The sequence below is a fragment of the Lathyrus oleraceus genome, chromosome 3 (genome assembly GCF_024323335.1).
Source record: "Lathyrus oleraceus cultivar Zhongwan6 chromosome 3, CAAS_Psat_ZW6_1.0, whole genome shotgun sequence".
NCBI classification, from domain to species: Eukaryota; Viridiplantae; Streptophyta; class Magnoliopsida; order Fabales; family Fabaceae; genus Lathyrus; species Lathyrus oleraceus.
In genome coordinates, this window is record NC_066581.1 from 107,783,870 (window position 1) to 107,855,958 (window position 72,089).

Consider the following 72,089-nt stretch of genomic DNA (forward strand, 5'->3'; position numbering starts at 1 on the left):
TCTGATAATCAGCATCAGTGTAAGTATCAAGACTAACACTTTCATTCCTTTTAAACAAAATCTTTTTTCTGACATATCCTTATAGTGTGTTTGGATGAGGTAATTAAATTCTTTTTTAGGAATTTAAATTTTCAAGCAATTCAAATTATTCAATTGAAATCTGGATGGAGTATTAAAATGATTTATTGTTAAATTTTTGGAATTATTTTCATAAATTATAAAAAATTTGGGCCAAATTTAAAATATTAAAAATAAGGACCAATTTGCAATTTTTGAAAATTTGAAAGGACCAATTTGTAAATTTTGAAAATTATTAGAAAGTTATTTACATTTTTTTAAAATTTTTGGAAGTGAATTTGAAATCTTCATAAATATAAGGACTATCTTACAAAAATTGAAAAATTAATAATAAACAATTTAGCATTTGCATTATATAGAGCGAAGGAGCGATTTCAATTTTGTTACATTTTTGTGTCATTTGAAATTCGTTAAACTTAACTTGATAAAATACTTAATAAATTTACATCCTTTTAACCATTCTCTATATTTTTTATCCAAACAATAGATTTTGGTCAAATTATTTTAAATTTCTTAAAAAAATTACTTTCTCTAATTAAAATAATCATCCAAACACACTTTTAAAATCTTGTGATCTACCAGTAATATATATATATATATATATATATATATATATATATATATATATATATATATATATATATAGAGAGAGAGAGAGAGAGAGAATCAACTTGTTCAAAGAATAATTTTTTTTAACTTATTCCAAATCATAGTCTTTAAATTGAATATAATCTAATAGTTAATTAAATAAAAAATTAATTTAATCATTAAATTAGATTCAATTCACATACTATAATTTGAAATAAGTTAAAAAAAATTATCTTAGAATAAGTTGATTCTCTCATATATATATATATATATATATATATATATATATAGAGAGAGAGAGAGAGAGAGAATCAACTTGTTCAAAGAATAATTTTTTTTAACTTATTCCAAATCATAGTCTTTAAATTGAATATAATCTAATAGTTAATTAAATAAAAAATTAATTTAATCATTAAATTAGATTCAATTCACATACTATAATTTGAAATAAGTTAAAAAAAATTATCTTAGAATAAGTTGATTCTCTCATACATACATACATATATATATATATATATATATATATATATATATATATATATATATATATATATATATATATATATATATATATATATATATATATATATATATATATATATATATATATATATATATATATATATATATATATATATATATATATATATATATATATATATATATATATATAAAAGTTGAGTTGTACACTCTTTCAAAAAAAAAATCAAGAACTAACAAAATACTTCTTGATAGTTGTCTAATTAACAACAAAAATTATTTTAAAATGATTGTCATTTTTAATTTATAATGTAATGCTAATTAATTTTTTCTTTTCAATTATAATTTTTAATTATTACTATGAATATCAATCTTATTATATTAATTTATGATAATAAGAATTAATTAATAATTCATTTAACTAATTTTATAAAATTTATTTTCTTTTATTCAATTTTATCAATTTGTGTGAAATAATTTAGATTTAAATGTAAATAAAATATTTTTTTAATATTTGTATTTTTTAAAATTTGATTTTGATCATTGGAAATATTTTACTTTATGATAATGAAAACTAACTAATAGTTAATTTAATTTATAAAATTTATTTCTTCTATTCATTTATATTTTTTTAATTTTAATATATTATAACATTTTTTATAAAACAAAAACATATTATAACATTTTTTGTGTGGAAGAGAAAGTATGTCATATTGATCCAAAGGAATATCCATGCTTAATTTATTGCCACTTCTCTTCATTCTAAAAAGATTTATCCATATCATATATATTACTGCCAAAATTAACACAATCAGCTACAACACATCAAGATATTATTGTCGCCTTCACATGCTCCTTGCCATTTTCCCAAATATGGCCTTGCTGCTCACGTGGTAAAATTTGATTTGGCCTTAATCGACTCTTCATTCCCATGTGGCCAACTCTTAATTCAATTGATAATTTTTTTTAAGTAGTACAGTATAATGGTTAGAGTTTCCACAAAATCTTATGGTACTATATCATACACCTTCAACGAGTAAAAAAAATAGTGTAACTCTTTTTGGACTCTTTTTGGTCTATTTGATATTGTTTCATCACACCTCATAGTAGATAGACTGTTTTTATGATCAATCTCTCAAATATAAAATCAAATTGTTTCTCATTGAATAGGTCTTCATCATTCTCATCACACCTCATAGTAGATAGACTGCTTTCACACCTCATAGTAGATCGACTTCTCAAATATAAAATCAAATTATTTCTCATATTAAATAGGTATTCTCCATTCCTAGCTTGTACAAAATCTTTTAAAAGCTGGACAACTTAGTCTTTTGGTGAATACATATGCAAGTAGCCCTTATGAAGGAATACAAGGAGTGCAAATCAAACACAATCAATAAAATGCATATGCATCTCAATGTATTTGTTTGATCACGGTAAATTGGATTGTTAGCTATATTAATTGCCTTATTATCATAATAGAGTTTCATAGATTCATCCCATTTAATCTTTAAATCTTATAAAATAATTTTCAAATAAAATAATTCACAAATACCTTGTGTCATCGTTCGGAACTCAACTTCAAGATTGAAGTAGACCATAACTATCTACTTTTTACTCCTCCAAATTACATGATTTCCTCCAATGTACTTATCAGATCTCCGATCAATAGTTGAACCCGCATAATCATCATCATCCGTGAAAGTCTGAAGAGTAGCATTTTCATTCTTTTAAACAAAATTCTTTTTTCTCTTTCTGAAATACCCTTAATATATTGTAAGATCTTGTGATCTGCCCATAAATGAACTTATAAATTGAGATGATAAAATGTGAATGGGTATATATATATATATATATATATATATATATATATATATATATATATATATATATATATATATATATATATATATATATATATATATATATATGGTTTTTTTACCGAGATAACCCACTTTTTCGAAAAAAATTCCCAAAATACCCCACTTTTCAGGAAAATTCCCAAAATACCCCACTTTTAGGAGGAGGCGCCAATTGGATTGGCGACCCCTCTTAAAAATTGCAAGGAGGCGCCAATTGGATTGGCTAGGGCACCTGCCCTAGCCAATCCAATTGGCGCCTATGTGTAATTTTTAAGAGGGGGGCGCCAATCCAATTGGCTCCTCGCTTAAAAAAGACTCAAATGAAAATACCTCCATCATGAAAGTTGTAGATCTTTTCAAGACAATGAATTTGGATATAAATTTTGCATCATTTGGATTTTTTATGAGAAAGTTATGGGCAGTTGAAGTTGGACTTCTGAGTTTTTCAACTGTTATCTGACCTATAATGTTTTGTAGTATTGCATGTGTTTATTTTAGGAATTTGAATTTTTGTCCAACATAACATTTGAAGTAGACATCTTAAATTTTCCAATGCACTTGGTCCCACTTCAAAATAATTAAAAATGAGTGAGTTAGGTCTTTGCGAACTTGACTCAAAATTAGGGTTTATGTCAAAACATGAGTATGTGAATTTTGCCAAAAGGGACCAACTTCAAGCCCTTTTGTTTGAATGATAAAATCCTCAAATGACAAAACCTTCAACATAAAAGTTGTAGATATTTTCAAGATAATGAATTTGGACTAAAGTTTTGCATCATTTGCAATTTTTATGAGAAAGGTATGGGCACCTGAACTTGGACTCTTTGACATTTTAACTGTTATCTGACCTATAATGTTTTGTATTATTGCATGTGTTTGTGTTAGAGTTATGAATTTTTGTCCAACATAACAAGTGAAGTAGACATCTTAAATTTTCCAATGCACTTGGTCCCACCTCAAAATAATTAAAAATGAGTGAGTTAGGTCCTTGCGAACTTGACCCAAAATTAGGGTTTCTGTCAAAACATGTGTATGTGAATTTTGCCAAAAGGGACCAAATTCAAGCCCTTCTGTTTGAATGATAAAAGCCTCAAATGACAAAACCTTCAACATAAAAGTTTTAGATCATTTTAAGATAATGAATTTGGACAAATATTTTGCATCATTTGCATTTTTTATGAGAAAGGTATGGGCACCTGAACTTGGACTCTTTGACATTTCAATTGTTATCTGACCTATAATGTTTTGTATTATCATATGTGTTTATTTTAGAATTATGAAATTTTGTCCAACATAACAATTTAAGTAGACATCTCAATGGAGTTTCAGTCAAAACATGTGTATGTGAATTTTGCCAAAATGGAGTTTAGACAAAGAAACCTAATGTTTGGAGTTTACACAAAGATAAATTTGATATAATACGAATTGATATTAATAAAATTTGGATTTTACACAAAGAATCCTAATGGTGATGACCGGGATCACCTAACCGACCTCCGGTCCCACATCCCCTAGCTACCCTAACCCTTGGCCCTAACCCACATTGACGATTCTGCACCGGTGTTTTGGGCATTTGACCCGTGCATCAAAGGTTTCGCTTTCTGCAAACCTCTCCTGCAAATTGATGGCACCTGGTTATACGGAAAATACAAGGGTACTTTGCTCATGGCAGTTGCACAAGACGTAACAACAATGTATTTCCCATTGCCTTTGCTCTTGTTGAAGGTGAAACGGCTGGTGGATGGGGTTTCTTTCTTCGATATCTCAGAACGCATGTCGCTCCACAAGACAATCTATGTTTGATTTCAGATAGACATGCTGCCATTGAAAGTGCCTACAACAACCATGACAACGGATGGCATGATCCTCCTTCTACACATGTCTACTGTATCAGACACATTGCACAAAACTTCATGCGTGCTATAAAAGATAAGAATCTTCGCAAGAAGGTGGTGAATGCTGGGTATGCTTTAACTCAACCGTCATTTCAATATTATCGTGATGAGATTCGACTGTCTAATGAAGACGCGGGGAGATGGATAAATAACATCCCAGTAGAGCAGTGGACAAGAGCATTTGACGGTGGTTGTCGATGGGGCCACATGACAACAAACATTGTGGAATGCATGAACGGGGTTTTCAAAGGGATTCGAAATCTGCCGATAACCGCCTTGGTAAGATCAACCTATTATAGGTTGGCTTCTATGTTCGCAACCAGAGGTGAAAGATGGAGTGCAGTGTTAATGTCCGGACAAGTATTCAGTGAGTGTTGCATGAAGGTCATGAAAGAGGAGAGCATCAAAGCTACGACACACGATGTAACAGTGTTTGACCGTCATAGACAAAATTTCAGCGTCCAGGAAACAATGGGCAACAACGAGGGGAGACCAAATTTAGCCTACGCTGTTAGACTACACAGAAGTTGGTACGATTGTGGAAAATTTCAGGCCTTCCGCATACCTTGCTCCCATGTCATTGCAGCATGCGCTTATACTCGTCAAGACGCTTACACCCATTTATCTGATGTGTACAAGGCCAGCACCATCATGAATGTATATAGTCAAAGCTTTTCAGTACTACCAATGGAGGATTACTGGCCTCCATATGAAGGAGATATTGTTTGGCACAATGAAGAGATGCGTAGAAAGAAGAAAGGAAGGCCAAACAGCACACGTATCAGAACAGAGATGGATTCCACAGATAAAATGATAAGATTATGTAGTATCTGTCGTCAACCAGGACACAACAAAAACAACTGTCCCAATCAAGGAGCATCATCTAGATCTTAAGATTTTTGTAACATTTTATCTAGATCTTAAGCTTTTTGTAACATTTTATCTAGATCTTAAGCTTTTTGTAACATTGTATTTCTGTAACAATCAATCATTATATATCATTAAGTTCTTGTTACAACGAGTTTCATAACCAACATCAGTACAAAACATCTGAAAATATAAATAATTCTAACTGATTACAACAATCAAATTAATGTCGTCTCGACCGAACATCATTTCCCTAGCATCCTTATCAGTCTTCATTCGCACCCAACCAAAGATACTGTCAAGTCTCTCAATACTTCTGATTTTTTCCCCTTCTGGTATTTTCCCGTCTAACCATCGAACCAGCTCCCTCTTCAGTTGATCTAACGTGGTGATGTTCCAAAACAGCATCACCAATTGAGGTTTGTCTCTCGCATAAATCACCTTACCGTATCGGCGACGAACACCAAACATGATAGCCAAATGATTATATGAGTTGTGGAACAATAGGTCACACAACGCATCTATTTATAAGACAAAAAAGGCATTTTATGAGGGACTCGCCAATTGAGTTGGCGCCTCCTTTTAAAACCTACACAAAGGCGCCAATTGGATTGGCTAAGGCACTTGCCCTAGCCAATCCAATTGGCGCCTCCATTCAAGTTTTAACAACAGTCGCCATATGAACAACTTTCATATTCATCAAAAATCCATTTGAAACTTGGAAGCTCATCATTCATTTCAAAACATTATAGGTCATTTTGACAGAAACCCTAATTTTGGGTCAACTTCGCAGGGACCTAACTCACTCATTTTTAATTATTTTGAGGTGGGACCAAGTGAATTGGAAAGTTTAAGATGTCTACTTTATTTGTTATGTTGGACAAAATTTCATAACTCTAAAAGAAACACATGAAATAATGCAAGACATTATAGGTCAGATAACAGTTGAAAAACTCAGAAGTCCAACTTCAACTGTCCATAACTTTCTCATAAAAAATCCAAATGATGCAAAATTTATATCCAAATTCATTGCCTTGAAAAGACCTACAACTTTCATGTTGGAGGTTTTTTCATTTGAGACTTTTTTAAGGAAGTCGCCAATTGGATTGACGCCTCCTCTTAAAAATTACACATAGGCGCCAATTGGATTGGCTAGGGCAGGTGCCCTAGCCAATCCAATTGGCGCCTCCTTGCAATTTTTAAGAGGGGTCGCCAATCCAATTGGCGCCTCCTCCTAAAAGTGGGGTAGATTGGGAATTTTGCTGAAAAATTGGGTACTTTGGCAATTTTTTTGAAAAAGTGGGTTATCTCGGTAAAAAAACCTATATATATATATATATATATATATATATATATATATATATATATATATATATATATATATATATATATAATAGTTGAGTTGTACACTCTTTAAAAAAAAATTCAAGAACTAACAAATATTTCTTGATAATTGTAAAAATTACCAACAAAAATTATTTTAAAATAATTGCATTTTTAATTTGTAATGTAATATTAAATAATCTTTTATTTTCAATTATAATTTTTAATTATTACTATGAATATCAATCTTATTATATTTACTTTTATGATAATAAGATTTAATTAATAATTCATTTAACTAATTTTATAAAATTTATTTTCTTTTATTCAATTTTTTCAATTTGTGTGAAACAACTTAGATTTAAATGTAAATAAAATATTTTCTTTTAATCTTTGTATTTTTTTAATTTGCTTTTGATCATTCTGAATAATTTGTAAAATTTATTTTCTTCTATTCATCTATATTTTTTAAATATTAACATAGTATAACATTTTTGGTAAAACAAAAACATATTATAGCATTTTTTGTGTGGAAGAGAGAGTATGCAATATTGATCCAAAGAAATACTACCCATGCTTAATTTATTGCCCCTTCTCTTCATTCTAAAATAATTTATCCGTATCATATATTACTGCCAAAATTAACACAATCGCCTTCACATGCTCCTTGCCATTTTCCCAATCATGCCCTGCTGCCCACGTTATAAAATCTGATTTGGCTCTAATTGACTCATCATTTTTGCATGTGGCCAATTGTTAACTCAATTGATAATTTTTTAAGGAGGATAATAGATAGGAATATTTTATCTAAATATTCCATATTTTTTAAAAAAAATCTAAAATAATCCTGATTTCAAAAAAAAAAAACAATATATCCCACTTTTAAAAGGAGGCGCCAGACCAATTGACGTCTCCTTTTAAACTTAGAGAGGAGACGTCAATTGGATTGACTAAGGCTCCTTGTGTTGTCAATCCTAGTCAATTCAATTGGCGCCCATGTGTTAAGCTTTAAGGGAGGCGTCAATTGGATTGACATCTCTGTGTGTTTTGTAATTTTTTTATTTAAAAAGTCTACATGATAGATAAAGTCGAAATTGGACCAATTCATATTAATATTAATTCCCGTTTACACAAAAAAGACTAATGTCGATGACCGGGATCACCTAACCGACATTCGGTCCCACATCCCCTAGCTACCCGAATCCGTGACCCTAACCAGCGTTGATGATTCACCCCATGTGTTTGACTATCTGAGGGCCCAGGAACATCACTACCAACTGCAGGAGATTGTCTGAGATAGTCAGACAAATCAGCAAAGTCTTGTGTATGCATCGAAGGTGTACCACCATAGCTGAGTTCATGACTCATGCTAGAGTAGTTGGGTTGTGTTTGAGTTGTTGGAGGGCGACCGAGACGATTGAAGGGAGACATTGGTGTGAATGATGCGTCGAAGAAATGTTAAAATGATTGTTGTGGTGTTTGGTAGACATATGGTTGTTGAAGGTTTTGGTTTTGAGATGTTTGAGCTTCTTGGCTATGGTAGGAGGAGGGACGATTGGTGTTAAATGATCGTTGAGTGTTTTGGCTAAGGCGGCTTTGGTAGGGTGATGTGTTGGATGCGAAGCGATGTTGGATCTTTGGATGATGATCTAGTTGTTGGTGGTGGTACGGGGTATGCTCTTGGTATTGTGGTTGGGCGTATGACATGTTAGGGTTGTATGTTTATGTGTTTGTGGAACGAAAAGTTTGACGGATAGGGGGTTGTGAGTAGCCGGTCTAACAATGTTGTTTGGGTTAGATAGGTACATATCCTCGGCGATGAACTCAAAACCAACCGATCTGTACCAAGCCATATAATTACGACTTAGTTTTTCTTCAGTTGGCATCACAACGTCAGTTAGGACATGGTCATGGCGGTGCTTCCATTTGTGACACTCAGATCTAGCGAAGCTTTGCCATGGGTTAAAGTTCCATTGGTCGTTAACTTTGCGTAGATGGCATTCTCCTAGGTTTACTAGGGGATCTGGGATGTGTTGAAGCATACCGAACTGTAATTTAACACAATCACTATTGTGCATCTCGACAGTGGTGAATCTTATGACCGGTGTGCATGCAGTCAAAATGGTTGCGTCTTCTTTGTTGATTTCATGGTCATGATCCAAATGTAGGTATGGACGCCAAATGAAATAAAATGTGAAAATATGTTAGATTATACATTTGATAGAAGAAATTAATAAATTATTACGAAATAATTAGGTTAATGGCCATACATCTGTCGGTCGAAGGTGATCCAAGAGATTGTGATACTGGGTAATACAGTGTCTAGGACATTTGTTATAACTCATACCACGTGCCGACCATCTACACCATAAAGGTAAAAATATTATTTAGAGATAACAATCGGTAAAGTAAGAAAATATAGTCCATTTTAAAGAACTTACTTTTGTGCATACGAGAATGTGAAAAGGTTGTTGTTGACGGGCGCTAGGGATGGTAGTCTGGACCAATCTCATGCTTGGAGCAAAACAACACATCCAGAAAAGGTAGATATGTCTTTGTGTGAATTTTTACACAAAGAGCTATAAAGATAAGCCAGACAAGCAGATCCCCAACTGTAACTTCCTATTCTATCTACATGTCTTAGTAAAGGTAAATACATAACATGCAAATTGAATTCGCAAAGTTGGTTTTACCATTTATCGCCTTACCTTCGATAGGCAATCTCAATAGCATGTAGACGTCTTCTAACATCACGGTACACTCACCGGTTGGAAACCAGAATGTGTGTGTCTCGGGACGCCAAATTTCACATAACGCAAGAATGAATTTATTATCCACCGACCAAGACATTATTTTTCTTATATGTCCAAAACTGGCGAGTTCGACATACGGTTGAATCATCGGGTCCATGTGTACATATTTGCGCCGTTGTCGAGGACCAACAACCAATATCGTGATTCCATTATAGCAATGTATAGACTAAGGTATTTGATATTTTTCCTTCTATTTGTTGTATGCTTAATCGGAGACGAGTTAGAACAACCGATCTCTAAAATTGTGAGTTTCATTCACCTCAAACACCGAATACAAGAACTTAGAGCCATATTCGATCATATTGTTGATCGCGACTTAGTAAGTCTATGTGAATCGTGACTGCAAGTGCACAGTCCTATCATGTAGTTTTAAAGATTATCGAATCCACAAGGACAAATAATTGAACATAGCATGGTATAATGTTGCTATGTAAATCTAAGGCTGATGATTATTCTATGATTGGAGGGATGAAGAGAAATAACTATAACCTAAATAGAAATAAGATATGGGATATAAGGGATATCGGTATGTAATACCTCAAACTTCGAGGATTCGATAGATAGTTGGTGTAATCTTATTGGTTAAAATATTCTTCAATAGAAATTATTTATAGAAAGGACTTAGTCTCACACTCTCGTTTTTATTGACTCTGACCATACTCCTAAACCATAATGCTTGGCTCTCGCGGTCTCATTTTGAATTTAAAAGTAATTTTGAATATAAATAAAGTCTAATTAATCCTAAAGCGCTCTCGCTGTGTTTAGGATTAATGCCTAGTTTCAGCTATCTGGTTAAAATCTCAAACTCTCGTTCTTGTTGACCGTAACCTTAGTTTGTTTTGTACTCTCGTACGAAAAACAGTTTGATTAAAATAAGAAACTAAAACCGGAAAAATAAGTTTTATAAAAACTAACACCAATTATTTATCGAACCCCGTCGTTTTGACGGTCTTTACATACCGATACCTAAGGGTTTAGCCAGACATGGATCCGGTAAGTGACATGGTATTTGGGAAATTAAACATGCAATAAGGCATAAATAAATAAAACAGTAATCAAAATAAAACCTAGATTGCAATTTAAGAACTGGAACTTAATCTTGAATCTTCGATTAAAATAATTCTGGCAGGCTTTGTCAACGAATAACCCTTACAATTGAATCCCAAATGCATAAAATAATAAACCGTAATAATCCCCGATGTGGAGAAACTATCACTTTTACAGAGTAAGGAAACTACCTAGAAAACTAAAAGAAAAAATAGTGCTGAATAAAATTAATCGTGAACTTGAAAACTGGAAGAAGAGCCTCCTCGTGGGAGTCTGAGAGGTCCACTTTTATATCTTTTTTCGCAATCCCTAAAATGTAGCAAGGTGGTGGCAATCGTGGCTAAAAAGGTGGAGAAAATGGTGGAAGACTAGGTTTTGGCGGTTGCCACAACCCTAGCTTCTTAATGAGTGGTGAGCGCCACCTTTGTAGCAACAGAAAGCCACTTCTCAAGGGCTGGTGGCGGGTGCCACCTACCTCTTGGGCCAATGTGGCGGGCGCCACACTCCTTGGATAATGGGCGTCACAAGCCCATTTGCTTTGGTGGCCCATTATCTCTTTGAAAACTTCATTTTCTTCTCTTTTTCTTCCCTTTTTCTTTCCTTTTTGTTATTTTCCATTTTGTTTACGGGAAACCTTTTAATCGATAAATACCTGCAATAAACATGAAATATTGCGTAATAATAAGTGTTAATTGAGTAAAAAGCAATGCATATGGAGCCAAAAATACGATACGTTTTCGCGTTATCAAACTCCCCCATACTTAAACCTTTGCTTGTCCTTAAGCAAATGCCGCATAAATAAAAAGTTTTTTAAAATACTTGCAGCATACATTATCAAGACTCGTAGAAAACACAGTTGTATTCGGATACTCAGTCTAGTCTATAAACTTTACTTTGGTTCAAAATTGTATTAACAGGTACTCACTTCCACACTAAGGGTATCGTTAGAACACACAGTCGCAATGTTGCAACCATAAGTCTCCCTCCTATACAAACCAATATGAATCTTGTTGTCATGCCTAAGCCTACCTTACTAAACCTTCTTTTTATCCTTTTTTTTCATTCTGGCGCAATCACATTAAGTCTGTTACCTTTCACATTCATAGCAAGATAGTCTGTTAGTGACTATGATCTCATCATTATTTCTTTCTTTTTCGCACTTTGGCTCAAATAACAATTGAAGATGGTTATACCGTTGGGCTAAATGACCGGGTGAGGATCACCTAACTTAGAGGGAACAACATTTTTCATACATTTTGTAATCTTTTCTTCTTTTAAGCCTGAAATCATACACGTATTTGCATCGAATTCTTGCGTAGTGTGTGCTTAGGATGGTGCTGACTGCTAGATAAACTACTTAAGGAAATATTAAAGGATAGAATTTAAGGCTATGGCATGACAAGTACTCAAATCGATCTTATACTTAGGGGATTTAAGGTGTTAAAGTGATACCGATCTTATAAAGTTTTATCAAATCTCTACAATTCAACCTCAGTTTGATTTATAGTTTAGAATTTTCAGAAGATGCACTGTATCTCTAAGTCTAGATTTTTGCAAAAAAATTATATGACTTAAGTAAATAGGAGAATTAGTAAATAACGGAAACCACGCATAAAGACTCGACAGCACATTGATATTTAACTTGACTGACACTTTAACAAAAATTAAAATAACCAAAAAATTATAAAATAACATAAGGAAATAACAATATTTTAAATCTAACTAGAAAGCGGTAAAGCTCCCCCCCCCCCCCCCCCCCATACTTAAATCTTGCATTGTCCCGAATGCAACGACATAAGATAGGAAAGAAAGGTAGAACCTGGTCATTCTGCTACTGACGCCTTTTGCCACATGGACGTGGACGTCCACTGTTTTCTGGCTGGTGAGGTGGCGTATTGTTCTGGAGATCTTTCACACGCATTGTTAATGTTGTCATTTCATTGATCAAGCCAGACATGTTCTGTTCGGTTCTGAAGGCGTAGTCGTGCTGATCATGCTGCATTTGGCAAAGGATTTGCGTCATTTCAGTTTGCTGAGCTTCCATGTTTTGGATCTGTAGGTCGCGCTGAGCGTCTAATTCGCTACGTTGTAGCAGTTCAGCATAAATCTCGTCAAGAGTAGCTAGTGCCACATTTCTTCTTGGTCTTTGACTGGAAGATGTACCTGCAACATTTTCAAATGAAGTGTGTGTGGTGTGTAGGTCAGTAGCGGGAGCAGTTTGCTCCGGAATGTGATCCTCATCGGTGTCCCCTCCAGCAGCTACATTCTCAGGAATGTGCGTGGGGACTTGGTTAGGCACCGGATCATTAGTATAACAATAACTATCCAGGTTGCGCTCATCTCTGCGATTTGGATTTGGGAGGATAAAATCTTATACCACATTATTAGCAATTATTAAATTAAATCTACCGTCACTCCTTCATTTTACTAGTTTCATGCTCCTTGTCATGTCAATGTCAATGGCATGACACGGGAGCGGGGGTTAGCCTGGAGTATTTTTCTTCGAGTCCAAGGACTCTGGCTATGGAGGTTACTAAACCTCCAAAACTAATCGGGCCTCGCTTCGCATTGACAATGGCCTGCATGTGAGATAGCATAAAACGGACGGTATTCACCTATTGTGGCAAAAATGTGGCGAACAAATAAAAGAGTTCTTTTTCATTCAACTTGTTAGAATTTGCTCGGCCAAAAATGGTGCACGCCAATATTTGGCAAAAATATCGAATAGTCGGGTTTTGAATTAAAGTGGCTCGGTTTCCCTCAAAACTATGAGTTATTGTACCGGTTATTGCCCTCTAAAATGGTTGGAAGGCGCGTTGCAAACCCTCAGTATCTGGGATCTCACTTACTACGCCATCCCCATGGGGGAAATGTAGCAAGTCCGCTAGTTGGGAAAATGTAAGGGCATATTCGATGTTAAATAAACGAAATTGGACAGTCCCACTTGAGCAGTTTATGTTGGGTGTGGGACTAAAAATTAATGAGCTCAGGAATTCTAATGTTAGTTGAGCATAAACAGGGTCCTTGAGAGATAGAAAATAATTTAAATTTAAAGTGTCTAGCATATAGTTAACACTCTCTATAATTCCTAAAGCAAATAAATAGGGTTCATTGGCATACCTTGTTGATTCGATCTTTCTGGCGCTTAGAGATGTGTACGTCTCCTCTTGTAATTCACCTGATTCTCCATTTCTGAACACTATTTCGTATTCCCTCATTTGTGTCATAATGGATTTCACACTCTTTGTGTAATGTAGTGAGAATAGAGCAAGAGAGGAGAGAAATATGTAAATGGGAGGTGTGGTTTGTTGAGGTAATATTGGTGGTTTATATAAAGGTGATGGTGGTTGGAAAATTAATTGGAAAATTAATTGGTAAATAAATTGCATTTACGGTTTTTTATGTCTTGGTCAAAGAGTAGTTGAAAATGGTTGAATGACATTAAGGCAATGTCTTGCATGCAAGGGACATCACAATAAAAGTGACATGAATGGTCAAAATACACAGCCTGCGCGTGCAGGCTTGTGTAGTGGCTTGCGCCACTTTTGGTGTTGGTGGCGAGTGCCACTATGGGCCCTATGGCGGGCGCCACAACCCTCACATGGGCGCCACAACTGTGTGTGGTAGGCACCACATGCAGTGTGGTTTCCCATGTGTGTGCCTTTATTTTGCTTTGATCATGGAATTTAGTTTACCAATAATATATATTGTATGGGAATAATAAACATGATATAGTGGAATGGAATTTAATTGTAAAATTGACGAATAAAAGAATCGAGTAGACGGGAAAAGATGAAATAATTTGTCTACTGGAATAAAAAGAAATGAAGTAATTAAATAAATCCCAATGTGTAACAGCAAATAACAATAAAATTCCAAACAATAAAATAAAATAAAAGTCAGTAAATCGGTAATTCAAATAAATTAGCCATTACGACGACTGCTGGTAGGAGGAGCGAACGAGTAGAAGTGCTGGTAAATGTGATCCAGGTTCTCTGTCACTACATCCATAAAGTTGTGGAATTCCACACGGAGGGTGATCAGCTCGCCTCTCAGGTTGGCGATGTCTGTCTGAACAATTTCGATGGCAGCATCATGATCGGTGAGAGGTGCAACAGGTATAACTGGGGCATGTGATTCAGCATCAGAGAGATAATTTTCATGGTGATCATAGACTTGGGGTGGTGGTCCATCCAAATCATAGAGCCTGTTGTTCCTATCATGTACACTCGTCCTAGGGTCTGGCAGGGTAAACATGTGTACTACTTCGCTGTTAATGAGGAATTCAAACACATCCGGGCCTAGGTTCCTAATGATACCGGTGTTGACACAAAATCGGATGTTCATATGTCGTATGACCCTGACGAGTGGGTAATGCAGTCCCATTGCATGCGCTATCATGGTCACTAAGCCTCCCAGTGAGATTGGTCCATAATCTTCCCGTGCTATACGGTACAGATTAGTTATCATGAATGGGGTGTTAATAGGTCGGGCTTGTGATGCACAGTACATTATAAATAATTCGTCTTTGGACACAAAGGTTCTGTTCTTTTCCTTTCCAAAAAGGGTGTGAGCTAGGATCTTATGAAAGTAACGAATGGCAGGGTTATGGATGTTCTCTGATTGCATAAGGTCTGGCTCGGGATGGTTGTTTCCAGTGATGCTACCCCAAAAGAGGTCTAATTGATGGTCCACAAGTATGTCTTCCTGGGTAATGGTAAAGGTATCAGGGCCATTAGGACATCCTAGGAGTTCAGCCATTTCTCTATGGGTGTAGCGGTAGTCTTTATCAAACAACCTAAAGGTGATTAGGCCTTTGTTAAATCCCATACCATGGTTTGGAAGGTACACTAGGGAGCTTAGGAATTCTAAAGTCAACCTACTGATGGAACTAAATTTTCTTTTGATAGCAAAGGTGTCCCAACCTAGTTGGTTAATTAGGAACATAACACTGTCTCTTATACCTAATTTGGTCATGGTGTGTTCATCTGGGTATAAGGTTAGTGTCATTTCTCTCTGAAATAGAGCCTCAAAACGTCTCATTTGAGCTCTGCCTCTGAAGACTATATTCATGTAATCTACTTATTGCATTGTGATAGTCAATAGCTAGATAAAATCAAGTAGATAATAGCATTAAGTTAGTAATGGTCAATATTACAGAAATGTACCGACTAACTTTATGAGAAATAAATAAAGAAGAAAACAAAGAAATGAAAATTAAGCAATAGTAATAATTATAAATTTGTGATGAAATTAATTAGTTAAAGACAGAGTGTGGGTTGTCTCCCACCAAACGCTTTATTTATTTTTGTAATCTCGACAGAAATAGGATAGGCGCTATTCTTTTGAATGAGCGTGAGGCTCTGCAAGCTTAAGATTTGCAATGAAATCATTGTTATCAATGTTGTGGTAATGTTTCAAACGTTGGCCGTTTACTATGAATGGTTCGCTCGTTTTTCCTTTTATCTCTATTGCTCCATTCGGAAAGATATTGGTGATTTTGAAGGGACCGGACCACCTAGAACGAAGTTTTTTGGGAAAGAGTCTGAGGCGGGAGTTAAACAGGAGTACTTTGTCGCCTTGGTTAAACTCTTTCCTTAATATGCGATTGTCGTGCCATTTTTTTGTTCTTTCTTTATAGATTCGGGCATTCTCATACGCATCTAGCCTAAGTTCTTCTAGTTCGTGGATATCTAATATTCTTTTCTCGCCTGCGGCAGTACAATTGAGATTAAGGGTCTTAATGGCCCAATATGCTTTATGTTCTAATTCTACCGGCAGATGACATGATTTTCCATAAACTAGCTTAAAAGGTGTGCTTCCTATTGGGGTCTTATAAGTTGTCCTATATGCCCACAGGGCTTCTGGTAATTTTGAGAGCCAATCTTTCCTAGAGATGGCAACTATCTTTTCTAAGATTTGTTTAATTTCTCGGCTTGAGACTTCTACTTTCCCACTCGTCTGTGGGTGGTAGGGTGTTGCTACACGGTGCCGGACTCCATATTTCAGTAATAGTTTTTCAAAAATCCTTAAAATAAAATGGGAGCCACCATCATTGATGACAAGTCCCAGCACTCCGAATCTAGGGAAAATTATTCGCTTAAAGAGTCTAATTACCACTCGTGTGTTGTTCGTTGGAGAGACTATGGCCTCAATCCATTTTGATTGTAATCGACCGCAACAAGGATATACTTGTTACCAAAAGAAGATGGGAAAGGTCCCATAAAATCGATTCCCCAAACATCGAAGACTTCTACTTCCAAAATGCCTTTAAGAGACATCTCGTCGCGTCTAGATATGTTGCCAGTGCGTTGACACCGGTCGCAATTTGTGATCGCGATGTGGACATCTTTCCACAGAGTAGGCTAAAAGAGGTTGGCTTGCAAGATCTTAGTGCAAGTCTTCGAGGTGCTTGTTGTTGGTGTAAACCCTAGAGGCCAATACTTTTTGGTACTTGTATCGAATTATTTATTAATAATAAAAGTATTTTTCTTTATTATGTTTGTTTAATAAAGTCCCTACAACAGCTAGTCCGTTTAATGTATCAAGTGTGACTTAATCATGAGATCACATTAAACATAAGGACACTATTTTTAAAGAATCCATAGTCGAGTTTTATTGTGAAGTGGGATAACATTAAAGCATTAAGACTATTATGTATATAGACTGATGATCACATCTCATGGATCATGGATAAGGAGTTATCAAGTCTTAAACATAGGTATGAATATTAAGAGTAATATTTATACTGGATTGACCCGCTATGAGAATACTATATAGAATGTTATGCAAAGTATCATAAGTTATTCTCATGGTGATAATGGTGTATACCACCCTTCGACCTGAAACCACTATGGACCCTAGATGTAGAGTTGAGTGCCTTATTGCTGATCAAACATTATCCGTAACTGGATGACCATAAAGACAGTTGATGGGTACTCCACGAAGCATGCTAAGAGACATGAGTGACCTAGATGGAATTTGCCCATCCTGCGTAACAGGATAAATGTCTATGGGCCCAATATTGAACTGGACAAGGATGACACGGTCTATGCCTTGTGTTCAATATAGACATAAGGGCAAAAGGGTAATTATACACATAAGTATTATCACAAAAGGATTTGTCAAATCACATGACATTTTATTTTCTTGGGTAGCAGTGATGTGTTGCTAGATACCGCTCATTGTTTATTATGTTAAATACGTGATTTAATATAATTGCCAATGCCGCGAAAACCTACAGGCTCACACACAAAAGGACGGATTGATGAGAGATAGAGTAACTAAGAAATATTGTAATGTATGGTGCACTTATCTGAATTATAGAACATCGTAAGGTACGGTGTACTTAAGTAGAATACGAAATATGGTAAGGTACCACACGCTTAAGTGATTTTGGCATATTATAAGATATGGGCCACATACACCTGAGTGGGTTTTTTAGCTTGCAGCCCACACAAGTGGTTATATAAATAGAACCCTTGTGTAGAAGCATTTGTACAGTTGCAATTTCGTTTCTCTCTCTCTCTCTCTCTCTCTCTCACTCAAAGCCTTCATTCATAGCAGCTAGCACTGAGATTGAAAGAATCCATTCGTATGGACTGAGTAGAGGCGTTGTCATAGTTCAACGTTCGTGATCGTTCCCTAGATCTGCATCAAAGGTTTCAATCGTCACAAGAGGTAACGATTCTATCACTGATCATGCCCATTCGTAAGGATCACTAAAGGAGAAAATTTTAAATTCCGCTGCGTATTGGGTCGCTCTTCTCCTTCAGTGGTATCAGAGCCACTTACAAAACCATGCATCTGATAGCTGTTTATTTTCTGTATTTTCTGTATTAATACGATTAAAAGACAGAATAAATCAAAGAATAAACGAGTAATTAAATTTGGCATCATGTGTGTACGATTTGGATGATTGATGTTGATTATGCTTAAGAATCCGACATTAGTATGGTGAAACAGCGATACATCGATCGTCCATAGGTTATGCAATTGGGATCGATCAAGTTATATATATGATATAAGTAATCCTGATGCAAAATACGGTACATATGATATACCGTTTCTGTTTCGTTCATTCAAACACTTAATGGTTGTTTTCCTTTGAGTGATCAATGGTCGTTTGCTTCTTGATCTGACATTAGTATGATGAAGCAATGACGTGTTGATCAATCATACTGAATCAACAATCAAGGTGCGTTTGAAGGTCTGAAATTAGTGCATTAGGGTTAATGACGGCACAAGGTTGTGTTGTCAAAGAGTTATGCGATTAGGGTTGTGACTGCGCAAGAGTTGTGTGACCGGGCAGCGGACCCCCGGCTAACTCTGCGTAGTGTGATTGGTCGCCGAAATTTAATTTGGTTTTAATTAATTAAAAGAATTAAAATTAATAATAATAATGTGTTTATTATTATTGTCTTGTGGTGATCGGTTATGGCCTTAGTTTTCCTTTATTTTATTTTGGGTTTTTAAAATACGACTTGCGTGTCGTGCCTCTCTTTTAATCTCTTAATGTAACTTCTTTTCTCATCTCACTCCCTCGTATGTAAAACGAGTTTCTTTTATGTAATGTAATGTTAAGAAGAAATAGAAGAATTCAATATCAAAGGAGGACAACCTTGAAGATCTTGCTTGGAGAAGCTTAGATCGTTATTAGGTTAGCTTAGGTTCTCTCATTGGCTTGGGAGAACAATTGCGCTAGGGGCCATAACTGTTTCATTATGTATGTTGATACATGTGAATGTATGTTGATGCATGTGAGAGGCGATTTATATGATACATAAGCCGGTGAGATCATAATAATTGCAAATTCCCTCAAATTAAATATTAAGTTTATGCTTTCCAAGTTTTAGCACTCATCAAGACTAGTATCGAATAATGTAGATTTCGCCTACGCGAGGTGCATGTTCTATATTAATAAGGTGCAATGGGATAATTGTAATATCCAATTTCTAAAATAATGGGTCAAACTTAACTAAAAAAATTATAATAAGATTATATATGTTTAGAAGCAAAAGTTGGAAATGATCCATGTGATGGATTGGAATAAGGAGTTATTCACCCAACTAACATATTCGAGAGTTGTATTAGATACAATTGGAAGGAGTTCCTACCTAAATAACCTAGATTTGTGTAATCCGCATACGCGGACTTAAAACAAAGTGAAATGTGGATCTCGACCCACTAGAAAATCTTCCAACGGGATTTTCCGAATCAAATGGTGAGGGTCATTTGTTTTGAATAAAATAGTGGGAGCATATTTAATTAAAGGCCTAATTAAATATGTTATTGATACTTATATTTTCATTATTTTCATGTAGATTACCATGACAACAAACACCTCTAACAACATTTTGCGATCAATCCTTGACAAGGAAAAATTGTCTGGGACAAATTTTCTGGATTGGTACCAAAATCTGAGGATTATCCTCAAACATGATAGAAAGTTGTATGTCTTGAAAAAACCTGTTCCTGAAGAGGAACCTCCTAGTTCTGCACCTAAGGCAGAAAGAGATGCTTATAAGAAGCATGTCGATGATGCCAATGAAACTGCTTGTCTCATGCTAGCTACCATGAACTCAGAGTTGCAAAAGCAACATGAGAACATGGCAACGTTCGATATGATCGAACACCTGAAGATGCTCTATCAAGAGCAAGCAAGGCATGAAAGGTTTGAAGTTTTAAAAGCCCTTTTTCAAGGCAAGTTAGTTGAGGGAGCCCCTGTAGGTCCCCATGTGCTCAAGATGATTGGGTATGTGGAAAACCTTGAGAGGTTGGGTTTTCCCCTCGGAAAGGAACTTGCGACTGATTTGATCTTGCAATCGTTTCCAGATAGATTTAGTCAATTTGTCCTAAATTTCAATATGAATGATATGGACAAATCTCTTCCTGAACTGCTAGCCATGTTAAGAACTGCTGAGCAGAATCTGAAGTCAAAAGGGAAGTCCATTCTGATGATCGGAAATGAAAAGAGACAGAACAAAAGACCCACCAAGCAGGGTGATAAAGGGAAAGGCAAGGAAGCTGCCAAACCCAAACTCATTGTTGCTGCTTTGAAGCCTAGTGGAGGCATAGAAAAGGAAGGCATCTGCTTCCATTGCGGTAAGACCGGACACTGGAAGAGAAACTGCCCAAAGTACCTGGAAGATAAGAAGAATGGAGTAGAGACTTCAACTTCAGGTATTTTTGTTATTGAAATTAATTTATCTACTTCTGCATCATGGGTATTAGATACTGGATGCGGTTCTCACATTTGTACCAATGTGCAGGGGCTAAAAGGAGAGTAGAGATTTGGAAAAAGGTTAAGTTGACCTATGAGTTGGCAATAGAGCAAAGGTTGCTGCTTTAGCCGTAGGAACTTATGTATTGACTTTACCTAGTGGTTTAATAATTCAGTTAGAGAACTGTTATTATGTACCTTCAATTAGCAAGAATATTATTTCCGTTTCTTGTTTGGACAAGTTTGGTTTTTCATTTATAATAAAGAACAATTGTTGCTCAATTTATTTGAATAATATATTCTATGCTACTGCACAAATGAACAATGGACTATATGTCCTTGATCTTGAAATGCCTATTTATAACATTAATACTAAAAGGATGAAACCTAATGAGTTAAATCCAACTTACCTCTGGCATTGTCGATTAGGCCACATAAATGAGAAACGCATTTTCAAACTCCATAAAGATGGACTCTTGGACTCTTTTGATTATGAATCATATGAGACATTTAGATCTTGTTTAATTGGAAAGATGACAAAGTCTCCATTCACAGGAAAAGGTGAAAGAGCTAATGATCTTTTGGCCCTTATACATACTGATGTATGTGGGCCACTGAACATACCAGCCAGAGGAGGTTTTCAGTACTTCATCACATTTACTGATGATTTCAGTAGATATGGTTATGTGTATTTAATGAAACACAAATCAGAGTCCTTTGAAAAGTTCAAGGAATTCAAGAATGAAGTACAAAACCAACTAGGTAAGAATATTAAAACTCTTCGATCGGATCGAGGTGGTGAGTATTTAAGCCTAGAGTTTGATGACCATTTGAAAGAGTGTGGGATCCTATCCCAACTTACTCCTCCTAGAACACCCCAATGGAATGGTGTATCTGAGAGAAGAAATCGAACCCTGTTAGACATGGTCCGATCCATGATGAGTCACGCCAATCTTCCAAACTCCTTTTGGGGACATGCACTATTGACAGCAACTTACACACTTAACCATGTTCCATCCAAAAAGGTTGAGAAGACACCATATGAGATATGGAGTGGTAAGAAATCACATATGTCTTACATGAAGATTTAGGGTTGCGAAGTTTATGTGAAACGATAAATTTCAACTAAGCTTGAGCCCAAATCTGACAGATGCTTATTTGTGGGGTATCCTAAAGAAACAAGAGGGTATTACTTCTACAATCCTTCTGAGGGCAAAGTGTTTGTCTCTCGAACTGGAGTTTTCCTAGAAAAGGATTTTATTTCCAAAGGAATCAGTGGGAGGAAAGTAGAGCTTGAAGAAATTCAAGAATCACAAAGCATTGATACACCTATGGAGGAATTAGAGCAGGAAACACAAGTAGTTGTGGAAGAGCAATCTTCTCAAGTAGAACAAGACCAGCGTAGGTCAAGCAAGATACGTCACCTACCTGAGAGATATGGATATCTCATAACTGATCAAAGTGATATATTACTCATGGACCAAGATGAGCCTGTGACCTACCAAGAGGCCATAACTGGTCCCGAGTATGAGAAGTGGCTAGAAGCCATGAAATCTGAAATGGATTCCATGTACACAAACCAAGTTTAGACCTTGGTAGAGCCTCCTGTAGGAGTTAACCCTATAGGATGCAAGTGGGTCTTCAAAAAGAAGATTGACATGGATGGTAAGGTACACACCTATAAGGCAAGACTGGTTGCAAAAAGATATAAACAAATTCACGGGGTTGACTATGATGAAACCTTTTCACCAGTTGCAATGCTTAAATCTGTTCGGATTTTACTTGTTATCGCTGCATATCATGATTATGAAATATGGCAGATGGATGTCAAAATTGCTTTCCTTAATGGGAATCTTCTTGAGGATGTGTACATGACACAGCCTGAAGGATTTGACATACCAGAAGAAGCCCAAAAGATATGTAAGTTACAAAGATCAATCTATGGATTGAAGCAAGCTTCCAGAAGCTGGAATCTTTATTTTGATGAAACAGTAAAACAATATGGATTCATCAAGAACGAAGATGAGCCTTGTGTATACAAGAAGGTTAGTGGGAGCATGATCATTTTCCTAGTATTATATGTAGATGACATATTACTCATTGGAAACGATGTCCCTACCCTGCAACAAGTAAAGTCTTGGTTGGGGAAATTCTTTTCTATAAAGGACCTAGGTGAAGCAACCTATATATTAGGAATCAGAATCTATAGAGATAGATCACAAAAACTGCTTGGCCTAAGTCAGAGTACGTACATAGATAAAGTGTTGAGACGCTTTAATATGCATGATTCCAAGAAAGGATTCATACTTATGCAACATGGATTGTGTCTATCAAAAACACAATCCCCTTCAACTAAGGAAGAAAGGGATCGCATGAAAAAGATTTTGTATGCATCTGCAATAGGATCTATCATGTATGCCATGTTATGTACTCGACCAAATGTCTCGTATGCTTTAAGTGGAACGAGTAGGTACCAATCTGATCCTGGTGATGCTCATTGGGTAGCTGTCAAGAATATCCTTAAGTATTTGAGAAGGACTAAGGACTCATTCTTGATATATGGAGGTCAGGAAGAATTGGCTGTAATTGGATACACCGATTCTAGCTTCCAGACAGATAAGGATGACTTTAGATCACAATCTGGTTATGTGTTTTGCTTAAACGGTAGCGCTGTGAGCTGGAAAAGTTCAAAGCAAGATACAGTTGCTGATTCTACAACCGAGGCGCCTCAAGTGCAGTAAAGGAAGCTGTTTGGATCAAAAAGTTCATTAGTGAACTTGGCATAGTTCCTAGCATTGTGGATCCCATTAGTCTCTATTGTGATAACAATGGTGCTATCGCACAAGCTAAGGAGCCTAGATCTCACCAACTATCCAAACACATACTTAGGCATTATCACCTCATTCGAGAGATAATAGATAGAGGAGATGTGAAAATATGCAGAGTACCTACACTTGACAATATTGTTGACCCACAGACAAAGCCTCTTGCGCAGCAGAAGCATGATGGCCATACTAGATCTATGGGCATTAGGGGTATGCCTGATTGGCTCTAGTGCTAGTGGGAGATTGTTGGTGTAAGCCCTAAAGGCCAATACTTGTTTAATAAAAGGCTTTTTCTTTATTATGTTTGTTTAATAAAGTCCCTAGAATAGCTAGTCCATTTAATGTATCAAGTGTGACTTAATCATGAGATCACATTAAACATAAGGACAATATTCTTAAAGTATCCATAGTCGAGCTTTATTGTGAAGTGGGATAATATTAAATCATTAAGACTATTATGTATATAGACTGATGATCACATCTCATGGATCATGGATGAGTTATCAAGTCTTAAACATAGGTATGAATATTAAGAGTAATATTTATACTGAATTGACCCGCTACGAGAATACTATATAGAATGTTATGCAAAGTGTCATAAGTTATTCTCATGGTGATAATGGTGTATACCACCCTTCGACCTGAAACCACTATGGACCCTAGATGTAGAGTCGAGTGCCTTATTGCTGATCAAACATTGTCCGTAACTGGATGACCATAAAGACAGTTGATGGGTACTCCACGAAGCATGCTAAGGGACATGAGTGACCTAGATGGAATTTGCCCATCCTGCGTAACAGGATAAATGTCTATGGGCCCAATATTGAACTGGACAAGGATGACACAGTCTATGCCTAGTGTTCAATATAAACATAAGGGAAAAAGGGTAATTATACACATAAGTATTATCACAAAAGGATTTGTCAGATCACATGACATTTTCGTGTCTTGGGTAGCAGTGATGTGTTGCTAGATACCGCTCATTGTTTATTATGTTAAATACGTGATTTAATATAATTGCCAATGCCGCGAAAACCTACAGGGTCACACACAAAAGGACGGATTGATGAGAGATAGAGTAACTAAGGAATACTGTAATGTACGGTGCACTTATGTGAATTATAGAATATCGTAAGGTACGGTGTACTTAAGTAGAATACGAAATATGGTAAGGTACCACGCGCTTTAGTGATTTTGGCATATTATAAGATATGGGCCACATACACTTGAGTGGGTTTTTTAGCTTGCAGCCCACATAAGTGGTTCTATAAATAGAACCCTTGTGTAGAAGCATTTGTGCAGTTGTAATTTTGTTTCTCTCTCTCTCTCTCTCTCTCTCACACTCAAAGCCTTCATTCGTAGCAGCTAGCACTGAGATTGAAGGAATCCGTTCGTGTGGAATGAGTAGAGGCGTTGTCATCGTTCAACGTTCGTGATCGCTCTGTAAATCTGCATCAAAGGTTTCAATCGTCACAAGAGGTAACAATTCTATCACTGATCATGCCCATTCGTAAGGATCACTAAAGGAGAAAATTTTAAATTCCGCTGCGTTTTGGATCGCTCTTCTCCTTCACTTGCATGTCCTCCATAAGGAGCAGAATGACAGTGGGAAATTACGTTTTCTACCTCATCTTCTGGGACACATCGACGGAAAATGCCGTCGACGGCTCTTTTGAAAAGTAGAGGCTCATCCCAATAGTAGTGTTTAAGATCGTGGAAGAAATTTTTCTTTTGTTGGTACGTCAAGTCTGGCGGAAGCACCCTAGCTGCTAAGTAATTGATGAAGTCAACGTACCATGGCAGTGTGGTTTGGGTGTAAATTGCTTCCACTACTTCTTTTGTTTTGGTATCCTTATGGGTTAACGCATCTTTAGTTGTATTGCTTTCTAATTGGGTTATGAGTCTTTCGTACGGAAAATCATCATTTATAGGCACTCGTTCAGGTTCAATACCTTCCATTCTTGACAAGTGATCGACCACGACGTTTTCAGTGCCCCTTTTATCCTTAATTTCTAGGTCAAACTCTTGTAATAGTAAGATCCATCTTAGGAGTCTTGGGTTGGAGTCTTTTTGTTTTACAAGTACCTAATTGCAGCATGATCGGTATAGATAATTATCTTTGCCCCTACTAGGTAGGAACGGAATTTATCCAGAGCGAACACTACGGCTAAAAGTTCCTTTTCTATGGTGGCATAGTTCATCTATGCAGGGTCTAGGGTTCTACTTGCATAGTATATTGCATGAAGTTTCTTATCCCTTATTTGTCCTAAGACTGGGCCTACAGCATAGTCACTAGCGTCACACATGATTTCAAAAGGTAATCTCCAATTGGCCGGTTGCATGATAGGTGCGGTAATAAGAGTTGTTTTCAGTTGTTCAAACGCCGCTAGGCATTTGTCGTCAAAGATGAATTCGGCGTCTTTCATCAATAAGCCAGTCAGTGGTTTGGTGATTTTTGAGAAATCTTTAATGAATCTCCGGTAGAAACCGGCGTGTCCTAAGATGCTTCGTATTTCTCTTACGGTTTTCGGAGGCTTGTCGACTTCAATCCCCTTGTCGGATACTATGTGTCTGAGCACGATTCCTTGTCGGACCATGAAATGGCATTTTTCCCAGTTTAGCACGAGGTTCACTTTTACGCATCTTTTTAGTACCATTTCAAGATTCGATAAGAATCCTTCAAAGCTCTGTCCGCATACAGAGAAATCATCCCTAAAGACTTCCATGATGTCATCTATGAAATTAGCAAAAAATTGACATCATGCATCTTTGGAATGTTGCGGGAACGTTACATAGTCCGAATGGCATTCATCGGTAGGCGAATGTACCATAGGGGCATGTGAAGGTCGTTTTCTCTTGGTCGTCGGGATGAATAGGAATTTGGAAAAATCCTGAATAACCGTCTAGGTAGCAGAAGTGAGAATGCTTAACCAATCGTTCAAGCATTTGATCAATAAACGGTAAAGGAAAATGATCCTTCTGAGTGGCTTTGTTTAACTTTCTATAATCGATACACATTCTACTTCTAGTAACCACTCTCTGTGCTATAGATTCTCCTTTTTCATTATTCACAACTGTGACGCCTCCCTTCTTTGGTACAACATGTACTGGGTTGACCCATTGACTATCGGATATTGGGTAAATAATACCTGTTTCTAACAGCTTTTGTACTTATTTCTTTACTACATCACTCAGAATGAGATTTATCCTTCTTTGATGTTCTCTTGAGGTCTTACTGTCTTCCTCTAGCATTATGTGATGCATGCATATGGAAGGGCTTATTCCTTTTAGACCTGAGATATTGTAGCCTAAAGCAGTTGGGTATTTTCTCAAAACATGTAGAAGCTTTTCGGTCTCTATCTGTCCTAAGTCTGCATTTACTATTATAGGTCGCTCAAGTTCAGTGTCTAGGAATTCGTACCTTAGATTTTTGGGTAACGTCTTAAGTTCTAGGGCTGGTTTCTTTGGGCAAGGCATATGATCGGGTGTTAGTGCTAGGCATTCGCTTAGGCTGTCATCTTGGTATTCCTTACTTAAATTTTTATCTTCAAAAGTAGGAGGGCTTGGAATTTTCAGTATTTTGGAGTATGATGTTTGTTCATTCTCCATTTCTCTTATGCATTCGTCGATGACATCTAGTAGACAACAGGTGTCGTCTATAGCTGGTGCCTTTAGGAATTGCGTCAAAATGAATTCGACCTTTTCCTCACCAACTTTGAAGGTTAGCTTTCCTTTCTTAACATCTATGATAGCTCCGGATGTAGCTAGGAATGGTCTTCCTAATATGATAGGGATGTTGGAATCCTCTTTTAGATCCATGATTATAAAATCAGTAGGAATATAGAATTGTCTTATGCGCACCAGAATGTTTTCTAGCATACCTACGGGAAATTTAGCAGACTGGTCTGCAAGTTGTACGGACATCCTCGCAGGTCTTAGTTCTCCCATTTTTAGCCTTTCGCATATGGACAAGGGCATTAAACTAATACTGGCTCCTAAGTCGCATAGTGCTTTGTCGATGACAAACTTTCCGATTACACAGGGTATGGAGAAACTACCTGGGTCTTTCAGTTTATGAGGCATATTGTTTTGTATTATGGCGCTACACTCAGCAGTAAGTGCAATAGTTTCGTTATCCTCTATCTTCTTCTTATTAGATAAGATTCCTTTGAGAAACTTAGCATATGAGGGCATTTGAGTTATGGCTTCTGTAAAGGGTATTGTGATATTCAATTGTTTTAGAAGCTCTACGAATTTTTTAAATTGCCCTACACTTTTAGATTTAACAAGTCTTTAAGGATAATGGATATGGGGTTTATACGGTGGTGGAGGCACATAAGGTTCTTCTTTCTCTACGGCCTCTTCGTTTTTATCTTCCTCTTGTTCGTCTTCCTTCTCAGTTACCTTATATGGGTCTTAATGCATGGGTGGGTTTTGAGTTCTAGGGTCGATCAGTCCGTCTAGATCTGTCCCACTTTGTAGTATAATAGCATTTGCATGACCTTTCGGGTTTGGTTGCGCCTGTCCAGGAAATGTTCCTGCAGGAGCAGCGGTAGGTGCTTGTTGTTGTGCCACTTATGAGATTTGTGTTTCCAACATTTTGTTATCGGTGGCTAATGCGTCTACCTTGTTTGCTAACTACTTGATTTTCTCACTAGTGTGTATGTCTTGATTTAGGAAATCCTTATTTGTTTGGGCTTGGGTAGCTATAAAGTTTTCCATCATTATTTCTAAGTTTGATTTCCTAGGAGCATTTTGAGTATTTGTGGCAGCTTTTTGATATCCTGGTGGTACAGCAGGTGCTTGGTTAGGTGCATACAATGCATTATTGTTTTTGTACGAGAAGTTAGGATGGTTCTTCCAACCTGGGTTATAGGTATTTGAGTAGGGGTTTCCTTGAGCATAGTTCACCTGGTCTGTGGAGGTTCCGATCAAGAGTTGACATTTTGGGGCAGTATGCCCTTGAACTCCGAATATCTCACAGTTTGGTGCTACGCCATCCATGGTGGCTGTTGGTGTTATGGTCAAGCTGTCTATCTTTTGAGTCAGAGCATCTACCTTGGCGTTGACATGGTCAAGACTGCTTAATTCGTACATGCCATCCTTCGTTTGAGGTTTCTCTATAGAGGTTCTTTTGCTTCCCTATTTGTAATGATTATGGGCCATACTTTAGATGAGTTGATAGGACTCGTTGTATGGTTTATCCATTAGTGCGCCACCCGCGGCGGTGTCTATTGTCAATCTTGTATTGTACAAGAGATCGTTATAAAAGGTGTGAATGATCAGCCATTCTTCTAGACCGTGATGTGGGCATAGCCTCACCATGTCTTTGTATCTCTCCCAAACTTCAAAAAGTGATTCATTATCCTTTTGTTTAAACCCGTTCATTTGGGCTCTTAGCATAGCCGTCTTACTAGGTGGGAAATATCGGGCTAAGAAGACTTTCTTCAACTTGTTCCACATAGTGACAAAGTTGGATGGCAGAGACTCGATCCAATCTCTAGCTCTATCTCTTAATGAAAATGGGAAAAGATGGATTCTTATAGCTTTTGGGCTGACACCATTCGCTTTCACTGTGTCTGTGTATTGCAAAAATACTGAAAAGTGTAGGTTTGGGTCCTCCGTGGGACTACCTGAAAATTGGTTTTGCTGTAGGGCTGACAACAGTGAGGGTTTTAACTCAAAATTGTTGGCTTCGATCGCAGGGGCAGTGATGCTGTTATGTGGTTCATCCTGTGAAGGGATTGCATAATACTTAAGAGGATGGTTTTGCACTCCTTCGGCCATCTCTGGTTGAATAACTGATTCAGAAGTAGGAATGTTAAGGTCAGGAAGATTTAGCTTGATACGATGTTCCCGTATCAAGTCTTGTATCCAGCGTTCTAATCTAAGATAACGCCCGTGTTCGTCGAATTGTAGCTTTAATTTCTCGCCTTGAGAGCGAGTACTTGGCATACACTCGACAAATGTAGAAAGGGAAAAAGAATTGTTTGCCTTAGTCTATACTGGGTAACGCTAGAGTTACGATATCGACTAAATTAGTCCCCGGCAACGACGCCAAAAACTTGACCGCGACTTAGTAAGTCTATGTGAATCGTGACTGCAGGTGCACAGTCCTATCGCGTAGTTTTAAAGATTATCGAACCCACGAGGACTAATAATTGAACGTATCGTGGTCTAATGTTGCTATGTAAATATAAGGCTAAATGATTGTTCTATGATTGGAGGGATGAAGAGAAATAACTATAATGTAAATAGAAATAAGATATGGGATATAGGGGATATCGGTATGTAATTCCTCAAACTTCGGGGATTCGATAGATAGTTGGTGTAATCTTATTGGTTAAAATATTCTTCAGTAGAAATTATTTATAGAAAGGACTTAGTCTCACACTCTCGTTTTTATTGACTCTGACCATACTCCTAAACCATAATGCTTGGCTCTCGCGGTCTCATTTTGAATTTAAAAGTAATTTTTGAATATAAATAAAGTCTAATTAATCCTAAAGCGCTCTCGCTGTGTTTAGGATTAATGCCTAGTTTCAGCTATCTGGTTAAAATCTTAAACACTCGTTCTTGTTGACCGTAACCTTAGTTTTTTTTGTAATCTCGTATGAAAAACAGTTTGATTAAAATAAGAAACTAAAACCGGAAAAATAAGTTTTATAAAAACTAACACTAATTATTTATTGGACCCCGTCGTTTCGACGGTCTTTACATACTGATACCTAAGGGTTTAGCCAGACATGGATCCGGTAACTGACATGGTATTTGAGAAATTAAACATGCAATAAGGCATAAATAAATAAAACAGTAATCAAAATAAAACCTGGATTACAATTTAAGAACTGGAAATGAATCTTGAATCTTCGATTAAAATAATTCCGGTAGGCTTTGGCAATGAATAACCCTATCAATTGAATCCCAAATGCGTAAAATAATAAACCGTAATAGTCCCCGATATGGAGAAACTATCACTTTTACGGAGTAAGAAAACTGCCTAGAAAACTAAAAGAAAAAATAGTGCTGAATAAAATTAATCGTGAACTTGAAAACTGGAAGAAGAGCCTCCTCGTGGGAGTATGGGAGGTCCACTTTTATATCTTTTCCACAAATCCTAAAATGTAGCAAGGTGGTGGGAATCGTGGCTAAAAAGGTGGAGAAAATGGTGGAAGACCTGGTTGTGGCAGTTGCCACAACCCTAGCTTCTTAATGAGTGGTGAGCGCCACCTTTGTAGCAACAGAAAGCCACTTCTCAAGGGCTGGTGGTGGGCGCCACCTACCTCTTGGGCCAATGTGGCGGGCGCCACACTCCTTGGATAATGGGCGCCACAAGCCCATTTGCTTTGGTGGCCCATTATCTCTTTGAAAGCTTCATTTTCTTCTCTTTTTCTTCCCTTTTTCTTTCCTTTTTTCTATTTTCCATTTTGCTTGCGGTAAACCTTTTAATCGATAAATACCTGCAATAAACATGAAATACCGCGTAATAATAAGTGTTAATCGAGTAAAAAGCAATGCATATGGAGCCAAAACTACGATACGTTTTCGCGTTATCAATTGTTGAACTAGATAACCATCCACTTAAGAACTTCGTAGTCCCATCTCAAGATGAGCCACACTCAAGTATTGTTCCACCTGCAATCCAGGCGAACAACTTCGAATTGAAACCTTCTCTGTTGCAAATCATGCAACATAACCAGTTCTCAAGAAATCCCACAGAGGACCCAAATCTTCATCTGTCATTGTTTGTATAATATGTAGACACGTTAAAGAGTAATAACGTAAATCCATAACCGGCTCACTTACTTTCATTTCCTTTTTCCCTAAGAGATAGAGCCACAACGTGGCTACACTCTCTACCTGCTAACTCTATCACTACTTGGAATGAACTAAAGAAATCATTTTTAGCCAGATAGTTTCCTCCGAGAAAAACAATAGTGCTAAGAAATCACATAACTACATTCATACAGACAAAAAGAGAATCACTTTTTGAAACTTGGGAACGATAGAAGGACATGATGAGACTATGTTCTCATCACGGTCTAGAGAAATGGCTCATCATCCATACATTTATAATGGTCTACTTTATAACACAAGAATGGCCATAGACGTTGCAGTTGGAGGTGCTTTAATGGATACACGCTTCCATCAAGCTTACCATCTTATTGAGAACATGGCCCATAACCATTATCAATAGGAAATGAACGTTCTTAAGTAGAGAAAACACCACAAAAGGGATGCATGTTCGAAGTAAACTGGTTAGACCATGTGAGTGCTAAGGTTGATGCACTCACTCAAAAGATCAACAACTTAACCATTACCCCTCCGGCTAATGTAGTTGTTGTAACTCCAAACTGTGAGATTTATGGAATCCAAGGACATATCACTACTGATTGTCAGCTTTTGACAGGGACAATGTTAGGCTAAGTTAACCATGCGAAAGGAAATCCCTATTCAAACACTTATATTCCTAGATGGAGAAATCATCCAAATTTTTCCTATAAAAACAACAAGGCTTTGTTTTCTCCCAGCCCACCACCATCACCACCACCTCCAAATTTCCAAAAGGGAGCTACCGCTGCTCCCTCCGCTCCTAGAAAATCAATTTTGAAACAGATGATGGAGAACTTAATCGCAACTCAAACTCAGCAAAAAAAAGAATTTATGAACCAAAATGTTCACACAAATGAGTTGGTGAAACAATTGGCAAACAAGGTTGACGCCATGACCACACATAACAAGATGCTTGACACACAAATCTCTCAAGTAGCCCAACAACAAGCAGCCACTACTACCCCTGCTGGCACATTTCCAGACCAACCTCAACATAACCCTAAAGGCCATACTAACCTCATAAAGCTACAAAGTGGGAAGGAACTAGATAGACCAGTTAACCCAAGAGTTTCAAACCCTACGATGTATAGGAAAGTTGAGAGCGAACCAGAGAAATTAGTTGATGAGATCCAGGAAGAACCATAGAAAGTTGAGGAGACAACCAAAACCAATGAAACAGTTGAAAAAGAGAAGCCTTATGTGCCTCCACCTTCTTATAAACCAAAAATATCACATCCTCAAAGACTCACCAAATCAAAGAATGAGGGTCAGTTTAAGATATTCATAAAGCTTCTAAAGCAACATCATATCACTATACCTTTCATAGAAGCCATTACATAAATGCTCTCTTACGCCAAGTTCTTAAAGGAAATCCTATCAAATAAAAAGAAACTTGAATATGACGAGATAATGGCACTCACTGCAGAGTGTAGCGCCATTATCCAAAACAACATGCCTCTAAAGCTGAAAGACCTTGGTAATTTTTCCATTCCATGTGTTATAGGAAAATTTGTCATCGGCAAGGAAATTTGTGACTTAGGAGCTAGCTGATTTTAATGCCCCTTTAGATTTGTGAAAAGATAAACTTAGGAGACTTAAGACCTACGAGGATGTCCCTTTAGTTGGTCGATCACTCAGTTAAATACCCTGTGGGAATGATGAAAAGTATTCCAGTACGCATTGTAGTAAGGAAGGAAGTGTTAAAACTACTTGAAGCTAGAATAATTTATCCGATATTTAATAGTTAATGGGTTAGTCCATTGCATGTTGTACCTAAGAAAGGAGGCGTTATTGTAGTACATCATGAAAAAGGAGAATTTGTAGCTAAACGAGTAGAAACTGGATGACGTATGTGTGTTGATTATAGAAAGCTTAACAAAGCAACCCGGAAGGACCATTTCCCCCTTTCGTTCATTGGTAAAATGCTTGAACATTTATCTAGACACTCATATTTTTGTTACTTAGAAGGTTACTCGGGATTTTACCAAATACCAATCCATCCAGATGACCAAGAGAATACTACCTTTACATGTCCCTATGAAACATTTGCTTACCGTCGAATGCCATTCGGATTATGCAATGCTCCCGCAACCTTCCAAAGATGTATCATGGAAATATTCAAATAATTCCTAGATGATATCATGGAAGTATTTATGGATGATTTTTCCATATGGGGATAAAGCTTTGAAGGGTGCCTTGCTAACTTAGAAAAGGTGGTAGAAAGATGCGTGAAAGTAAACTTAGTCCTTAACAGGGAGAAGTGCCATTTCATGGTAAAATAAGGTATAGTCTTGGGACACATAGTATCTGAGACAGGAATAGATGTTGACAAAGAAAAAATCAAAGTAATTGAGAACCTCTAACCACCCAAGATGGTCAGAGAGTCCGGAGTTTCCTTGGACACGCCGACTTTTGTCGAAATTTTATTAAATATTTCTCTAAGATCACCAAACCTTTAACCGGTCTCTTGATGAAAGACGTTGAATTTATCTTTGATGAAAAATTCCTAGAGTCACATGATCTCCTTAAACACGCCTTGATCTCTGCACCTATCATGCAACCTCCTAATTCGAGTCAACCATTTGAGATCATGTGCAATGAAAGTGATTACGTTTTAGGCACTATTTTAGGACAGCGAAAAGATAAGAAATTACATTTCATTTATTATGCAAACAGAACACTAGATGTAGCTCAAAAGAATTATGCCATAACCGAAAAGGAACTCTTAGTTGTGGTATTCGTTATTGACAAATTCCGATCTTACTTAGTAGGAGCTAAAATCATTATACGCATAGATCATGTTGCTATAAGATACTTATTAAGCAAGAAAGATATGAAGCCAACATTACTTTGTTGGATCCTATTGTACAAGAATTCAATTTAGAAATCCATGACAAGAAAGGAACCGAAAACGTAGTAGCTGACCACCTGTCAAGACTGGATAATATTAAGCTAGAACTTGTACTTATTAATGAAGATTTTACCTATGATAGATTGGTGATGTCAGTTGAAATTGAAGGAATTTGTTATGATCACTATAGAGATTATCTTAAAATCAAATACTCGAACATTAAGAGCGAAATGAAGGAAGAAGCTCTGTTGGTACAAGCTACTGTACTATGGTATGCTGACTTTGTAAACTATCTAGCAGTCGGAGTTCTACCTCCAGATATGACCTACCAACAGAAGAAGAAATTCTTCCATGATCTAAAATGATTCTATTGGGATGAACCCCTCCTTTTCAAAAGAGAATCCGACAATATCTTTCGTCGATGTGTTCCTGAAGAGGAAATTCAGAGTATCATGAACCGCATTCACTCCTCTCCTTATAGAAGGAATTCTAGTACGTCAAAGACATGCAAGGAAATCATTTCAAGCAGACCTTTATTAGCCTAACATATGGCGCTTTGTCCATGCTATGGTCGTGAACTGTTATTGTTGTCAACACACCAGAAACATTTCCCAGCGAGATGAGATGCCTTTGAATAACATATTAGATGTAGAGGTCTTTGATGTGTGGGGAATTGATTTCATGGGTCCTTTCCCATCCTTAATAGGAAACAAGTACATACTCGTAGCAGTAGATTACATCTCTAAATGCATAGAGGCCATCACCTCTCCTACAAATGATGCAAGAGTGGTAACTAAAATATTTAAGAACAATATTTTCCTAGATTTGGTGTACCAAGGTTAGTCATAAGTGATGAAGGATCACACTTCATATCCAAAATATTTGAGAATCTTTTGCACAAGTATGGAGTGCAACATCGAATAGCTACACATTACCACCCTCAGACCAACGGACAAGTAGAGGTTTCCAACAGAGAAATTAAACAGATTCTAGAGAAAACAGTTGCAACCTCTAGAAAGGACTGGTCATCTAAGCTTAACGAGGCATTGTGGGCATATAGGACAGCGTACAAAATGCCCATAGGGACTACACCATTCAAACTTGTGTATAGAAAATCATGCCATCTGCTAGTTGAGATCGAACATAAAGCTTATTGGGCCGTTAAGACCCTAAACATGGACTATAAAACTGATGATGGAAAAAGAATATTAGATATACACGAGTTAGAAGAATTAAGATTAGATGCGTATGAGAGTGCACAGATCTATAAAGAGAGAACTAAGAAATGGCACAACAAGCGCATCACTAGAAGAGATTTTGCAGAAGATGAGCTAGTACTTCTCTTCAACTCTAGATTGAGACTTTTCCCGTGTAAGCTTCACTCCAGATGGTCGGGACCATTTGAAGTAACCAAAGTAATATAGTCTAGAGCTATAGAAATCTGGAGTAAATCGACTGGGTCGTTCATAGTGAATGGCCAGAGGCTTAAACACTATCATAGTGAAGAGGAAATCAACTACTATGATAGCTTAAAACTAGAAGAGCCTCTTGTTAGCTTTTCCTAGGATTGAACTTAAAAGCACGTTGAGCTAACGGCGTAAAACAAAGCGTTGCGTGGGAGGCAACTCATGAATGTTCGTTTCTTTACACTTTCCAAATAAGATAAGCGGAAAATTAAACCTTATTGACATATCGCTAACATTGTTCATGTTTCATTTTCAGATCACTCTCATTCTCCATAACCTTTTTCTACTAACACTTATTTGAGAATGCAACACATTGACAACTAGAGGATCATTTTCAAGGATGACGACCAAAGGAAGAGCTACAAAGTCTTGTCTCAGAGAACCATTTCTCCGACTAGGTATCCTGGTTTTCAATGCTTAGAAACCTTGGGCCTAAGAGACAGTCTCAGATATATTTTTAATCAGATCAGCTAGGACCAGTTCTCAGTTACCCGACATGACACCTACCAGAATCTCGTGTTAGAGTTTCTTAGTTCCTTCAATTATTATCCTCACAGAAGAGTAGGTAGGGACAGAGGTATAATTATCTTTAGACTTTTTGGGCACGACTATACTTTCAATCATAATGAAATACGCAAGATGTTAGGATTCCAGACTAGCCAAGACGCCTTTACTGAAGTATTAGGCAATAACTTCATGCAATATGAACTTGACAATTTTTGGGGTAGCATCACCATGGAAGCCCCACCTGACTATGAGAGGATGAATTCTACCATTATTCATAACTCATCTATTAGATACTTCTAGATGGTCTTAGCACATACTTTCTTTGGAAAGAGTGAAAACACTGACACTGTTAGTAAAGAAGAATTATTCAGCATATTTAGTGTTTTCCAATCCCGTCCAATTCATTCTGCAGCATTCCTCCTTGCTAGTATGAACACTATAGCTAATTCAACAAGAGGATACATTCATGTTGGAGAAATTGTTACCTCCATAGCCTTAGCCATTGGACTCCCATACCAAGTAACTCATTTAACTCCTTTGAGAGAATTTACACTGATAGATATTAACCACTGCTTGAATAGGAAATTTATAAGGGTTAAGAGACCTAATGAGTTCGGGATTTTTATTCATAATGAAGTTATCCACTACCTTTCCCTCCCGAACCATGAACAAACTAGCATCCACAACCGTGATAACTGGTTGTACCAATTAGAGGTTCAAGGAGAGACACATGAACCACCTCAAACCCTCCCGAGCCTGAATACCGCCCAGCTCCTCCGTCAGATATTTCTTCATCATCTTTTTCTGCAGGTCCTCTCAGTCCACATGGGCATAATGTTGACTATGAGCTCAACACCCTTAGATATGAAGTCATAGCTCTTCGCCAGGCACTTCAAGATCAAACTGGCAGAATGGCACAACAGATGAACCACCTATTTTAAGAAATTTATTCCTTACGTAGAGCAATAGGTCCCGAGCTAGGCACAATGGTAATTGATGTTTTCCTTTGTCTATCCTTTCCTTTCGCTTTCACAGAAACATTGTGGTCAATGCTCCGTTTAAGTGTGAGGGAGGATACATTTCCTGATTTTCAATTTTATTTGTTTTCTACAATTACATTTTAATTTCAGTCGTCGAGCTATCGACGTTAAACAAAACGCTTCATGGGAGGCAACCCACAGATTTTTATTTAATTCAATTAAATTTTTCTTCTTTAGTTATGTCTTATTTTCTTACTTTCTATTTTATTTACTATATCCTTTTAATTTTTTTCAAAATTCTGCTCTATTAATCCTTGAGTAGGTCCAAAAACAAGTAATATCCCTAAAAAATCACAAAAAAAATGCTTCAGATAGGTCCATGGCATTCACCATGAACTCATGGTGTTCCCCATGGGCTTCAAAAGCATAGAAGCCCATTTTCGAAACCCATGGCGTTCTCCATGAACTTTTAACGCGCAATAATCAGAATTTTCACCCCTTTTTCCTAGGCATGGAAACATAACCCATACCTACGGATACCCACCTGAACCCTCCCCAAATTTGACGGGGAAAACCCGCTTTGACTGGGTTTGGGTTTTCCTCGATTATAAATTATGGGGAAGGGTCGGGTAATGGGACACTAGTACCCATCCCGAACCTCTCCCCAAACCCGCCCCGTTTATTTTATTATGTACTTTACTATTTTAGTTTTGATACTTTAGAATATTATATATGTGGTTAATCTTTTGATATTTTGGTTTGTATTTATTATTTGAAATGTATGAATGATTTTTTTATAGATTTTTTAATTTTATTATTTGTAATATAATTTTATTTTTGAAAAAATAAATATTTTAATTAAAAAAATGATTTTAGTAAATAGATGGTGGCGGGGCGGGGATACCCGAACCTGTTTGGGTTTTAATTCTCCATCCCCAATAGGGATTAGGGCGGGGAACAAGGATTATTTTGAGATTTGGGTTTGGGTTTGGGGGAGGTAAAATCCGTCCCCGCCTCGTCCCATTACCATGCCTATTCCACCTATTCCTATTCATTCTTCCACTACACCCACTCACAATACTGTCTCATTTTCCCAAAAGCTTTCAAAAACCTTTCAAACTTCATTTTCCCTCTTCCAATCTCCACTTCACCACTTCTATATAAACTCCAAACCCACACCAAACCTCTCACTCCACCATTCTTGCTTACAAACACTCATACTCATATCATAACTTCTATTTCTCAATTTCTCAACAATGGCTCAAGGAGGAGATTCTAATTTTAATGGTATTATATTTCGTGATGGAAGAGACGGTGAAAAGTAAAGAAGATGTTATGAAGCTCTTCTGAACCGGGCAATTATTCTGGCAAGGTACGCAGACAATTCTTGTTTAGGTACTTTAGGACTTTATAATAGTGTGCATTAAATGCTAAATAGGATAGATTTAACACATTTTTATGCACGAAAAGACCTCATTTATGATAGACTCACATTACAGTTTCTTAGCTCTCTTATTTACACCACACAAATAATGACTTCTAGCACAGTAGACATAGTTATCTTCTACATGTTTAATAAAGAATATTAGTTTAGTCAGGATTAAATAGATGGCATGTTGCAATTTCCTTATGGTGAGGGGGTGTTTGTTGTCCTACCCTAATTTTTAACCCTAAGGTCTCACGTCTCATTTGCATCTTTTGCATACAAACAAGGTCCCATCTTAACCCTTCCTTTAACCATCCTTGGGTTTGCTTCTTGCAAGGATCACCAATAACCTCTTCGTTTTACCTTTGTGTTTATTTGATTCATTACTTATGTAATCACTAATCAAAATATCAAAAAAATATATGTCTTGTTTCTCTTAAGTTTATTGTGCAAGATAGGGTTTCTCAAGTCAAAAGCATCCTAGAGTTTGTTGGCTTACTTCTCAAGAAAGGTCAAAAGTTCATGTGTTTATTTTCATGCCTTCTTCAATAAGTAACTTCAAGATTTGAGTAATTTAATCAAGATGACATCAAATAAACCTTATCATGAGTTCATAAGATCACACATGTGCTTTGAAATGCAAGGAAAGTTCAACTACACAAGCTTGTTCCAAGGTGTTTGACCTAAAAGTCAACATTTTGAAGTCAAAGTTCCAAGAATCACAACTCCTTCAATTCTCAACATTTTTTAATGAACCTTTTTGCATATGACTCTTCTCAACATCCTCTACAGCGTCTCTTTACATGACAAAATCCAATTATGCTTGGAGGATCATAAAAGTTTGGAGACATTATAGGTCATTTGTGGACTTAGTGAAATTTGACATATTTTCAAGTAACTTTTTTCCATCTTTCAAAGATCATAACTTCTTCAATTTTCAACATATGGAGCTGATTCTTTTTTCACAATCCCATTAGTGATACCCTCTACAAGTTTTCTCCAAGGAACAAGGTCAAATTATTCTTGGAAGGCCATGTAATTCATTGGGACAGTATAGGTCATCTTCAGCCATGAAGCATTCAAAATTTTCTAAGTTATGGAACCGGTATTTTATGCCAACTAAAACAAACCATAACTTTGTGCTCAAGCATCCAAATTCAACCTTTCTTGGCTCATTTTAATCTTGACCATGATGTTAACACATTGCAAAAAGAATGGGATCAAAAAGCTTCCTGAGTAGGGTGCCCCATTGGGTTGAACATGGTAAATTGAAACTGAAGAAATCACCAATGCCCAAAATTTGATCATGACTAAACTCAATTCCAATCCAAATTAGCAAGTTTTTTTGGTCCTAAACATTTTTAATCAAACCTCCAGAAGTTAATTGACACTTAAAATGCATCATTTGGCTGAGTTTTGAGAATTTTTAAGTCACATTTTTCACACATTAGTATCAAATTCTTTTTGCACAAATTCAGCATAATTCCACACGTATTTGGGTCCAATTACATTGTCCATAAATAGAGGAAGTTATTGCCTTCATTTACAAGCTTTGGAGATCCAAGAAACCCCTGCTGCAACTTGAAATTTTTCCAAAAAATTCAACTATCATGTTTTGAGTTTCAGCTTGTTTAAATATAATTTCTTGATTCCATTAGCTCCATCGGCATCCTATGAAACTTTTGCAATAATTCCCAAGCTCTAAGACCTTCTGAAGTGTTCTAACCAGATCGAGCTTTATCAACTTCTGATCACCATTTGGACAAGGTAGTTCTGAGCATCATTTGAACTCAAACAAGTTACCATAATATAGTCCTTCACTCTCTGATGTTTTCCCATAACTTATCTGGTGTTGATTGATCGTGTTTATCATTTAATTTAATTTTTTGTGGTTTTCTTGTTTCTGAAACTTCTTTGAAATTCCCTTTGCTCAGTTCACTTAAATGAATTTAAGGCGTGAGGTTGAATTCGGGATGAGAAGAGGATCACAATGGTGGTGGTCTCGTGTCTTGAAGTTATCAAATGATGAAACTCCGGTGAGAGCTCACCGAAGAAGATGACCGGAGTATTTCTCAGGTGGTTTGAGTTTGGACCAGACGCGTTGGCATTTTGAAATGTTTTGATTGGTTAAATTTAAACTGGATCTTGTGTTCTGATTGCAGTGTGTTCCATTGTGTTTCTCATCATTTTGAGTGTTGGATCTGCCACGTCAATTAGTGAGGCGTGATCCAACGCTCCTGGTTTTTTCTGATTTTAATTCTTTTTCTTTTATTATTTTAAATTTCTTTTTCTTTAAAAATTCGTAGTAATTTCAATTTTTATCCAAAAAATCCCAAAATAATTTCTAAAATTCTCTTTTATTTTTCTTCAGCTGATTTTCATTTTTCCGTATTTTATTTCATTGATTTTCTATTTTTTATGAATTTCCTCTTTTCTCCTTTTGTTTTAATTGGTTTAAAAATACTTTTCTTCTTTTTTTAATTCTGAAAATTTTATTATATGTTTCTCATTTTATTTCGAACCTTTCATAATATTCTTGGTAATTTATTTGGTGTTTTGAAGGACTTTGTGGATTTTCCATTTTATTTCCATTTTAAAAATACCTTTTATGCATTTATATTGCATTTTTAATTTGTTTGACCTTGTGGATTTCTGTTAGCCTTGGATCATGGTGATTTTGACTTCAAGTCTCATCAAACTCAATGGATCTTGGGTGTTGATAGGGTGAAAACCCTAATCCACAAAAATGGATGATTGATTTTGATGATGACTTGATCAAATTTGTGATTCAATTTGGGTGTAACCTCTATTGTCCCCTTTCTTCTTCATCCCCTTCTTCTCCTTTTGATCAATTGGATAGATTTGTGTCCATCTTGTTCATGATGTGTGGATTGATACTTGATGAACTTTCATCATTTCAAATCTATCTTCTAAATGATCATGAATCCTTTAAGGTACTTTGGATTGATGCATAAGTTTGTCCTAAGTATCATGAAATATGGATTAAAGTAATGGACCATCCTCCTAGCCTTTGTGCTTGATCATCCCCTTTCATTTTCTTTTCTTGTGTGGCATAACTTTAGGAGAATGGTTTACATATCATTTCTCTAGCATGTATTAACACAAATATTATTATGGACCGTGTCATACGGTGAACTGACTTTTTGTGTTTTGCTTTTAATCGCAATGTCGCGGATAGCAAGAGTCGCCACCGACTTTTCTTTTATCCGATAAGGAAAGGTGGAAAAGAACAGGAAAGACCTTAATTTAGATTTTGGGTTCGGGAGGTACATTATACAAAGGGAAGGTGTTAGCACCCCTTGTATCCATGGTTATCCATGGGCTCTTAATTGCTTGATCACTTATGTTTTTCTTGTCTGAAAAAGTGTGTGAGAGCTGTTTAGAAAATGTTTTGAAAAAGAGAGTTTAACTTTGTAATGATTCTTGTACGAATGTATACAAAGTATTTATCTCGTTTGATTTTGGAAGCTGTTTAGAAAAATATAACTTGACAATGATTCTAGTACGAATGTATGCCAAGTGGTGATTTTCTAATGGAGGTTTTGAAAAGTGTGAGGTGTGAAAAGTAGTTTTAGTTGTGAGCAAGCATTTAGGAGTTATACCTACCCAAGGTCTTTATGGGCATTTCCTATCCTTATGAGGGTAAAACTGTCCTTACTATTGAGAAGTAAGTAGTTTTATCCTTTGGATGTAAAAGGGTCATCGTAGGGTCATCGATTGGTCATTGAAGGCAACAGTTGTAAGGATACCTTAGCATTCGAAGGGGCGATCATCATTTAACCGTAGGCTATACCGAAGGGTCATCGAGGGACAAAATCATATATTCGAAGGCAACATCTGAGGGACTATGATTCGTTTTATGATGATTTAATCGAAGGGTCTTTGCTAAGTGTATCCCCACATTCACGGGACATGACCATTATACCGTAATACCGTAGGGCAACAAAGAGAGGTCCAAGATCACATATTCATCGGCCGTATTTTACAATCAGTTAGGTAATTGAGAGGAATCCCCACATTAAAATTAATACATTAAGATCAATTAAGCAATTTAGGGTGTATCTTTGCCATAAAATTAATACATTAAAATCAATTGAACAATTCAGGGTGAATCTCCACAAGGGTATCCCACAAATAAAGTGGAATACCTAACAAGCAATCTTTTCCTGGGGGTATGCGAACCTTTACAAAACTCAACAAAACATGTCAGAACACCAAATCAGGGTGCAATCGAGGATTACACCACAACAAAAAGATCACAACAGCAAATAAGGTCGGGTAAATGATGATGGCTATGATAAAACATGAGTGAAAAATCAGAACAGAAAAAAAATCAGCTACTGTCACGTTCGCTCCTGCCTCGCCTAACGAAGGCTTAGCGAATACTCGCTGCATGCTCGCTTAGCGATGTGCTAGCGAGCGGCTGCGGATTCTGTTTTTGATATCAGTACAATTTCAACCAATTTTATGCCTTATGGCGTTCATTACAGCAATTATGTGGTTAATCATTTAAGGTATTCAGATACATACTAAAATTCATATGCCAAACTCAAGATATTTCCATAAATTTAATCATAATGCCATATGCGAATTAAGAACATAAAGCAGTAATAGCAATGTAAACCTGTTTGCAATTGAATTGCGACTTTGAATCGGCAAACCGGATTGAATTGGGCAGAAGTAAACCTTGATGCCGCCGAGTTTCTTCAGGGTTTGCCTCCCGTGAGTGTTAGGGTTTGCTTGCTAGGGTTCTCCTTTCTCCGTTTTTCGTCCCCCTCCCCTGACTGAAGTTGGGGTATTTATAGTGATTGTGGTGACCTAATGGGCTCAGAATGAAGCCCAAAAATTCTGATGTTCGCAAGCTTCGCTAGGCGAGCGTGTAGCGAAGGTTCGCTAGGCGAAGGAATTGCTCGCCTAGCGAGCAGGCCAGTTTGGGCCATTTTCTGGATTGGGCCTGTTGTAAGCTGGGCTTTTGTTCCTTTAAGGTCGGTGTCTTGCAGAACAAGTTGGAGTGCTTCGAGAAATGTTTTGCAAGATTAATGGGCAAATTTTGGGGTATGACAGTTGCTCCTGTTCAATATTCTTGAACCAAGAGATTTAGGATGGCATGTATGTCATTCGTGGTCTGGAGGTGGAAGATTATTGAACACTAGAATGCCCCAAAAATTACACTTGTCAATTAGTCTTGATGGAGATGGGCTTAAAGATGCCATCCAGGAAGTTTGATGATGAGAGCTTCAGATTGTGTCGTACGTTAGACCAATTTGCAGACATGGGTGCCACACCGGGTCATACGCTAGACCGTATAATGAGTCATCCATTATGTTGTAGACTTCGCTGGGGAGTCAGAGTGTGTCATACACTGCTGGGGATAAGGGATCAGAATGGATCATACGCTAGACCGTATCTGAATAGCAGAGTGAGTTGTTCCTTAGGCGGGTGACTCCGCCGGGGATGCAAGATCAGAATGGATCGTACGCTAGATCGTATTTGAGTTGCAGAATGGGCCGTCCATTAGGCAGTATCTGAGAGGGGTAGTCGTATGCTAGGCTACACGCCAGAATGTACCGTACGCTAGGTAGTCTCTAAGAAATGAAAGGTCCAACTGGGTCGTAAATTAGACCGTATTGGAGTAGTTGAAGGTCAGAATGGATCGTCCGTTAGATCGTATCTGAGTGGAAGGAGTCATATGTTGAGCTGAATCAGAATGAACCGTACGTTAGACTGTATCTGATCGTATTTGTAGATGCTGTATTTGCAATAAATGGCCGGGATGGGCTTAAAGATACCATCCTTAGGAGGATAATTAACCTGAAAAATAAAGTTAGCTTCATGCCATGTCATGATGCATGAGATGTTTTATGCTTTTGACAATAAATGCGAACAATGTATGCATGCGTATGCTGTGAAATGATGTAATGAATGAATTATGCATCTGAAAAGTTCTTCCCGAGGACTCCACTGGGGAAATAAATCTCAGTCTTCTGGTTGGAGATACTGGTATCGGTGATCCTTTCTTAGCTGGGGATACTTGATTCTTGTCTGATGGTGGGAATATCTACTGGGGCTGGAAGAGACGATCCGTCTGTCTGGTGATGCCGACCTCTTCTGGGAAATAGCTGGTTTTTGTCGGGGAATAGAATTAGCAATCGGACTTGTTGGAAAGCATGGTTAGACCTTTTTCTCGATCCTGAAGTCTTTTAGTAATTGATATTGCTATTTTATGTATGTATTTTTGGTAAACATTGATCATATTCAAATGCATATATTAATTCAAATTAAATCAATGGACGTTTACGCAAACAAAACAGACAAAGTAAAAACAAAATCATCTTTTAGGAAATAAAATTGTATTGATTTTGAAAGAGGGCCTATAAACAGGCAATTCGTGTACAAAGAGACAGAAATCCTAGTAAGAGGAAATTGTCGAGAAAACAAAGAAAAAGCTATGAAGGAAAAGCCCTGTTCGATTTTAATTCTGCTACTGTCATTATGTCTTCAAGTATCTCATCCCTTGTTGTCGGATGGAAGTGATTAGCTTGTTCAGTCCTTTGAACTGGGTTGAAGCTGACTGAGAACGGGACATAGTCTTACGCTTTAATCCCTAATTTTTGCCTGGACCGCCTTTTCAGGTTTTCAGTCCACCAGGATACCCTTTTTTTCCCAAGCCGCCTTTTCAGGTTTTCGACTTGCCGGGTGTACATTTTTATATGTTTATCCCTAATTTTTGCCCGAACCCTTTTTGGCTCGCCGGGATGCCCTTACTTTTGCCTAGACACGTCGACCTAGCGGGTCTTTTATGCGTAGTATTTTTTAACTATGTCCGCGTTCACCGGATGCGGGAAATCTTCACCATCCATCGTAGCAAGTATCATGGCTCCACCGGAGAATACCTTCTTAACTACAAATGGCCCTTCGTATGTGGGGGTCCATTTGCCCCTGGGATCACCTTGTGGTAGAATGATACGCTTGATAACTAAGTCGCCGATTTGGTACACTCGTCTCTTGACTTTTTTGTTGAATGCCTTGGTCATGCGCTTCTGATATATCTGCCCATGACAAACAGCCGCGAGTCTTTTTTCATCAATCAAATTTATCTGATCGAGTCGAGTCTGAATCCATTCATCCTCATCTAAGCTTGTCTCTTTCATGATTCTTAGAGAGGGAATTTGAACTTCCACCGGTAAGACGGCTTCCATTCCGTAGACTAAAGAGAAAGGAGTTGCCCCTGTCGAAGTGCGTACTGAAGTGAGATAACCATGAAGAGCAAATGGTAACATCTCATGCCAGTCTTTGTACGTTATTGTCATCTTTTGTATGATCTTCTTGATATTCTTATTAGCAGCCTCCACGGCGCCGTTCATCTTTGGCCGGTATGGAGAAGAGTTATGGTGTTTTATCTTGAACTGCGTGCAGAGTTCAGTAATCATCTTGTTGTTCAAATTAGTGTCATTATCAGTGATAACTCTTTCCGGGACACCATATCGACAAATAAGACTATTCTTGATGAACCGTTCCACCACATTCTTGGTGACAGAAGCAAATGAGGTTGCCTCTACCCACTTTGTAAAGTAATCAATAGCAACAAGGATGAAACGATGTCCGTTGGAAGCAGTAGGTTTAATCTCTCCAATCATATCAATGCCCCACATGGCAAAAGGCCAAGGGGCTGTCAACACATTTAAAGGGGCAGGAGGCACATGTACTTTGTCCGCATAGATCTGGCACTTGTGACAAGTTCTGGAGTGATGGTGGCAATCAGCTTCCTTGGTAGACCAATAATACCCTGATCTCAGAATCTTCTTGGCCATTGTATGTCCACTAGAGTGAGTCCCAAAAATACCGTCATGCATGTCTTCCATAATCTTTTTTGCTTCCTTTTTATCCACACAGCGAAGCAAAGTCGAATCATGATTACGTTTGTATAATACTCCATTACTCAAAAAGAACTTAGCGGAGAACTTCCTCAGAAATTTTCTATCATTGATGGATGCCCCTTCAGGGTATTCCTGAGTTTCTAAATATCTTTTTACTTCGTGGAACCAAGGTTTTTCTTCTACTTCATCAGCGTTAAGTTCATAACAATATGCTGGTTCATCTAGTCGTTCAATGGTGATCCTGGGAGCTTCATTGTCCCATCTGACTCTGAACATAGATGACATGGTGGCCAAGGCGTCTGCCAACTGATTCTCCTCTCGTGGAATATGTTCGAACGTAATCTCTTCAAAGTATGGGATTAATGTCAACACCCGCTCTCGATAAGGGATGAGATTCGGATGTTTAGTGTCCCATTCTCCTTTGATATGACTGATTACTAATGCTGAATCTCCGTACACACTCAGAAACTTGATTCGCAGATCTATAGCAGCTCTGAGTCCCAAAATACATGCTTCATACTCAGCCATATTATTGGTACAATCGAAACATATTCTAGCAGTGAAAGGCGTATGGCAACCCTTGGGAGAAATAATTACAACACCAACGCCATTACCCAACGCATTAGAAGATCCATCGAAAACCATAGTCCATCGGGATCCCGGTTCGGGTCCTTCATCCGGTCCAGGTTCTTTATAATCAGTAACAAGCATGACATCCTCATCTGGGAACTCAAAATTCATAGATTGGTAATCATCCACTGCTTGATGAGCCAAATGATCGGCTAGCACGCTTCCTTTGATTGCTTTCTGGGTAGTATACTGGATATCGTACTCTGTTAAAATCATCTGCCATCGTGCTATTCTTCCAGAGAGGGCAGGTTTCTCAAATATGTATTTGATAGGATCCATCTTAGAAATCAATAAAGTGGTGTGATTCAACATGTACTGTCTTAGTCGGCGAGCAGCCCAGGCCAAAGCACAGCAAGTTTTCTCGAGCAGTGAGTATCTTGTTTCACAGTCGGTAAACTTTTTGCTAAGGTAGTATATAGCGTGCTCTTTTCGACCAGACTCGTCATGTTGCCCCAACACGCACCCCATTGAACTTTCTAACACGGTCAAATACATGATTAGAGGTCTTCCGTCAACTGGTGGTATCAGGATTGGAGGTTCCTGGAGATACTTCTTGATTTTGTCAAAAGCTTCTTGACATTCGTCATTCCATATCATCTCTTGATTCTTCCTCAGTAGTTTGAAGATGGGTTTGCAGGTAGCGGTCAAATGGGAGATAAACCGGGCAATGTAATTCAAACGTCCCAAGAAACCTCTGACTTCTTTATCTGTACGGGGCACTGGCATTTCTTGGATAGCTCTCACCTTAGCCGGGTCGACCTCAATTCCTTTACCACTGACAATAAATCCCAAGAGTTTGCCGGATCTTACTCCAAAGGTGCATTTGTTCGGGTTCAATCTCAGCTTGTATTTCTTCAACCTCTCAAACAATTTGTACAAATGATCGAGATATTCTTCTTCAGTATTAGATCGGGCTATCATGTCATCCACATATACTTCTATTTCATGATGAATCATGTCATGGAACAAAACCACCATAGCACGCTGGTACGTTGCCCCGACGTTCTTTAAACCGAATGGCATTACTTTGTAACAGAAAGTTCCCCATTGCGTCACAAACGTAGTTTTCTCCATGTATTCAGGTGCCATCTTAATCTGGTTGTAACCCGAGAATCCATCCATGAAGGAGAATACTTTGTGTTGAGCGGTATTGTCTACCAGAACATCAATGTGCGGGAGTGGAAAGTCATCTTTGGGACTCGCTTTATTCAGATCTCTGTAATCGACGCACATTCGTACCTTACCATCCTTCTTCGGTACCGGTACCACATTAGCAACCCATTGAGGATAAGAAGTAACAGCCAGAAAACCTGCATCACATTGTTTCATAACCTCGGCTTTGATTTTCTCAGACATTTCAGGACGCATGCGGCGAACCTTTTGCTTAATAGGACGACAATTTTCCTTCGTTGGCAAACGATGTACTACTATATCAATATCCAATCCTGGCATGTCTTCATAAGACCAAGCAAAAATCTCTACATAGTCATGTAACATCTGAATCAATCTTTCTTTAATACTGTTTTCCAAGCCTGCTCCTATTTTGACTTCTCTCTTGTCCACTTCAGTACCCAGGTTTACAATTTCGATTGACTCTTCATGCGGCTGTATAGTCCTTTCTTCTTGCAGTAACAGTCTGGCAAGTTCTCCAGGTACTTCACAATCTTCCTCACTTCCCTCCTCGGCTTGGTAGATCGGATTTTCAGAGTCATAATGGACAGTAGTAGAACTATTATCAACAGGATCCAGAGTGGGTATGGATCTGCAATTCGTTACGTGAGTGTGTGTAAGAAAACATAGCTTTTTCGGAAGATGACAGGAAAGATAAAGAGCGCAATATTTGAATGCAAAAAGTCCATTGATTTATTGAATATGAATATGCTTATGAAAATGACAAAACCCTTAACAAATTAGCTATTGTGCCTCGGGCATAGACACAATGCCTTAAGAAGTTCAATTGTAAAAAACTAAAAAAATTGCAACACTAAAATAGACAATAACAATTACTCCTGACTAAAGGAAATCGGGATAGTGTCTTCAGCCTTCCAATTATTGAGTCTGTCACCAACTGTTGGGAAAATCCAGCTCTCTAGGTCGCCATCGCTATCAGCATCTTCTACAGCATTAACCTGATCTTTGACCATCCTTTCAGAGTTAAATCCCAGACCAGACTTGTCAGACTTGTACGGTACGTTGATCAGTTGACCCCAACCAGTACGACCACCATTTTCAACCACGGCTTGAGCGTCCTTCAGAGAAATCATGGCGGGAGGAGCATGAATATTGAGAATTGTTTCGCCTTGAAAGCTGAAGTAAGAAGGTTAATGCAAAGTGGTATCTTGTCATTTGAAGATTCCAACCCTAATCTACAAGCTAATATGCTGCCTAAGCGTGGAAATGCAACTGTGAATATGGTCGAAGGATGTCCTGGGAAATACCGATTTTTTGACGTCAATTTAATCAGGAGGTCCTTGGTTGAAATGCACACAACCTTATGTGAATTAAGCTATTATGAGCATGACCATGCTTCTTGCCAAGTTTGTTCCATAGATCCCTAAGGATGTGCTATTGTGAAAAGAGACTTGCAAGAGATATTGGATCAGAATCTCATTCAGGTTACGAGGGACAAAAATGAAGATGAGCATGAGGTGAATGTCATAGTTCCCCGTTTTAATCTCCCAAAATCGGTTGTTATTGCGTATGATGGACATAAGACTACTATTTCTCCATTAGTCATTCGTTTAGTGGTCCCAACACCTTACGAGTCTGATAAAGATGTGCCTTACAAGTATAATGCTACCATGATAGAAGACGATAAACAAGTGCCTATTCATGCTTTTCCGTCTATTGTGAACATCGCCGATGTAAGTGGTGTGACCCAAAGTGGTCGGATATTTTCTGCTGCAACTCCTAAGAGGACTGAAGATGTGATAATAGAGAGCTCAAATTCAGAGAAAACTCATGTTATACAAGCAGGCCAATCAGGTATTGTGAAGCAGAATGTTCATCAAGACATGATCTATGCTGACGGTGCCTCCGCGAACGGAATCCGAGCAACGAAGCGATTATTCCTCCGTCGCCCTCATGTCCTCCATTATCTCCGTGTTTGGAAACACCGATTAACACCATGGATTCATGTTTAGCATCCGGCTTCATGTCTGTGTCTTCTTCAAGTGCCATATTAGGAAGCAACGGCGGACGCGTCAAACTCAAGATCTAAACTCGAGTTCAACCTTTAACCGTGAATACCAATCACAACAAGATGAATCAACCGCGAAAGAACAAACGTGACAACTCGAACGCGCGCGAAGCTGAGATGAAGGCGAAAAGCAATAACACGTACTCACCGGATCAACACCAGGTATCACTTGCTTTCTCCTCGAGTTACTCTTTCTTCTTCCTTCTGTTCTTCAAGGCCTCTTCTCTTCCTTCTGTGTCGAACCTTATTCTACTTTTGGTAGTACGCGCTTGAAACGATTGTGATGGATGAGTGGTTTTTGGATTGGAAACAGGTGAGGGAAAAAATCTGGAAATTGAGAGGGAGAGTGAAGTTTGAAAAATTGAGAGGGAAAAATCCGGAGTGATTCAGAAAGAGATTGAAAAAGAATCCAGAAGCGTGAGCAATGTGAAATTTTATGGAAAAAAGAGAGGGAATCGAGAGAGTTTGAAGGTGAAGGTGAATTGAAAAATCGAGAGCCTCAATTGAGTTGTGGTGTTTGATTTATATAGTGGAGATTGGCTGTGAAAACTGAATGTGAATCCAACTAAAGCTTCACTTTCAGTTGGATACGAGACAGCCGTTAGTTTTAGAATTCTGCTCGAAGTTTATTGCTAAGTTATGATTTAGTTAATTGGTGAGATGCTAACTGATTCGGTAGCTTGATTTTGTAAAAAATGGAAAAATTATTAAGTTGTTTTTTCCTGTTAAAAAGGAGTTTGAAATGTTAAATGGTAGTTGGAGGGAGTTTTAGGCTATGTTTGGATTGGCTTCTTGAAGCCCCAAACTCACGTTTTATTCCTTTAAACTTAAAAGTGGTCTTATTTTCTTGTTTGGGTTTTTTCTCCAAAATCAATTCTACTCTCCTAGAAGCAATTCCAATAGAAGCTACAATTCCTAGCTTTTGAGGTTAGCAAGAATCAATTCTGCATTTATGATATTTTGGTTCTTACAATTTTCCTTCATTGTCCTCTTTAATTTCTTTTCAACTGTTTCTTCTATTTTCAAGCTACCATACTCTCTACTTTCCAATTTTCTGCTTTGTATTAATTCCTTCATTACTCTCTTTGCTTTGTATTAATGAATTTGGTAAACCAAATTTGATTAAGATTTATTACCTTCAAGTCTATATATACACCATCATCTCTTACAACCAAAAATACAAGGAAAAATTCTACTCCAAGAATAAGGTAATCTCATAATTTTGTTCTATAATGGTTGTATTTTGTAATTCTTCTGCAACTGATATGAATATGAGAAGAAACAATTGTTTTTTTTTCGCTCACCTAAATGCATTCTAAGTGTTTGATAAAATGCCTCTTAGAATTTATTTTGTTCAATATTAAACTATAGTGTTGATATACTGCTTATGTTTTCAAACTGCTATTGTTTATATACTAGTTTATGTTCAAATGCATTCTAATGTTTATACTATAATATTTATATATTGCAAATACATTCTAATGTTTATATACTATAGTGCTTATATACTTTCATGAGCTAGTTTTTTACGGCTAGTTAATTTTTTCCTGCAATGCAACTTTAGTGCTGCTACTTTAGTGTTGATATACTTCATGAGTTTGTGTAATTTCATATGGCAGCCTATAATGCTGCTACTTGTATTATGAGTGAAATTTTGTTGCCATATCATGTTAAAATCATTTTCTACTCACACATTATTGTTAGTGTTGATGTGTGTTTGTAACTTTGTGTACATAGTATTATGACTACAAAGAGAAAAATTCATGTTGATGAAATTCAAAGATATAAAGCTAGTTGGACGGATCTTAAAGTTAACGAAATATTCATTCAAGCATGTATGGATCAAGTTACGAAAGGTGAGCGCATTGGAACTAGCTTTACCAAGACGGGTTGGAAAAACATTGTTTCTCAATTTAATGGATCATCCGGGAGAAATTATGACAAGACAAAATTGAAAAATAGATATGATAGCTTGAGAAAGGAATGGAGAGCATGGTTTAATTTATTTGGAAAAGTTACCGGAATGGGGTGGGATAGTGAGAAGAATTCATTTGATGCACCGGACGAGTGGTGGGAGAAAAAACAATTGGAAAATCCTCTATATGGAAAATTTAGAGAGAAAGGACTTCCATCTGCTAATCAACTAACCACACTTTTCAAGGATGTGGTGGCTAATGGTGAGTATGCTTGGGCACCTTCAAGTGGTATATTTCCCGATGAGGATTGTGGTAACGATGTTGATGACTTAGGTCCATGTCCTAATAATATTGGCTTGGATATGGAAGAAGGATCGGGTGATAGTGAAGATGTAAGTATTGGAGCAACGGAAGATTTTTCAAATATTAATTTGAATACTTCCCAAGGGGTTGCTAGCCAAAGTAGTGGACAAAAGAGAAAGAGAGCTACTGGTGTTGAAAAGAAAACCAAGAAAAAGATAACTCCCTCATCAACAATAGCTGAAGCTGTTAGTGTGATTGCGGAAACATGTAAGGCACGAAATGATGCTATAACTAGTACATCTATTGGTGAGGTGATGGCCACACTCCATACCATGGATGAAATTACAAGTGATATAGACTTGTTGACAAAATGTTGCCAACTAATGATGTTCAAGCCTGCGAGGGAGATGTTTGTTTCCTTTAAAGGTTTTGAAGATAGAAGGGTGCATTGGCTTAAATTTGCAGCAAATAATCCTATGTCGTTTATGAAGATGTAATTGATCTAAAATTTCATAAAAATTAGTCTTATTTATGTATTAGGATCTTAAGCTATGAATCATCTTAAACTAGGACTTATAGTAATTAGACTTTTTATGTATTAGGATTAGCTATCTTTTAATTACCAAATGATATGGTGAAGTGGAATTATAAGTATTGAAATGAATTTGCTATGTTTCTATTACTAAATGCTATGTTTATAAGTATTGAAATGGAATTACTAAATGCTATATTTCATACTGTTAGTTAGATACTGCTAGTTAATTATGAAATGAAATGAAGGGTGCATCTACTTAAATTATACTACTAGTTAATTTCATACTGGTATGGAATGTAGATTTACTTACACCTAAATGCTATTATTTATAATTATGAAGGGATAAATGAATGATCAGAATGAGCAATTGGACAACAATAGAGAAGAAGAAGATGGCAATGATGATGATGATGATGAATTTTTTCAACAAGCTAGTTTTGTGGCTGCACTAATTGGAGAATACGCAGTAAGTCAATTATGCAAAGAACCATGTAGAACTAGTGAATTAAGCGGTCATGCATGGGTTCAAGAAATATTGCAAGGTAACTCCACTCGCTGTTATGAGATGTTTCGAATGGAAAAACATATTTTTAATTTGATATGCACTAAACTAGTTGAGCATGGTTTAAAGTCTTCTAAAAGAATGGGAGTTGAAGAAATGGTTGCAATGTTTTTAGTTGTTGTTGGACATGGGGTAGGTAATAGAATGATTCAAGAAAGGTTTCAACACTCAGGGGAGACTGTTAGTAGACATTTTCATCGGGTACTTCGTGCTTGTCTTAAGTTGTCTATGAAATATATTAAACCTGAAGATCCTACATTTCATGATTGTCATTCAAAAATAAAAAATGATCAACGTTATTGGCCTTTTTTCAAGAATGCTATAGGAGCAATTGATGGTACTCATGTGTCATGTGTAGTTAATGCCAACGAGCAAACCAGGTATATTGGAAGAAAGGGATATCCTACACAAAATATAATGGTTGTATGTGATTGGAATATGTGTTTCACTTTTGTATTAGCCGGTTGGGAAGGTACTGCCCATGATGCACGTGTTTTTGACCAAGCTCTCACAAATGTGAACCTTAATTTTCCACACCCTCCTCCTGGTTTGTTCTTTTTATTACTACTAATGATTTTTTTTATAATATTTGACTTCACTTTTAAATGATTAATTTATTTTTATAGGTAAGTATTATTTGGTAGATTCTGGCTATCCAACACCAATAGGATACATTGGTCCCTACAGATGTGAACGTTATCACCTTCCTGATTTTAGGCGTTCTAACGGGTTCGCAAATAATAATGAAGTATTTAATTATTATCACTCAAGTTTAAGGTGCACAATAGAAAGAACTTTTGGAGTATGGAAGAACAAATTTGCAATTTTGCGTTGTATGCCCAAGTTCAAATTTCAGACGCAGGTTCAAATAGTCGTCGCAACAATGACCATTCACAACTTTATTAGAAGGAATGCAGAAATTGATGTTGATTTTAATCTTTATGAAGATGAAAATACAACCATTCACCATGATGATTACCATATATCGCCTAACTTAGATCAATCACAAGTTTTAAATGTCGCTTCATCATTAGAGATGGATCACGTTCGCGACTCAATATTCGCAATAAAATTATAGAGTACAAGTTAAAAACTTAATATTGCTATAAATTAGTACTATATTTCAATTTAAATTAGTATTGTAATAATATTTTAGTGTTATGTTGCATTTCAAATTTTATTATATATTTGTAATTTTTATTATGTTTAAATATTATTAATTTTGTCTTTTTTATTTATGTGTTTAACCATGTCCATTTTGGTAATTATACATTCAAAATCAATTTTGATAAAAATCATCCAAACAACATTAATTGATAACAATCACTTTTACATAAATGTATCCAAACATAAATCAATTCTGTTAAACTCAATTCTGTTAAAATCAATTCTACCAAACTCAATTCTATCAAAATCAATTTTGTTCACCGCCAATCCAAACACACACTTAATAGTGTTTAAATTTTGTTCTTGTTTTTTGCTCTCTTTTCAGGTTAGTGGCTTTCACGACTTCACTATGGTTTGTTAGTTGGATCAACTTCTGTGATAAGCTGCAATGCTAGTTTTCTGCTGTGAATGGATTGCTGTTAATTGTTTCTAAATTGATTATCAATGTTGATTTACATGCTGGACATGTATTGGTTATTATTCTCATTCTAGTTTGGATGATGTTGCCTTATTTATGAACTGCAGGGGGTAACGGTTATGGAGCACATTAGATGGCTTGGAATTGACTTGAATTTATTGGAAAATGTTGGTTTAATGTATTTGAAATGTATTATGGTTCATGGGTGAATTGAAATGGAATGGTTAATGACACAAGTTGAAATTGAATTGACTTTGGATTTTGAATTGTAAAGGATTTTGAAATGGTTGTAATTTTTGAATGGAAAATGTATTAATTTTGAACATTAAATGAAGATGAATGTATAATTGGTTTATGAAAAGAGATTAATTACTATACACTGTCAGTGTAAAAAGTTTTACGCCGTCGGTTCATCACCATCACCCGTTTGTATTACTTTATAGATTTTTAAAATAAAAGTCAAACTTCTTTTAATATCCAACGTCTATAATTAACTGATGGTGTAAAATCCTTTTACACTGACAGTGTATTTCAATTAGTCTCTTATGAAAATGTATGTATGAAAATGAGTTTGGAAATGTGTGTCTGTATGGTTTTGATTTGAAATGAACTATGTATGGAATAGAAATATTGTAATTTGAATTAGGTTTGAAATTCGAATGTATGTAATTGATATGAATAGAAACGTGAATGTATATGGAATGTGAATTGAATGTATGGTTAAGGTTGAAATATTGTTGAAATGTAGAATGAATATAAAGATGGTTAATGGTTTATGTATTGGTTTTAAAATGGAAATGGAAATTAGATTAAAATGCTATAATTTTGTAAGATGAATGGTAACTTGAATTTGGTTTGAATGATTTATTTGTACATGCAAAGGAAAATGTAATGAACGTTATGAATCAAAGTTTGGAAAATGGCTTAAACAATGCAAAATGGTTCATGGACATGGTTTAAAAGGTGAAAAATGACATTGGATTATGGAGAAAAGGAAATAAAGATTAGGGTTTGGGATGTGTGAATGATGAGTTGACATTGGTCAACTGGTTGACTAAAAAGTCAACTCAGGTAGAAATGTATGGTTTCTTATGGACAAATGAATGTGGACCACAATGCCTTTGAAATATGTCATGTTATTGTTTGATCTTTGTCATACCCCAAAATTTGCCCGTTGATATTACAAGGCATTTTTCAAGGCACTCCGACTTATTCTGCAAGGCACTGATCTTAAAGGAACAAAAGCCCAGCTCACAACGGACTCAATCCAAAATGGCCCAAACTAACTCGCTCGCTAGGCGAGCAATTCCTTCGCCTAGCGAACCCTTCGTCATGACACTCGCCCCAGCGAAGCACCAAATCCAGAAAAAGCCCAAACTAGCTTGCTCGCTAGGCGAGCAACTCCCTCGCCTAGCGAAGCTTGCGATATATCAGAATTTTCGGGCTTCATTCTGAGTCCATTAGGTCACAACAAGAGCATTATAAATAGCCAAGCTTCAGTCAGAAAAAAAGAGGACGGAGAACGAAAATGGAGAACGAAAACAGACGAAGACGGACAGGAACCCTGGCATAGAAACCCTGGAGACCAATTCAGAGGATTCCGAGTAAAGAAACCCTGAAGGCCGCTCATCCGCACCGAAGTTACCTCCGCCCAATTCGACCCGATTTGCCATTCCAAAGCTGCAATTCCATTGCCAACAGGTTTGCGCATCACTACTGTTTTATGCTTTTAATCGGTAATCGCTACATACATAAGGCATCATGATTAAATTTTCGGATATGTAATTTGATTTCACATGTGAATTTAAGTATGCCTGAATATCCAGAATGTTTGTCCATGTTATTCCTGTAATTAAATGCCATAAAGTTCAGGGTGCCGGAGATCATGCTGCTATCAAACTCAAAACCCGTAGCAGCTCGCTAGCACATCGCTAAGCGAGCCTGTAGCGAGCACTCGCTAAGCCTTCGCTAGGAGAAGCAGGAGCGAACGGGGCAGTGGCTGTTTTGTTTCTTTTCTGTTCTGCCTTATGTTTATCTAATCGAGATCTATTGTAATTCTGCATTATTTGGCCTGACCTTATGACTGTTGTGTTTATTTTGTGGTGCAATTTTCAATTGCACTTTATCTCGATGTTCTAACCCGTGTGCTGAAATGTGTAAAGGCTTACACATTCCCGAAGAAACGGCCGGCTAAGTATTCCACTTTATTTGTGGGATACCCTTATGGAGATGGATTTTGAATTACTTAATTTTAATGTGGAGATACATCCTAAATTATCTAGCTGATTTTAATGTATTGATTTCATCGATTTTAATGTGGACCTAATTACTTAATCGATTACGGCTATCTAATTAATTGTAAAACTTTGCCTTTAAATATGTGATCGTGGACCTCTCTTTGTTACCCTCCGATTACGGTATTACGGTCATGCCCCGCGAATATGGGGATACACTTAGCAAAGACCCTTCGGTTAAATCATCATAGTCCCTCGAATGTTGCCTTTGTCCCTCGATGACCCTTCGGTGTAGCCTACGGTTAAATGATGATAGTCCCTTCGAATGCTAAGGTATCCTCACAACTGTTGCCCTCGGTGACCGATCAATGACCCTACGATGACCCTTTTACATCCAAAGGATAAAACTACTTACTTCTCAATAGTAAGGACAGTTTTACCCTCATAAGGATAGGAAATGCCCGTAAAGACCTCGGATAGGTATAACTCTTAATTGCTTATTCATAACCTAAAATACTTTTCACACCTCACACACTTCAAAACATCTTTTAGAAAATCACCACTTGGCATACATTCGTACTAGGATCATTGCCGAGCTATATTTTTCTAAACTACTTTCAAAACTAAACGAGATAACCACTTCGTATACATTCATACACGAATCATTACAAAGTTAAATTCTCCTTTTCAAAACATTTCCTACACATTTCTCAACCACTTTTTCAAACTAGAAAAACATAAATGATTGAGCAATTAAGAGCCCATGGATAACCATGGATACAAAGGGTGATAACACCTTCCCTTTGTATAATGTACCTCCCGAACCCAAAATCTAAATTAAGGTCTTTCCTGTTCTTTTCCACCTTTCCTTATTGGATAAAAGAAAAGTCGGTGGCGACTCTTGCTAACCGCGACATTTGCTTTCCAAAGCAAAAACACACAAAGTCAGTTCACCGTATGACAGAACTGGCGACTCTGCTGGGGATACTTAAAAAGAGAGGTTACCTTAAAAACAAGATCACTTATTTAAATTGTCTGATTTACTTTTAAGGGATTGCTTGGGTATTTTATGCTTGAGTGAAAGATCCTACACCCGAATCTAGTGTACCTTAGGTAAGTAGCAATAGATCATCGCGACTATCCGGCGTATACTGGAATGGTTTAAATGATGGCTACGGTTAATGTGACACTTTGGATGTCCTGATGTTCCTCATGTTTACTTGAGGAAAAATTTGGCATTCGCGTGGTGTCATCAAAGCATTAACCAGACCTTTAGAACCCTAATTGACTCATCCTAGCCATTAGAAAGTAGTGAGATAACTGACTTCGGTTCCGACTGGGGTTGGTTGAGACTCGATACTACACTCTTTGAGATTGGACTTTAGGGAAGCTTTGGTCAACCACTTGGCGTTGCACTGAAGTGGACTTAAAGAAAGGTCGATGATCTGAGATCCTTCTAGAACCCGGTTACTATTCTAGGACAGGTTGAATCAACCAAACTTCAGTGGGGAGGGTACTTACCTATGGAACTCATGCAAGCCTTAAAACTTAGGAATGATGGTTGTGTGACTTGCTTGTGCTTGTTATTTACTTAACATCATAACATCATAACATCATAACATCATCATAACATCATGGCATTGAACTAACCATTTCGAGGACTTAGAGATTTAACTTTGCTCTATTTTGTAAAAAAAAAAAAAATTAAATTCCAAAAGTCCTTGAAAACATTTCATACATTGCATAGCATAACATTGCATAACAGGTGTTCTAAAGGGATCAATGTTCTCACGGTTTTCATGCAAACAGAAAAATGGACCTCGGACAAACTGTCAAAGATCTCCATGCTCAGAATGCTCAACTCCAGGAGATGATCTTGAACTTATCCAAGGGGCAGGAAGAACTGAAGGCTCTCTTGCTCGAGAAGAAAAAAGACAAGAAATCTGTGAGGCACATTAACCCGGGAAGAAGGCAGTTTACGAAGATCAATATGACTTTAGCACAAGCACTGCAGGGTATGCTAAAAGCAAATTTAATTACCCTCAGAGATCCTCCTGTAAAACCCAACACTACTTCTCCTAGTTATAATCCCAACGCCAGGTGTGCGTCTCACTCCGATAGCCCCGGGCATAATACAAACGATTGTTGGTCGTTGAAGAATAAAATTCAGGATATGATCGACGCCGGAGAATTTGAATTGGATCCGCCTGAGACTCCTAATGTCATCACTGCCCCCTGCCTAATCACGACAAGACTGTCAATGCTGTGGAAGATGCTGATAACGATTGTGACTGGGATAGCTGGATTTTCCCAACAATTGGTGACGGACTCAATAATTGGAAGGCTGAAGACACTATCCCGATTTCCTTTAGTCAGGAGTAATTGTTATTGCCTATTTTAGTGTTGCAACTTTTTAGTTTTTACAATTGAACTTCTTAAAGCATTATGTCTATGCCCGGGGCACAATAGCTAATTTGTTAAGGGTTTTGTCATTTCATAAGCATATTCATATTCAATAAATCAATGGGCTTTTTGCATTCAAATATTGCGCTCTTTATCTTTTCTGTCATCTTTTAAACAAGCTATGTTTTCTTGCACACACTCACGTAACAAATTGCAGATCCATAGCCACTCTGGATCCTGTTGATAATAATTCTGCTACTGTTCATTATGACTTTGAAAATCCGATCTACCAAGCCGAGGATGGAAGCGAGGAAGATTGTGAAGTCCCTGGAGAACTTGCCAGACTACTGCAAGAAGAAAAGACTATACAGTCGCATGAGGAATCAATTGAAATTGTAAATCTGGGTACTGAAATAGACAAGAAAGAAGTCAGAGGTTTCTTGGGACACTTGAATTACATTGCCCGATTCATCCCACACTTGACTGCTACCTGCAAACCCATCTTCAAATTACTGAGAAAAAATCAAGAGATGGTATGGAATGATGAATGCCAAGAAGCTTTTGACAAAATCAAGAAGTATCTCCAAGAACCTCCAATTCTGATGCTACCAGTTGAAGGAAGACCTCTAATCATGTATTCGACCGTGTTAGAAAATCCAATAGGGTGTGCTGGGGCAACATGACGAGTCTGGTCGAAAAGAGCATGCCATATACTACCTTAGCAAAAAGGTACCGACTGTGAAACAAGATACTCACAGCTCGAGAAAGCTTGCTATGCTTCGGCTTAGGTTGCTCGCCGACTAAGACAGTATATGTTGAATCATACCACTTTATTGACTTCTAAGATGGATTCTATCAAATGTTTATTCGAGAAACCTGTTGTCTCTTGAAAGAGTTATCACTGATAATGGTACTAAACTGAACTCTGCACGCAGTTCAAAATAAAAAACCATAACTCTTCTCCGTACCGGCCAAGGATGAACGGCGCCGTGGAGGCTGCTAACAATGTCCAGAAGCTCATACAAAAGATAGCAGTAACATACAAAGACTGGTATGAGATGTTACCCTTTGCTCTCCATGGTTATCGCACTTCAGTGCGCACCTCGACAGGGGCAACTCCCTTCTCTTTAGTCTATGGAACGGAAGCCGTTTTACCAGTGGAAATTCAGATGCCCTCTCTAAGAATTATGAAGGATGCAGACTTAGATGAAGATGAATGGATTCAGACTCGACTCGATCAGATAAATTTGATTGATGAAAAGAGACTTGCGGCTGTTTGTCATGGGCAGATATATCAGAAGCGCATGACCCAGGCATTTAACAAAGAGGTCAAGAGACAGGTATATCAAATTGGCGACTTGGTAATAAAGCGTATCATTCTACCGCAAGGTGATCCCAGAGGTAAATGGACTCCCACATACGAAGGGCCATTTGTAGTTAAGAAGGTATTCTCTGGTGGAGCCATGATACTTGCTACAGTGGACGGCGAAGATTTCCCGCATCCTGTGAACGCGGACATAGTTAAAAAATACTACGCATAAAAGAGACCTGCTAGGTCGACGTATCTAGGCAAAAGTAAAGGCATCCCGGCGAACCAAAAGGGTTCGGGCAAAAATTAGGGATAAACATATAAAAATGTACACCCGGCAAGTCGAAAACCTGAAAAGGCGGCTTGGGCAAAAAAGGGTATCCTGGTGGACTGAAAACCTGAAAAGGCGGTCCAGGCAAAAATTAGGGATTAAAGCGTATGACTATGTCCTGTTCCCAGTCAGCTTCACCCAAGTTCAAAGGACTGAACAAGCTAATCACTTCTATCCGACAGCAGGAGATGAGATGCTTGAAGACATAATGACAGTAGTGGAATTAGAATCGATAGGACTTTTTTTTGCATAGCTTCCTCTTTGCTTGCCTGACAATTTCCTCTTACTAGGATTTCTGTCTCCTTGTACTCAAATTGCCTGTTTATAGGCCCTCTTTCAAAGTCGATACCATTTCATCGTCCAAAAAGATGCTTTTGTTTTACTTTCTTTGTTTTGTTTGCATAAACGTCCATTGATTTAATTTGAATTGATATATGCATCTGAATATGATCAATGTTTACCAAAAATGCATGCCTAGAATAGCAATAGCAATTACTACACAACTTCAGGATCGAGGAGAAGGTCTAATCACGCTTCCCAATGAATCCGTTGCTAATTCTATTCCCCAACAAAAACCAGTTATTTCCCAGAAGAGGTTGGCATTACCAGACAGACTGGTCATCTCTTCCAGCCCTAGCCAGGCTCTGTTGAGTGTTTCCATCGTCAGACATAAATCAAGTATCCCCCGGCTAAGGAAGGATCATCAATACAAATATCTCCGACCAGTAGACTGAGATTTATTTCCCCAGTAGAGTCTCCTGGGAGAACGTTTTAGACGCATAGTGCATTCATTACATCATTGCATAACATATACATGCATACAATGTTCGCATTTATTTCAGACGCATAATTCACTCATTACATCATTTCACAGCACACGCATGCATACAACATTTGCATCTCATGGCATGAAGCTAACTTTATTTTTCAGGTCAATTATCCTCTTGATACAATCAGAACAAAGGTCCATTCAGACGAACATCTTTATCAATTACATTCAGGATTCAACTACATCTTTCAGATATACTCCATGTCAACATTCATTCTGACATCCTCATAACGATGGCATCTATAAGCCCATCCCAGACATTTATTGCAAATACACCATATACAAATACTATCAGATATAGCCTAGCGTACGGTTTATTCTGATTCAGCTCAACATATGACTCCTTCAACTCAGAGACGATCTAATGTATGATCCATTCTGACCTTCAACAACTCAGATACGGTCTAATGTACGACCCAGTTAGACCTTCATCTCCTCAGATGCTACCTAATGTACGGTACATTTCTGAAGTGTAGTCTAGCATATGACTACCCCCTTTTATCATCAGATTCAGCCTAATGGACGGCTCATTCTGCTCAGATACGGTCTAATGTACGACCCAGTTAGACCTTCATCTCCTCAGATGCTACCTAGTGTACAGTACATTTCTGAAGTGTAGTCTAGCATATGACTACCCCCTTTTATCATCAGATTCAGCCTAATGGACGTCTCATTCTGCTCAGATACGGTCTAATGTACGACCCAGTTAGACCTTCATCTCCTCAGATGCTACCTAGTGTACGGTACATTTCTGAAGTGTAGTCTAGCATATGACTACCCCCTTTTATCATCAGATTCAGCCTAATGGACGGCTCATTCTGCTCAGATACGGTCTAATGTACGACCTAGTTAGACCTTCATCTCCTCAGATGCTACCCAGTGTACGGTACATTTCTGAAGTGTAGTCTAGCATATGACTACCCCCTTTTATCATCAGATTCAGCCTAATGGACGGCTCATTCTGCTCAGATACAGTCTAATGTACGACCCAGTTAGACCTTCGTCTCCTCAGATGCTACCTAGTGTACGGTACATTTCTGAAGTGTAGTCTAGCGTACGACTACCCCCTTTCATCATCAGACGGCTCATCCTGCAACTCCAATACGGTCTAGCATAAGACCCATTTGGATCTTCAACTCAGATACGATCTAGCATACGATCCGGTCTGATCTTCTATCCCCAGTGAAATCACCCGCTTAATGGAGGTCTCATTTTGCAACTCAGAGACGATCAAGCGTACGATCCATTCTGATTTTTCATCCTCGGCAAAGTCATCCGCCTGATGAACAACTCACTCTGGTATTCAGATACGGTCTAGCATATGATCCATTCTGATCCCTTATCCCCAGCAGCGTGTAACACACTCTAACTCCCCAGCGAAGTCGACAGCATAATGGATGACTCACTATACGGTCTATCGTATGACTCGGTACGACATCCATGTCTTCAGATATCGTCTAATGTACGACGCACTCTGAAGTTCTCATCATCAAATTCCCTGGATGGCATCTTTAAGCCCCTCTCCATCAAGACTAGCTCCTGGTTGACAAGCGCAAATTTTTGGGGCATTTTAGTGTTCAATAATCTTCCACCTCCAGACCACGAATGATGCACATACCATTCTACTCTTTCGGTTCAAGAATATTGAACAGGGGCAGCTGTCATACCCCAAAATTTGCCCGTTGATATTACAAGGCATTTTTCAAGGCACTCCGACTTATTCTGCAAGGCACTGATCTTAAAGGAACAAAAGCCCAGCTCACAACGGACTCAATCTAAAATGGCCCAAACTAACTCGCTCGCTAGGCGAGCAATTCCTTCGCCTAGCGAACCCTTCATCATGACACTCGCCCCAGCGAAGCACCAAATCCAGAAAAAGCCCAAACTAGCTTGCTCGCTAGGCGAGCAACTCCCTCGCCTAGCGAAGCTTGCGATATATCAAAATTTTCGGGCTTCATTCTGAGCCCATTAGGTCACAACAAGAGCATTATAAATAGCCAAGCTTCAGTCAGAAAAAAAGAGGACGGAGAACGAAAACGGAGAACGAAAACAGACGAAGACGGACAGGAACCCTGGCATAGAAACCCTGGAGACCAATTCAGAGGATTCCGAGTAAAGAAACCCTGAAGGCCGCTCATCCGCACCGAAGTTACCTCCGCCCAATTCGACCCGATTTGCCATTCCAAAGCTGCAATTCCATTGCCAACAGGTTTGCGCATCACTACTATTTTATGCTTTTAATCGGTAATCGCTACATACATAAGGCATCATGATTAAATTTTCGGATATGTAATTTGATTTCACATGTGAATTTAAGTATGCCTGAATATCCAGAATGTTTGTCCATGTTATTCCTGTAATTAAATGCCATAAAGTTCAGGGTGTCGGAGATCATGCTGCTATCAAACTCAAAACCCGTAGCAGCTCGCTAGCACATCGCTAAGCGAGCCTGTAGCGAGCACTCGCTAAGCCTTCGCTAGGCGAAGCAGGAGCGAACGGGGCAGTGGCTGTTTTGTTTCTTTTCTGTTCTGCCTTATGTTTATCTAATCGAGATCTATTGTAATTCTGCATTATTTGGCCTGACCTTATGACTGTTGTGTTTATTTTGTGGTGCAATTTTCAATTGCACTTTATCTCGATGTTCTAACCCGTGTGCTGAAATGTGTAAAGGCTTACACATTCCCGAAGAAACGGCCGGCTAAGTATTCCACTTTATTTGTGGGATACCCTTATGGAGATGGATTTTGAATTACTTAATTTTAATGTGGAGATACATCCTAAATTATCTAGCTGATTTTAATGTATTGATTTCATCGATTTTAATGTGGACCTAATTACTTAATCGATTACGGCTATCTAATTAATTGTAAAACTTTGCCTTTAAATATGTGATTGTGGACCTCTCTTTGTTACCCTCCGATTACGGTATTACGGTCATGCCCCGCGAATATGGGGATACACTTAGCAAAGACCCTTCGGTTAAATCATCATAGTCCCTCGAATGTTGCCTTTGTCCCTCGATGACCCTTCGGTGTAGCCTACGGTTAAATGATGATAGTCCCTTCGAATGCTAAGGTATCCTCACAACTGTTGCCCTCGGTGACCGATCAATGACCCTACGATGACCCTTTTACATCCAAAGGATAAAACTACTTACTTCTCAATAGTAAGGACAGTTTTACCCTCATAAGGATAGGAAATGCCCGTAAAGACCTCGGATAGGTATAACTCTTAATTGCTTATTCATAACCTAAAATACTTTTCACACCTCACACACTTCAAAACATCTTTTAGAAAATCACCACTTGGCATACATTCGTACTAGGATCATTGCCGAGCTATATTTTTCTAAACTACTTTCAAAACTAAACGAGATAACCACTTCGTATACATTCATACACGAATCATTACAAAGTTAAATTCTCCTTTTCAAAACATTTCCTACACATTTCTCAACCACTTTTTCAAACTAGAAAAACATAAATGATTGAGCAATTAAGAGCCCATGGATAACCATGGATACAAAGGGTGCTAACACCTTCCCTTTGTATAATGTACCTCCCGAACCCAAAATCTAAATTAAGGTCTTTCCTGTTCTTTTCCACCTTTCCTTATTGGATAAAAGAAAAGTCGGTGGCGACTCTTGCTAACCGCGACATTTGCTTTCCAAAGCAAAAACACACAAAGTCAGTTCACCGTATGACAATCTTGAGCCAAAAAACATCAACCAAGCAACATATCATGAACATGTGAAGCTTTGAATGAATCTTAATCAAGGAATCAGGGCCATGAATCTTCCAAGCACATGAACCATCCATAATGTACCAAATGAATCAGATGGATCCTCAATCCTTGAATGCAGACACCATAGATGATAATGCCATAATCAGAAACTAGGGTTTTAGGGACTTGAATGATCATGATGATATTTGTAATCCAACATCCCTCCCATTTAATGTCATGTGTGATAAAGACCATTGAATCCATGATTTTATGCTTCTCAATGCAAATGGAATATGTTATGATGCTATGGGTATGCAGATGAAATGAATGACCACAAGGATATGCATATGATTAGGGTTAGTGACCTAGATGAACATTGTGAAAGGTATGGTGAATTTTGGGATATGACAACTATTATTGAGTAATATTCAATTTGATACAATATAAAATGTTTTTAGATACACATGTCAATTTATAATATGTTACTTAATTGTAAAATGAACAATGATCCTATAAACTCAATTCTATTAAACAATCATATAAAAAAAAGACTCGTGAGATGGAGAAAGAAAAAAAACTTCACATTTAAAAATAAAAAAATTGTCTTTCATATAAAGATAATTGTTAATTAAAATGAAATAGATATTGTCCTGATAATGATCAGTGAAATGGAAAATTAGTTGTGTGCAATATTATTGAGTGTTATCCAATTTAATACAGTATAAAATGTATTTAGATACACATGTCAATTTCAATTGAGTTACTTAGATATAAAACGAACAATAATCATATAAATTATTAATTTTTTTATATATAATAATTATAAAATAATATATTTTTATTTTAGATAAATTTTATGTTTTAAAAATTCAATATTTTTTGTGTTCTTTTTCATTAAATTAAAAAGAAATTTAAATTTTGTTATTTATGTTTTAAAAAAAAATAAAGAGAAAAAAAATTAAAATGAAAGTGAAAAAATGTGAGAAAAAAATATGAGAAAAATTTATAATTTAAATTAAGAGAAAAATATATAAAATGGTAAAATGATAGTGGCAGTGGGTGGCGGCGCCGACGAAAAAGGTGGAGTAGTATTGAGGAAATTTGAATGAGAGAGTTTAGAGAGAGAAAAATGTTTAGAGAGAGAGAGGAAGAAATAAGAAAATGAATTAACTAAAACTAATTGGATCACTTGAGTTATGGATGAAAAAAAAATTTAGGGGTTCAAAATAAAAATTCAATAGAATATTGATGCAAATATTCCAAAATAGTGAGAATTTACTCGACTATTATAAAATGAAATTGAGCCATGAACACCATATTATGGCACTATTATTGAAAAATGAAATGTGCTCGCCAATTGGTCTGTTTCAATTTTTTATTATTTGAAAGAATGGTAGATTTGATTTTTCTTTTAATTTGAATTATTTTGAGAATAAATTTGAAAAGAAGAGTTATTTGTAGGGATGAAAGGGTACTATAGTATCCATCTTCATATTTATAATTTGAAAAATCTCTATATTCGAACTCATACTCGATTGAGTGCCAAAATTAGCATCCGTTTCTATTTCCTACGGATTTGTAAATAATTATATCTATACTCGTTATCCGCATTTCTATTAAAAATAAATAGATTTATTATAAAATATCATATTATTTTACGTTTTTAAAAATATTAAAAAAAATTAAAAATTTATTCAAACATTTAATACAAATACGTAATGGCTTAATATTGATATACTTTTTAAAATTGATATACATGCATTTTTATATAATAATATAAATTAAAATTAAAAATACATATTGTGCGAGTATGAGACATGGTGGGTACCAAGGTACTCATACATGCATTCATACCCGCTTATTTTTGTAGATAATTATCCAAACTCATATCCGTATCTATTTTTACAATTTTTATTTATCAATTGTGAATAATTTTTGGGATGTTCATTAGAAATGAGTCAAATTATCATATTGAATAAAAATATTCCTTTACAAATCACATCATTAAAATACTAAAATTAAAAATTAAAAAATCAAAAATAATAAAATATAAATGACGAAGAAATGAATTTGACCTAATAAATATATAATTGATAAGAGACCAAACATAAATATTAATTCAAAAATAAGATATAAATTATTAGTATAAAATAATATTACATTGATAAATCGACATATATTTTAGTAAATCAAATTTATATTTTAATTTTAATTTTAATATTTATGATAGATTATTAATTTTATTGAATGATCACATAAAACTATTTTAACACTATTTGTAAATATTCATTAAACTCAACATTAAGGTCATATACGGTAAAAAAAAAAAAAAAATAGAGGTTAAAACTAGTTTATAACTGATGTCTGATAACTTATAGTTTCTAGTTTATAATTGTTGGTTGACTGATAGCTAATAAGCAAATTGAAGTGTTTGGTAAAGTTAATGGTTTAATTAATTTATAAATGTAAAATGATATAAAAGATATTTAATATATATTTATTTTATTTTAAATAAAAATAAGGATAAAAGAGAGTTTTTATTCAAATGATGAGGATAAAAATGGAAGAAAATATAATAAACTGTAAGCTATAAATTAAAATGTTATTTGGAATATCGTCTAAAAAGTAAATTATAAATTAATAAAATAAACTATAAGCTAATGATGAAAAGACAGTTACCAAATATATTTAATTGTTATAAATTATAAATTCAAAAAAATGCTTACCAAACATAGACTAATTAACTTTTCATAAGTATTACAAAATGTTACTCAAACCTAATATTATTTTCGTTGATTTTTTATAAAATAATCATATTTTTAAAAATAAATTTTAAAATAATTATATTTTATAAAATAACTAATCATGTTTTAAATAATTTTTTTTACTAACAAGAGGTGTAGTCGAATTCATTGTCGCATGCGCACAACTTTTGTATATAATAGTCATTACCTATCGTGCACACATATATAGTAGCCACTATTTGTGTATATGGTGTAATCTTATTATACCAACTTTTATACACAGTAGTCACTGTCTATGACGTATGCTCCTAGAAGATGCATGTATGCGTCACATGCAGTAACATGACCTATATACATGTGTCATGAATGTTGACATTTGGATACAAAAATTGTATGTCACATACTCTTAAAAGATGCATACATGTGTCACATGCAATGACATGACGTATATACATGTGCCATGAATGTTGACACTTGGATACAAAAATTGTACGCATGTGTTAATAAATCTGACTATATCATTTATAAACACATTTTTTATTTAAAACATAATTAATTCAATATTTTTTAAAAAATATAATTATTTTAGAAAACATGATTTTTTTTTTAAAACTTCCCACGCATAACTCACCAAAATAAACAATCTTTAATCGTGGCATTAGACACCCCTGTATTGTTGACATGAAGGCTGTAACATTGTCCATTAGTTCTTTTAAAATAATATCTCATTTGTACACAGTACATCATGATAGATATCACATGGCTAGTGATTCTTATCCTCCATGTCATCAAATAGTCACAAACAACAGCAATATTGTTTTATTTTAAATAATACTATAAATTATTTTGAAAAAACATTTTATACTATAATATAAATTGTTTTATAATATTAATTAATTATTAATCGTTAATATTTTTTAATATATTTTTAAATATTTTTTATTATATTTTTAAATATTTATTTTTATTATCTTTTTTCAATTATATTAATTTATTTTTTAATAAAATTAATGAAAAATAATTTTATAAAACTCTTCATAATTTTTTATTTTTATATTATAATTATTATATTTTTTAATAGATATATAAAATAAAAAATGATTTTAAATAAAAAAAATGGAGAGAGTATACTATCTAATGATTATTATAAATAAATTTGACTACTTAATTCATATATGAATTAGATACATTAACAATCAAATATATTAAAAAAATAAATTAAATTTACTTATAATAAAGATAAGATGGTATACATATATAATCAAATAGTATAAATACATATTTTTAAAATCAAATAGTATAAATACACATTTTTAAAGATGTTCTAAAAATTAGTTACAAAATTATTAAATTTGATTGGTAGTATATGTAAAAAAATATACCATTAATACTTAAAAAGTAATTAAAAAATTAAAATATAAAGCAGGATTCGATGGTCCAATGATAAAAAAAGTTGCTAAATATGAATCAATGGAACGAATGAATTAAATTTTTTTATCAACTTTTGTTAGTTATATATAAAGGGGAACCAGACACGTTTTCTCCTTATCTATTCTACATCATAAATCTTTTTAATATTTCACACAATTTCACTCAAATCAAAGAATATAAATATATAAAAATAGAATTTAATTGAAACAAGTATAAAGGATTTTATATAATTAGTTAATCCTATACGTTCAATATTAAAATAAATTTAATTTTTATTTTAAATATTTATAAAATAATATAAATGGGTGATGATGAATCGACAGTCTAAATCTTTTTACTTTGACAATATATAGTAATTAATTCCATAAAAATATTATACAGAATTTTATATAATATTATCTTTCATTAATTATATAAAAAAAGAGAAAATAATAAATAATAAATAATATATTATAAAAATCATTAATAATGTATTTAATAAAGTACTTTTCTAATTTAAGAGGAGAGAGTAATAATAAATTTTATTTTACTCAATCAACATTAAAATTAAGTTTTCTTATTTTATTTTGGAATTGAATTCATATAAAACATATTTTAGAATTAAAGTGCATACAAAAAGGTCGTTTTAATTGTAATAAAAAACAAAATTTCTTTCTTAAAATAAAACAACGTCAGTGACCTACTTTTCGTCACCCCGTGAAAACGACACTACGCTTTCCCTAAAATAACTTTCTACATATACTTTCAGAATTTTGGGAATTGTAAAACGGATATTCATAAAAGAAAAATGATCCACCACGTGTGAGGTTGTAATTGGTCAAAGTGCATATACAAGAAAAGAGAACCTTCGCTATATAATCATCGTTCAACTCCATTTTTCCATCTTCAACTTCATCGTCCTTCTCTGCATATTCCTTCGCATCTTCCTCCTTTTGCTTGTGTATGTATGTATGTATGCACCTTGAATTTCACATATACATACATACATACACACCTATCTTCTAACCGTTTTTGTTGATTTCTCTCTCTCTCTCTCTCTGCATTTTGCTCAATCCCTAACTAATTCCGATTCAATTCAACTTTTGATTATCATGGACGGTTTAGTCAACAGCGTTAACGGTGTAGTTGAAAACGTTGAGAAGCTCATTATTGATACTGACCCTGGGATCGGTTTGTTTCATCTCTTTTATATTTGAATTGTGAATTGTGAATTTAAATGGAATTGGTTTGATTTTTGTGTTAATTTTCATTAGATTTGAGGTGATTATCATGATGTTGAATGAAATTTGATGTTAGAAGTTTATAATTGTGATATCTGGATGTGCTCGTTTAGGAATGATTCTATATGGTTGAAAATAGAAATATAGTTTTACTTGATCTGAGATTCTGCTGGT

The 72,089-nt window shown here is 36.4% G+C and overlaps 2 protein-coding genes and 2 non-coding genes across 6 annotated transcripts in view; 3 read left to right on the forward strand and 1 right to left on the reverse strand.

The window, feature by feature from the left end:
• Positions 1 to 29,296: 29,296 nt before the first annotated feature.
• On the forward strand, positions 29,297 to 29,403 carry LOC127133552 (small nucleolar RNA R71). The gene has a single exon (XR_007807513.1). It is a non-coding gene; the product is annotated as a small nucleolar RNA R71 (small nucleolar RNA).
• Positions 29,404 to 31,937: 2,534 nt separating this feature from the next.
• On the reverse strand, positions 31,938 to 32,044 carry LOC127133716 (small nucleolar RNA R71). The gene has a single exon (XR_007807662.1). It is a non-coding gene; the product is annotated as a small nucleolar RNA R71 (small nucleolar RNA).
• Positions 32,045 to 51,567: 19,523 nt separating this feature from the next.
• On the forward strand, positions 51,568 to 54,957 carry LOC127125666 (uncharacterized). 3 transcript variants are annotated; one of them, XM_051054459.1, is made up of 2 exons: positions 51,568 to 51,998; positions 53,885 to 54,957. In XM_051054459.1, exon 2 carries the CDS (start codon positions 53,891 to 53,893, stop codon positions 54,713 to 54,715), a length of 825 nt encoding a protein of 274 aa, XP_050910416.1. In that variant the 5' UTR covers positions 51,568 to 51,998; positions 53,885 to 53,890; the 3' UTR covers positions 54,716 to 54,957. The 3 variants fall into 3 exon arrangements, with proteins under 3 accessions (XP_050910416.1, XP_050910414.1, XP_050910415.1); XM_051054457.1 differs by lacking the exon at positions 53,885 to 54,957 and adding an exon at positions 52,528 to 53,647; XM_051054458.1 differs by lacking the exon at positions 53,885 to 54,957 and adding an exon at positions 52,528 to 53,647 and having other exon boundaries at positions 51,568 to 51,717.
• Positions 54,958 to 71,489: 16,532 nt separating this feature from the next.
• The window catches only part of LOC127125667 (uridine nucleosidase 1), a 3,375-nt gene continuing 2,775 nt past the window's right edge, over positions 71,490 to 72,089 (forward strand). The window contains exon 1 of the mRNA XM_051054461.1: positions 71,490 to 71,865. Coding sequence (XP_050910418.1) covers positions 71,787 to 71,865 — 79 coding nt within the window. The 5' untranslated portion in view covers positions 71,490 to 71,786. The remainder of the gene's footprint in view (positions 71,866 to 72,089) is intronic.

Excerpts from the sequence above, each read along its gene's own strand:
- LOC127125666 (XM_051054457.1), top strand. The coding sequence starts at position 52,532 with ATGACTACAAAGAGAAAAATTCATGTTGATGAAATTCAAAGATATAAA.